At 37.6% G+C, this 71,924-nt stretch overlaps 4 protein-coding genes across 6 annotated transcripts; 2 read left to right on the forward strand and 2 right to left on the reverse strand.

Annotated features, from left to right (window-relative positions):
* Positions 1-418: 418 nt before the first annotated feature.
* On the reverse strand, positions 419-12,087 carry LOC140802383 (quinolinate synthase, chloroplastic). 2 transcript variants are annotated; one of them, XR_012111646.1, is made up of 8 exons: positions 11,161-12,039; positions 7,681-7,965; positions 6,332-6,550; positions 5,943-6,122; positions 2,227-2,739; positions 1,504-1,665; positions 947-1,098; positions 592-769 (listed from the first exon to the last, which is right to left on the reverse strand). XR_012111646.1 is itself a non-coding variant. In XM_073157890.1 (7 exons), exons 1-7 carry the CDS (start codon positions 11,920-11,922, stop codon positions 1,030-1,032), a joined length of 2,190 nt encoding a protein of 729 aa, XP_073013991.1. In that variant the 5' UTR covers positions 11,923-12,087; the 3' UTR covers positions 419-1,029. The 2 variants fall into 2 exon arrangements, 1 of the variants encoding a protein (XP_073013991.1); XM_073157890.1 differs by having other exon boundaries at positions 419-1,098; positions 11,161-12,087.
* A 4,711-nt stretch (positions 12,088-16,798) lies between these two features.
* Positions 16,799-23,762, reverse strand: LOC140801924 (protein-tyrosine-phosphatase MKP1-like). 2 transcript variants are annotated; one of them, XR_012111551.1, is made up of 3 exons: positions 21,869-23,762; positions 17,122-17,420; positions 16,799-17,017 (listed from the first exon to the last, which is right to left on the reverse strand). XR_012111551.1 is itself a non-coding variant. In XM_073157309.1 (2 exons), exons 1-2 carry the CDS (start codon positions 23,630-23,632, stop codon positions 17,361-17,363), a joined length of 1,824 nt encoding a protein of 607 aa, XP_073013410.1. In that variant the 5' UTR covers positions 23,633-23,762; the 3' UTR covers positions 16,930-17,360. The 2 variants fall into 2 exon arrangements, 1 of the variants encoding a protein (XP_073013410.1); XM_073157309.1 differs by having other exon boundaries at positions 16,930-17,420.
* Positions 23,763-51,558: 27,796 nt separating this feature from the next.
* LOC140802035 (cytochrome P450 71AP13-like) lies at positions 51,559-57,648 on the forward strand. The gene is made up of 3 exons (XM_073157444.1): positions 51,559-52,128; positions 52,384-52,824; positions 56,872-57,648. The coding sequence occupies exons 1-3, from the start codon at positions 51,622-51,624 to the stop codon at positions 57,484-57,486; spliced, it is 1,563 nt and encodes a 520-aa protein (XP_073013545.1). The 5' UTR covers positions 51,559-51,621; the 3' UTR covers positions 57,487-57,648.
* Positions 57,649-60,883: 3,235 nt separating this feature from the next.
* LOC140802180 (cytochrome P450 71AP13-like) lies at positions 60,884-67,248 on the forward strand. The gene is made up of 4 exons (XM_073157619.1): positions 60,884-61,413; positions 61,682-61,812; positions 61,861-62,122; positions 66,619-67,248. The coding sequence occupies exons 1-4, from the start codon at positions 60,919-60,921 to the stop codon at positions 67,231-67,233; spliced, it is 1,503 nt and encodes a 500-aa protein (XP_073013720.1). The 5' UTR covers positions 60,884-60,918; the 3' UTR covers positions 67,234-67,248.
* The last annotated feature ends 4,676 nt before the right edge of the window (positions 67,249-71,924 follow it).

Below are 71,924 nucleotides of genomic sequence, written 5' to 3' on the forward strand. Positions count from 1 at the left end.
ATTGAAGGTAGTTTGCAATTCAAGGTGAGTGTTTAGATGGTAGAAAAAAAAAACTCATGTTGTACGAGAGTTTTAGGACCGAACTCGTGTTGTATGAGTCTTACTGAATCTTAACACCAGTTTATCTTAGCACATCATTAAGTTTCCATCTCTTAAATAGTAATTTATTGGACCTCAAATCTGTGTGCGAGTTTCTTGGGTATTGATTGGGAAGGCAGCATTTCCGATGAATGGATGCCGTAGGAGCCATAAGTTAACACGACCTTTTTATGCCAAGTAATTCTCACTGAATTAATAATTGCCATTAGTTCTCATAATTTTGTAGCATACATGTCAAAGGCATTTTACCAATATGGTAAACAAAAAGCAAGTAATAGAATATGTAAACCAAAATCAACATTAAGTAATTCAGACAATATGAAAAAGAAGCAATGACACGTTCTAGTGCAGAAACATTAAAAAAGAAAAGAAAAGTAATAAACAAGAACGGGGGGCAACATATAAAGTCATCGGGCAATACGCCAAAACGAACTTTGATGGCAATCAAACTACATTTCCCCCCTACTTAAAACAAAGAAAAAATTCTAGTCATAGACTAAAGTACGACACTAATGAATTGTTTCATTTTAGTAGCAGGAAATACCCTGTTAAATACAAGAGTGAAAGACAACCTGTGTGGATTTGTCATGTAGGAATTGGTGCCTGGCCTTCCAAAACAATTATAATACATACAGTAGGCGGCAGACAGACTGTTTTGTATTTTTGAGACCTGCAATCGCAGTATGTACTTACTATATAGAATGTTACACATAAAACTATCTGATACAAAGCAAAATAACTTCGGTGATTTTCTACGAAAGGAAGTTTTAACTGGCAAGAAATATTAAACCACATACTGCTTTCAACATATGAATGTCCTACTCCTCGACGGATTTCTGGTGGATACCTTCAACTGTGGCAGCTTGCATTAGGCACGTATCCAAGTCAGATTCAGAAAGAAAGTTAAACACAACACTTCAGATTCAGTTGTCATGATACTGCTTCTCCAGTCTGACTAAGAATATGATGAACAAGCATTTCTGGCAACTTCCCTGTTGCCTGAAATTCCAGAAGAATGAAATACAGAATCAAACAGAAGTCTTAAATTAGACTGGTCAATTAGAAAAGTAAAAGGGTCAACTGATCAAGTATATAAGAAATATCAATGGCGGAATGGCCATTAGTTTGTCATGGACTCATAGTATTAATAAGCTATAACTTAGATATGGCGATTCTAGTATAAGCAAAAGGACAGCTGCCATATATTAGGAAAACCAATGACAGGATCGAGAATTAAAATTTGGGTAGACAAGAAACATCCATTCCTTACAGTGGGTTAAGAAGTTATCTGATATAATGAGGTTTTGAATCTTAAAGACTTTACTATGGGTTATTAGAGTAATGCAGGGTTACTGCATTTGTGGAGAGAACAGAAGAAAAAATAAATAAATAAGAAAGCTTAACCTGGAACTGTCTCATGTGCAAAATTGGCTCACATCCAACCTCTGCAACTGATTTTCCAAGAGGAGTTGTTGCATCAAATCTGCCAGCTTCATAGGCTGATAGAGTATGGCCTTCATCAGGAAGTTGGTGGCATACTCGCAGTAGTGAATTAAGAGAATTCATCTGCAAACACAGATAGTAAAAGCTAGTCTTAATGCAGAACTGAAGCAATCACATGTTTTTCTATGGTCTTTCACAAAACAAAATAAATAGAAAACACAAATACTCTGAAACCCAATATTACTACCCAGTAAATGCAAAAACAAACCAAGCATGAATGCCAGAAGAATTTGATGACAACAAAATGGTCTTTTGAGCCTAAATTAGATTTAAAAAGTACAGGTGTATTTGGCAATTCTGACTCCAGTACATATAGCGTATCCAAGTAAACATTGACCAAAACACAGGTTAGCAGGATGTAAACTTTGTGGAACTATCTCAGTGAATGAAAGTGTTAAAGGTTGTCTAGTTTCCATCTCTTGGCCATCATAATTCACAGGGAGAACCTGTAAAATTAAAATCTAACAATTATATAAACCTATAATTGCCAAGATGCTAGCTTATCTTGAAAGGAACCCTGTTATTCCTACTTAGGTGGGAAAATTTTACCAAAACCATTTTTCAGAATAGTTTTTCTATAAAAGGAAATTTCAGAATAAAATCCAAGCATAGCAGGAATCTGACCTTCATGTATGGACAGGAAGCACACCCTCCATGAATAGAGCATCCTTCACCAGTTGCCACCCCAGGAACAATAGCAAGTTTAGCTAGATCACTTGCTATAACAGAACCTAACCCATGAGGCCCATTTACAGATGTCCTGGTCACTGAGTCGGACGAGACTGGGAATACTATCTCAACTTCAATTCTTGCTCTTCCAGAGGAAACATCCGAACCCAGCAATTCTCTAACTGCAGCAACAATGGAAGTGATCATTCCAGATTCTGTTCCTAACACAAACTGAAGGTGATCATCAACATTCCTATCCAAAGCTTCCTTCAACCTGCTTCTGATGAAATCTAATATATTCTGCGTGGAGCCCACGACTCCCATTCCTCTCCTCTTTGCTTCCATTGCCAAAGAGAACATTTCTCCGGGGACTTCAAAGTGAGCTGTAAGGAATGCATCACAGTACAGCTCCTTCAATTTTTCCACAACTTCATGACCAAACATGTCATGAACAATGCAGTTACCTTCCTGAAAATCAACAGAATTAAACAATCTTTTTAAGAACATATGCATTGCATATTTAAGATAGTGGCAGTTCGAACACAATGCAGAAAAAGAAAGCCTTTCATTATTACAAGATGGCATTACCTCACCTAGTGCATCGAACGTCAGATAAATAGGTCCACAATATTTCTAGTTATAGAACACACACTAACTCAATAATTCAACACCATGAGGAGAATTATTGCCACCAACTGGAAATAAGAATTTTTTTTTGAAAATTAACATCTCCCTTTACAAAACATATAACAATTTGACCTAATAATTGTCATGTTGGTGGTACGGGGATATCAGTTGGCCTTCTATCTAATAGATGTTGATCAACGCAATTTGCACATGACTACATAACTATGCCAAATAGTCTCTACTGATTCATCATGGTGCAGCTCGAAGTCTTATTGGGATCCATACGATGCAGCATGGGATTGACACAAGGGATGATAGAGTTGGCAGGTGGCACAAGTTGGCATAGGGCAATCTCTAGATAGTATCCAGTATCTTTGTCGTTCTCTTACCACCACTTTGAGGTATCAAACTACACAACCAGTTCTGCTCGACAAAGTATACTTCGTTCAACTTCAATCACAATTTTTTGTTCACCTCCTTCCATTCTATGTATTGATCAATTTAATAACACAACATGAAAAAGAACTATTCATGCCTACCATTATCCATTAGTAACATATCCATTCACATTAGCTTCTATTTTATCAAAATACAATCATATCATGTGAATATTAATAAATGATCGACAAAAAGACTTTAGGCTCCGTTCACTTATAGAACACGCAAAAGTTTATTCTAGTATAAGCCTCTTTATACTAGTATGGTAAAAATACAACCACTAATTTGAATACTGTTCTCCCAGGTTCTCACCAATGCAGGTCTCTAGAGAGCACGATGGATGAAGCTCTACTGCCTTTGCTAGAGGGGTAGTTCTAGTGGGTAGAAGGCAACATCAAGAGAAGAAGTTTTACCGTGACACAGTGAATTAGTTCTCACAAACTAATAGGAATGAAACCAAATATACTATTTATAATGGCAAAACAAACTTACATTCTTTATATACATAAATGCCGTGCCATTATCACAATCTGTGGATTGTCGTGCCAACCAACACCAACCGCATTTATATTCAAGGAAGAAGATGATCCATAAAGTGGATTCTGACTTGCTCCCTTAACAGATCATGAGAAACAAGTTACATTCCTCTTTAGGAGATAATAAGTTATTTCTTACTCCTTTTAGGGTTTTGGTTTGGTTCGAGAGGATGGAAGCAAAGGCGTTGGTGGCCATAGCATTAAATGGAGGAGGAGGTGGACATGTTGTAGCACTGAATGGAGGCAGTTGTCGAGGTATAGATGGATACAGAGGAGAGGCAACAATGGAGGAAGGTAACTCATATATGGGCTCAAAATACATTTCTCAAAAAGAATAAGTCACTCAAAATTATAGAGATAATAGAACACGAAAAGTTCCATAGGTTGGTAGTTTGGTACATGACCACTGCACTAGCAGGTCGTTACAAAGAGAAAACCCCAATGCCAAATGACGTGGGCTAGTTTTGCACGCAGATCTGCATTGAGTCAATATAGGATGAGAAGGGCTGCATAGGGTCAACATAGGTCAATACAGGTTATTAGGAGATTGGCATGGGGAATAATAAAGATACTCCTCAAAATTGGTGTCAATAAACGATGAGTCACAAGCATGGTATGCGCCAACTGCCAACCAGTGCCAGTCAACACATCTAGCACAACAATCTACGCCTCTATGGATAGCCATCTACACAATAGCCCAAAGTGGGATCACAGATCATATGGTAAGGGGAAGAGGAAAAAGGAGTAGTAAGGGGAAAAGGAAAAAGTGGATAAGAAAAGGGAAAAGAAGGATTGTCAGTGAATCAGATACCAAAATTTTAGGTGAGGGATAAGAAAACAATGAAGAATGAAGGTTAGGAAAGTGGGAATGTTTTCTACCTTTATAGAATGTATGTCATATATGAATTCTAAAGAATGTTAAGAATGTAACTTTTACAGTTTACTATAACATATATTCAAAAATTGTTACATCAATCTTATCTATGCATTGGTGTTAAGGTGTGATAAACAAAAGACCAAAATGAACAATAACTTGAGTATCTAATAGTTGTACTCCAGTAAATGCCTCTCGGCACTCAAATAGAAAATGAGGCCAAATTTCTTAAAACTGCATTAAGGTCATCTAGCAACGCTATCCAAGTATCCAACTTTAAACCGCAGAAGACACACTAGAACTGAATAAGAGAAATGATTACTAATGACTGGGAAATAGGAAAAAGAAAAACTTTGAAGGGTATATACCCAAAAAAAATAAAATAAAGAGAGATTTGGAGTGTGCAAGTGAAAATGCGGCTTTGGAGCACACTTCATGCATAATGAAGATCTTTCTTACCAAAACATTTTATAAAATTTTGAGTCTTCAAAGATACAAATATGGTTTTGTTTTCACTTCTCATTTCGAAGTTGATCCTATTTCAATTTCACTTTGGTTTTGAACTCCAAGATACATATGTTTTCAATCTTAAGAACAACTTGCAGTCTTGCAATGAATATGGTGGGATTGATTCTTCTTGACGAGTTTCTGCTATTACATTTTGAAAACAAAAAGATAAAAAAGAAGGAAAAAGAAGCATCATAAATGTATCATAGGAATTGGTGGCAGTTTCGTTATATTACTACTCTTTTCATTATCAAATGTTGCAGCTTCTTCTCCACTCTAACTAACTAGGCAATGACTAGAAAAACCTATCAGGTCAATATAGATTGAGATTCAATAAGCTGTCTTGATGTAATAACTACTAATCTATTTTAGGTTTCACTTCAGGTTTCTCCGAGGCTCACTCATATATTTGTTTAAGTTTCTGATTATCAATTTATTGTCTCTGAAATTATATAAAGCGCACTTGCTGTGTAACCTCAATTTCAAGCTTTATTACCATGAATGATGATAAGTTGACTTCACATTGACATAATAAGGAATTAGATTCTTTTGCAGTAGCATTTCTCATTAATAGTTGCAAATATGAACAATTAGAGATGAGGAATTTATAAGATAGCAAGCAAAATCGGAAATGATTAAAAAAACTTTTAAGTGCAGAAATACAGAAGGTATATAATTACTGAACAAACCTGATAATAGTGTAGGCGTGGTATTAGTGATTTGATAGAGTTCCTATCATGCTTCGGATGTATCTCTGCAATCTCTTCATCTGACATGCAAGCCATTTGGTGAAACAACTCAGCTATATTTGCCCCCATATAAGAATCAGGACCATACCAGACATTTATGTCTGGTATCTGTGCAAATGCCTGAGAAATATTGGATTGGATGTAAGAATAACTGAGAAAAATAAGTTCAATAGCTGATCCGTAAAAAGGTTCATGAGTATAATAACAGCCTCAGAAATGTAGAACTGTTTGGGAAAATATTATAATTTCAAGAATGAAATGAAGTGTACAAAGAATTAGACAAAGTACAATAAGAGTGTCTGTGAAGTATGCTACAAGTATTTACATACCTGCAATATAGTTTGCACAACATTAGAGGAAGTACAGGTAATCGTGGGAACTAGTTCATGTCCATGAGCTTTTGTTTCTAAGGAAGTATTTATGTATATCACGTGTAAAGAAGGAGGAGATCTTGAAGCTGTCTCAAGAAAATGCATGTATCTAGGGCTTGCTGCAGCATCTGCCAAAGAGCAGCCAATTTGTTCATCTGACATCCTGTAAACACCAACCTGCATAAAGCCAAACATGCTTAGGTTACTGAAAGAAAGTCAAAAACGGAAGATAGGAAAACTTATGTTAACAGTTTATACATCCATTCACTGCTTAATATTGCAAGATACTAAATTATGTATTTGGCCAGCAATCTAAACCAAAGGTGATCTACCAAGAACAGCTAATACAGAAATGGTATGGATTCCCAACAGCTTTTGCCACATAGCACTGAGTGCACATGTTCTCATAATTTTGATATAATGGCCTTTGCAACATAGCAGTAAGTGCACATCTTCTCATAATTTTGATATTATGGCTTTTCCCACATAGTACTGAGTGCACATGTTCTCATAATTTTGATATTATGTTCTTGTTACAGTATTTGAATGAAGGTTTGTTTAGCTCCCTACATCAAAGTTATCACCTCTCCCTGGTATAGTTCCCATGTCTAGAGAAATTTCTAGAGGGTTCAGTCATGGGATACGAGCCTAAATTGCAACAAGAAGAAGCTATACACAAGCCACCAACTAATTATTTAGCTTTTATCTACAAAACTTAATGGAACCTTCGCATCTTGGAATTAGCTCCACCAGACACCATGTTTCTGGGAAAATACTTAGATGATCATGATGATGAACATTATAAGTATATGGTAACAAATATTCAGAAGTCAAAACCATGAGGGAATCACACACTCATATTGAGTCTATAAACTGCGCAGCTTCCTTACAAGACAACCCTTCCATCCCACCAAATCTAGCCTTGCTGAACAAGAGTATCTAATTAAAGAGTTAATAAGATGTCAAAATTTCAACAAGCACAGGACGTCTAACAAAGCACAACTGAATGTTGAAATGGCTCTTGGAAAAACTAAATTATTTTTATATTTTCAATGTGCAAAACCACTTCTTGAACATGTAAACAATCATAGGATTCAAAAACATGATGCACATGGTAATCGCCTAATACATGTATATTTATACTTTTGATAGTATAAATCTACATACAAAGGGAAATATGAAGTATGCATGCATATATCAAGCAACAGGTTGTGTACATAAAACAATATAATTCAGTACTGTATAAAATTAAAAATTATCTCCTCTGATAATTCAGTAGTGTATAAAGAACCTAGAGCCACAAATACCTTTTCAAAGCCGGCTTGATCAAGTATTGCACGAACATTTTCCGACATGAAGTCTACACCTAGTACTGTAATATACTGACATCCGGCTTCCGCCATTTTGACAGCAGTATCTGCCATTACCAATGAATCGGATATGTAGATGTGTGGCCATTGCTTCTTTGCAGCAGTTAAGATGCCCTGGACCTCAGGGTCCATGTAGAAGTGTGCAACAACACCAATCTTCTTCTCCCTAAGCACATTGACAAGTTCCTTGATCTTCAAAGAATCAGGGGATAAAAATTTTGCCTGCAATTCAACTACAATGGTATGAGCATATTCCCAAAATTTCAATTCTTGAAATAATAGTTAAAAGTATGCCTTTTCTTTTTAGAAGAAAATAAACAATATTTTGTATGTTGATATAAACCTTAAAACCTAGGAAACACAAATAATTTTGTACTCTTGCCATGTCCTTATTGGAAACGGTACTTGATGAATACTTCCAGATAGAAGATACTCCCATAAAGTGTCCAATTATTTAAAACTAAAATTACTGTTCTAAATCCTTCTTGGATACAATTAAATTTTCTAGATATTTGGGATTTCAGCAATTTTCAGAATTCCCAGAAAGTTTTCAGATTTTCAAACTTCCAGAATTTCAACATCTCAATCAATTTTCAGCAATTTCCAACAATTAATGAATTCCAGTTCTTAGATACTCCGAGATTCTATCAATATAAGACAAATTGAAGGAGACTGTTACCTTTCATTTCTTATCAAATCTGGATGGTTTTCTCTTTGTGAAAAAAATTTGAGTTTGCATGTTTATTTTATTATCTATATTAGGAAATCATGTTACTATGGCCAAGCTCTTATGATTTACAAATTAAATTTGCTTGTTTATCTTACATTTGAGTAATATACTATGTAATATACCAGACTTTTATTATGAATGGTAGTTCTTTTAATGGTTAAATTGGAGGTCTCCTTATTTAAACTATCATACGTGACATTAATTCCTTAAACACCAATGCAAATAACAAACAATCACCTTAAACACCTAGTGCATCCACAACCAGTTAAGAAGTATCAGAAGAAAACTGTCATTTACAAAGGATTCGATGAATTTTAGGAAAAGCAATATTGACATCTATAGCTAATAAAGTAATCAAAGTCAATCCACAAAGTAAAACATCTTAAATCACCACTATAAATGATAAATATTTACTTAAAGTCTTAAACTAGCCCACACCTGCCCCTCCAGCCCTTCAGTGCACCCACCACCAAATAACAAGCACCAAAAGAAGAGTTCCCAATATTATAAAGAACCTAGTGGACTTTAGAGAATGCATATAGACTTTGAAAGAACCATTTTGAGACAGATCCCCAATTCAGAGAAATTTAAGAACCTTTGCACAGGGTGTTTTAATCAATTTTCAAAACCAACAAAAATGTGAATGCTTACGTACTAAATAAAGCAAAGTTAGAGCAACTTCACAAGAACGAACTTAATTTCAAATTTCAAAATAAATAAATGCACACAAACTTAATATCCTCAAAAATTAAAAAGAACACAGAATAGTTATAAAAATTCAAATCACACTAAACTGAATAAGGAAATGATATTCTATGTCAACCCTAAGTCCTTCTAAACTGAGCAAAATATTATTCAAGCAAACTTCCATCCAGTGCTACATTAAGAACAGTTGAAGCTTAGTATAATGCACTTGTCAAATGACCTAGCTGAAACTAACCAAGGTTTGTCGTGACAAAGCCAAGGAGTATACCGATCTTGGCTCAACATGGTATGTATAGCTAGGACGTGTCGTGCCGAGCAGATGTGCTTTGGCACACTGAAAATTCTTCACAAGTCAAAAAATAATTTAAAACCTTTCTAGGGCCTTATAATAGGTTGTAAGGTCTAATATAAAGTCCTTCAATACTGGATATTAGTGTAACATATGGAGTTAGGTACTAATCTCATCATTTTTCCTATTTTTTCACATAATTTCTAAGTTGGGGCAAATAACTTCAAGAAAATCAAAATTTTCTCTTTGATTTCTAAAATTTAAAATATAATCTATATATAGATTAAGTAACACAATAGAAAGAGGTATCAAAAATGATGAAATAGACCCCAAATTAAGTTTGTTTAATATAAGATATGCTCAATTCCTAGCGGCACGTGTCAACAATAGTGGCCATGAGAAAGTATCGAGATAATCCTCCATATTGGTGCTGATAATTCACTAGCACATATGTATCTACCCATGCCGATCATGTCGATAGGCACGAGAATCCATAAAACCAACAATTAAACCTAGATAATGATTGCATAAGCATTCTCAAAATGATAACAGCTAATAAGAAATTGGTCAGCATAAATGTTATACTTCAAAAACAATGAGAAACAAGATAACATATTCATTAGTTATATTCTGCATCATTAAACCATTTTCTCTTAAAACAGAAGTTTGATAAAATCACAAAATTGTAACAACCAACCAAAGCATATAAGAATAAAAAATGGTGTACACAACAGAGAAAGTGATTAAGAGACATATAAAAGTAAAAAATAATAATGGAATAACAGGACACTTGATCAATGTCTGCATAAGGAAAAAAAAATCGTCAAAAAGACCAAGTAATTGCTAGTAATATAAACATGGTTTACCCCTAGTAATATAGGCATGGTTTACCCCGAAGGAAGCTGCATGCTTGCTAGGAAAGCAACTGTGACACTAGTGTTCTGTTGTTGGTATTACAAGACCTGGGTATACCTAGTAGTTTTCCACTTTTCTATATTCCATATCTTCTCAAATTTCAAGAAATTCATTAGTTATATCATTATTAATAAAACAAAAGTTTTATGACAAACCACCCAACCCCCATCCCAAACCAAAAAAAATCCAAATTGGAGTTCTGAACCTTGCTTTCAGCAACATCTCTCTTCCTCAGCAGCTGTGGAAAAGAATAGTTAACATATTCCAATTTTTCCTGTGAAGGGTCTGTGTACTTCTAACTGATGGGGCTTTTCTTTCTTTATTTGGTGAGGATTTTATAAGCTCCATTAGTAGTGACATAGCAAGATCCAATGTTCTTTCACTCTCGAAACCATAGAGAATTCTTTGATTCAGTTATAAGGGGAACTTAGGGCAAGAAAATTTAGAGAATTCTTCTTAGTTTACTGTGCACAGATCGAGTAAATCAAAGATAGATTCAGCAACTACAAGAACAGCAATTCTTACTTCCAACTATCTTAAGTAGGAAGGGAGAATTTAGGATAGAGTTATGATTTTCTATAGGCATATTACGACATACTAACTCATGATATGATATTTCTGAAAGCGTTCGATGATTTATCAGGCACTAGTTCATAATTGAGAGCCAACAATATTTTTCATGAGCCGTAGATAATTTGCAACCAAGCAAACATCAAAGGCGACTCATTTTCCAAAATTACGGAGGAAAACGATCGTTAAAAGTCCCAAGGCAGCTCACCTGAGCTTCTGCATAGCTTCCCTTCGCATGAATCCCGTCGACCCCGATAACCAACGAAGGAAACGGCTCAACCGGTGGCCTCCCCTCCCGTGCAGCGATCAACGCCTTGGTCCTCTTCTGCATGCTCATCAGCACATTGTGCCACGTGTTTATCCTCGAATGTGTCCTCCCAGTCAACCCCACCACGTTCAGATCCCCAAAATCCTCCGGCCTCATCTCGAGCACCTCCTCCGGCGAAGCTCCGTCAACGACTGACAACAGACAAGAGCAATACCCCTTTGTGATCTCCGAATCAGAGTCCGCAGTAAACCGCATCCGCCCGACCTCATCCACGGAAGCCGTCAACCACACCTGCGCGGTGCACCCCATGACGCGGTTCCGGGAGACGTGGTCCTCCTCCGGGAACGGCGGGAGAGCGGCAGCATAAGCGATCAACCGCTTCACGCGGTCAATCGGCTCAGGGAGGGATCTGAACTCATCGACGAGGCGGCGGAGTCTGGCCCGCGCAACATCAGCGGCCGGCGGCGCCTCCTGGGATGCAACAGCGGAGCAAGAGAGGAGAGACCCGGGAGCCGATCCAACGGTAGGGTTAGGGTTAGTGTTTCCCGCTTGCAAGCACTTGACGGCGATGGAGGAGAGCCGCGGCAGCAACTGCCTCGGCCGCCACGCCGTGGAGCGGATCGGGATACTATAATGGTTACGGTTCGGGTTAGGGTTTGGGAGAACCCTAATCCTAGACAAGAGAGCGGCAGAGGAATCCATCGCAGCGAGATCTGGCAGCTCTCCTCCGTTGCGCTGGTTCGGTTTGTGGAGAGGAAATGGCGGGGTGATGCGGAGCGCGGTGTATTTATAGGGAGGGGAAGGAGTGGAAATGGAAGGGAGGGATGTCTCGAGGAATGTGGTGATCCGAGTGGGGTCGGATAAATGGGCGGCTATCCTTTTGGCCAACCGAATAAACAATATAAATGGGTAGGAATAAAAGTTGGAATAAGTGGAAGGAGGGGAGAGTAAGAGTAGGGCGTTTTGCCTCACTAGAGACGACTGTAATAATGAATGAATAAGGTCAGGATTAGACAAGATTTTCCTTGCTTCTTTCTTGCTTTTCTTCTTTTATTTTTTTCCTTTTGCTTCTGTTGACCTGAAATAGTGCTGCGATAAGTGTGTGTTTAGTTGTGTTGCAGGATGAGATAAGGAGAGTAATTATCTTCTTTAGGTTTAAGGGATGACTAATTTTCTAATTTTAGTTCCGTGTTTAGTTTATACAAGACTACATAGCCTAGGGCAGTACCATTGTGCTAGAGGGAGGGAGGTGTGGAGTTAGGGCTCCACCTCCTCTCATCCTCCTTTTTGTTTACCTCTCCTCGGAGGTGGGAATAGAAGGTCGGAGTCGGGAAGGGCCGAGCACTCCTTCACTATTTCCTCGGCCAAGCACGAGTCATGAGTTGCTTACTGAGGATGGAGGGGCTTTTTTGTGGTCCTTCCCTTTTGTTGGTTCCTAAAAGGGAGGGTGAATTTGCTTCCTTTTCCGTCGGTGATCTGTTGGTGGCGACTATGGTGGGTTTATCCCCATTTTATACAATTTATTTATTTATTCTCTATAATAGATTGATTGATGATCGTCAAATTTCAATTTTAAGAGATTCACAAGGCCATATCTTATAATGCTAAATCGTGACGAAGCGACAAACTAATTTGAGACTTCTTCTGCTTGTGAATTTTTCAAGACAGTGTTTCATTTTCGTATGTTTGGTATTTTTGAACATATTAAAAATACGTGGTAAACAATAGTAAACGAAACAAGCTCTTTTTTTTCTTATTTAATTTTAGAAGTTTTAAATAAATTGGGTTTTAAAGGGAATAGCGTAGATTAACTACTATAAATTGTTGACAAACTAATGAACTATTACTATGCTATTCTTTTTCAAATATCCATATTTTATCTCACCTCCATGTACATTTGCTACTGTTGAGCAATTGTCTGAAGCCTCCATTTAGATCACCAATATATTAAAAAGTTTAACCTACCTTATTGATTTTTCCAAAAGAATTTTTTTTCTTTTATCAAAAGTATTCAGAAAAACTCCTGAGTTAATTTAAACTCATATTAGCTTAATATTTATTTTATTTAGCTTAATACTTTTAAAATTGTAAAGTTACCTCTACTATCTAATTATGTAAAAAGTCTTAAATAAAATGTTATGAGTAATTTAAAAAAAAATTCAGGGGCTTTTCTGAATGCTTTTGATACAAGAAAATGGCTTTTTTAGGAAAACAAAACTAAGGTAGGGCTTGTACTATAAAAATCCCATAATGTAGGGGCTCTTTTTGCAAATTTCCCTCAATGGAAATAGCTCTTTGACATTGCATCCGAATAGATAATAACAAAGAAATTATTAAGAACTTGGAAGTTTTGAATTCATATAATTATCCTAATAATTGCCACCATATTCTTTAACATAACATAATTTCCACTAAAATCTTTATTATTTTTCAGAATTACTATTATGGTTAATTTTTAAAAAGAATATTCCTAATAGATTATTCTTAACTTTAAAATAAATACATATAAAAGTTTAAGAGTGTAAAATATTTATCAATAATTTTTTACTTCACATAAGATAAGTTATATTCCATTGTACTATGATTTTAGGTATAATATTGGATACATTTTAAAAAAATTTTAATAATTTATACCAATGGTAAAATAATTTTTTAGGTTTAACTAATATTATAACATTCTTAAAAGAGCACAATAATTTCGGTGATAATTTTAATATTCTAAAATTTAGTGGCAATTATATAAAAATAAAAAGAAAAAAAAAACGTACTTTGGGTCCCATCTGCCACTAAGCCCCCTCACTTTAGAAATAAAATTTTTTTATTCTAAAATATAATTCTTTATTTTAAAATAATAATTAAATATCATAATAATCATATTCTAGAAGTATAAATACTATTTATTAAAAATTACAGACACGATTAACCTAATTACTAATTTATCCTTAAAATCTATTACATCAATCTATTTTATATTTAAATAAAAAAAATTCATATTAATTTTATTAAAATTTAAAATATATTTTCTTCATCTTTTTCTTTACTTTATATCACATTAAAAAAATTTATTTTAAAAATAACAAAAAAATATATTTATTTTATAATTGGCCTTATTTTAATGGAGACCTAAGAAGAAAAGGCAAGGTTTAAATATTCACATAATAATAATCTCTTTCTTAGACCCAAGAAATTGGAAGGGAAGAATCCAAAAGGGAGCTTCTCTTCTTCTCTTTTCTCTTCTCTCTTCTCGGCCGTGATCATGAGACGTATAAAATTCCACTCCTTTTCCGTGATGCGGTGGTCCCACTTGTACCTATCAATAGGAAAAAGAGAGCAAGAAAGGAGAACTTTATATCAACTTGGCTCATTTTTGTATGGCTATCTCTTGATGCGTGTGTTAGGTTGTGGGAGTAGGTGGTAGTTGTTAACTTTGTCCCAACTGCCGTCACTATAAATAAATGCCATCTAGTCTTAGGTTACTTAAACAAAGACTACTAATGTAATGATAGGGGTACCTTAAACCTAATAAACTACTATCTATAAGTGCCTCCATAGTCTTAGGTTGCTTCAATAATTCCTCTAAAAAGTACCCTCCATAGTCTTAGGTCTTAGGTTACTTCAATAATTCCTCTAATAAGTAGGAGTTTTTGACCAAACTAGCCCTCGTTTAAAATAGACTGTCCCTTAAACTTAATATCGAAATGGGTCTAAATAAAAATGCTCGACTCTTTGACATTTTATGTTTAGAAAACGTTGAATAGATAAATATTTATTTGGAAGAAGCGTAAAAAAATTGAAAATAAATTTAGAGGAGTTACGGTCTTCTCCAACTTAGAAAACTCTTCCATATCTTTACAATGACATATTTTATGACTAAAATGAATAGCAGAGCACAAAATTATGACGTTATAAATTTTTTCTTTATATATTTTATCTTTTCTTTCTTGTTTAGTATTTTTAACAATAAAACGCGTAACTTTTTTAGTGTTTTATGTGTATTTTTTTTTTCTAAAAAACAATGTTCATCATTTTTTATTTTAATAAAAATATCTAGGTTTAGGCCAGGTTTGAGCGAAGTAAAATGCTTAACAATTTAATGTTTTATTTAGGGCTACAGTAAAATAGACCATTTTTGGTATTAAGTTCGGAGTATAAACCATTTTGATAAAAAAAATTAAGAAGGGGCTTAGTTTGGTTAAAAAAACTCAATAAGTAGCTCCAAATTAGAGTAAAATATAATTTTTCTAAAAAATTATAGAGTTAATTATATTTTGACCCTTCTCTGCTATCTATCCCTTTGTATCATCTTTACCCTCATAAAAAAAATTGGATATATACACTCACTGAATTGTCTAATTTTATCACTAAAATCTCTCCATTAATTTTTTATTAAAATAACTAATTTAATAAATAAGACAAAACCACCTTCACTTCTCCAAATATTAAGCTCTACAACGATCTTCTCTAATCACTATAAAATCTAGTTTATAACAAAGGAGGAATAAATGTCAGTTGGATAATGCTCAAATAATGAGTATTTCTACTCCTCTACAAAAGGAAACAAATTAAAAAAATAAAAAATAAAAAATAGGAGCAGAGAAATAGGAAATAAGAATATTTTTATCAACCTAATTATTTAGAAAAGGGCTTACGGATTTAATCAGATACTTGCTATTCTCTTTTTTTAAGAGGGTAAAAGTGATACTTAGAAATAATTGAGGAGGGGTTTTCAAAATATAATTAACATAAAATCAAATATATTCCATCCTAGTAGGATCATCTTCCGTAATAGGAGTGTATGATTAGGTTCACTTGAACATAGAAAGACAAAGACTTAATTAAATTTTGCCATCCCATTACCACTTGGACAATTTATCACTGTTTCGAACAGCTCATGTTCTAGAAATTTTATTTGAAATTGATTTTTGAACTCAAAATTTAAATAAATTAAACACGACCAAAGCTTAACTCGCTCTTCTGTTCAAATGTGTTGAATATGTATATATATATTCTTTCTATTTAAATTTTATAGTAAAAAATTGATTACTTATTAATAAGTATGGTAGTCACTATTTGAGCTAGATATATGGAGCTCGTTATGCTAAGATTTCAGCTCCATTTTTTTAAAAAAAAAAATTGAGTTTGAGGAATCTTAGATGCGCAATATCAATTAGATTAAGATTTTTTTTTGGTCTTATTAGCTCTCCTTCGAAACTTAAATATACCGTCCTTAAACTTAATACTTAAATAGGTCTCGGCTGTCAACCTAACAGTCTATTATTGCTGTTATAATAAATATACAATGTTGACTTAACCCGTGCTTTCTTAATAAATAAAAGGATATCTCTACAAACTTGAGAATATATATATATATATATATAATTTACCCAGTTGCAACATAATATTCCCTCTAATTTATTGTGGATAGGGCTTTATTTTTTTATTTTTTTATTTTTGAGTGAAGGATAGGACTTTATTCTGTAAGTACTAAGTTTTAGGGGTGATTTGTTTACGTATTTATACAATACTAGCTGCATAACATCAACTGGTGTTCCATTCGCTGTTCTTGGAAAGCAAAGAAGAAGGAAAGAAAGGTAGTAAAGACCTACCCTGTGTGAAGATTATACTCACTGACTTCCTATCATGAGAGATTCAGCTCTCATTACAATTTACAATCTACAAATTCTTGTAATATTTCTACAACACCCACACTGACAGAGAATAAAAGAAACTATTGTCAATTAAATCCCCATTCTTCAACAGCACAAGAAAATGAGATATTGCAAGGAGAGCTCAAAGCCTGTCCACCAATGTAGGAATCATTATTCATGTAAATAATCAATTAGAAATGCAAGCTAAGAATTAAGATAATCTTTTATTTCTGGCTAACTTTTAAGAACATACATCTACACCTTTTGCACCAATCAACAGCGCTAAGCTGCGATAGTCGCTGTTGCACTGTTTTGAAATTAAGTTGAAGCAGGTAAGGAACACTTGCCATGTCTTCCATTCAGAGTTCTCTACTTAATCCAGAGCATCGATTCGTCGTACTTCCAAGGTTAGTTCGATCTCCAACATGACTAAATTGAAGATTTCGTTGTTAAAGGTGAGCATGCTTCACAACGATTCCTACATTCATCAACTCAGCGGAATGAGAAAAGGTGGTTCAAGAACTGCTGTGGTTCCTGGCCTTCTTTAATGATCTGGAAATCATACAACAAAACAATGCAATGATTCAAGTTATTGTCAAATCAAATTAACAAACATAGAAGGTATAGATCAGATATAGAGGATAATAGAACATTAGTAGAACACCATGCAGCTTTTCTCGGTGAGTTGAAAAACTGACAAAAGTTACAAACGTTAATCGAATGGAAGGACATATAAATAATTTTGCTCCTCTCACCTAATTAGGTATCGATGTCAAGCATATATTGTATTCTTGAAATTTCAAGGATAATTAAGATTCAGTTTCGCCAAACAAAGGAACAACAAAATCTGGAATCACTCTAAACTAAAATCTTCATGGAATAACATAGAACGTTAACACTTTTCATCAGTTATAATCTTTGAAAGACAAAGAAAAAAGTAGTGACAAAAATAACATGTTCCATATGTTACTATATACATAAGATCATGTGTAACGAGCTTATTTGTAAGCATATCGATGATCATGATATCCCTTCTTATAGTTCTAGCCTTTCAAGGGTCCAAGTTATCACAATGATCATTGGATGAATTCAGTATGTCAAACATATACTAATGCAACTCTGATGAAAAAAATATCTTCTGCTTATCTATATCTTGGTACCAGAATTTGTGAACTTATATATGTCAGTACTTCACTACTACACTCACTCCATATCATCTACTGATATAACACTATGATTAAAAGTATCTTCTGCTTCTGAGTACCAGAATTTCTGAACTTGAATAAATCCATACTTTACTCCGTATGAACCGCATATCTTGTTTTCTTCTGTTTCCTAATCTGAAAACTTGACATGATCCTGAATTCCACAATTATGTCTCCTCCATTCGAACTATACCTTTACCTTACAAATGGTTAAAAATAAGATTTTATATAAAGGACTAATAATAAGATTCCAGCAGAAGAATGCTCCCTACTTATTTTTGGCAATGCCTTATAGTAGAATGATTTTATTTCGGTATCCACATTCACATTTACCATTTCTTTGTGTATACCCTCTCCACGATGTACCTCAACCTAGATATTAGGCATATTCAACATGAGAGCATCATAAAGTAATATAATAAAAGACTCTGTTTTTTTTGTATACCGTTTGAATGCCAATCTTTCTCCTAGGGCTATTTGAAAGATTCAAGATAATCATCCAAGCTTGCCAAAAGTATACAAAAAATTTTTGATATGAAAATTCGTTTGTAGAACGAAGGAGAAATGCACAGTAATCATTCCAGACTTGCACAAAAAAGGCTAACTTACATTTTTCATTCCCTTCATATCACTCAATATTACATTACACCTGTGAAGAATAAAAGCATACAATTTTCCCTTTAAACTATCTCAAATGTAATAACTTGCACCAACGGTGTGATGTAATAGTGTAAGTTATTAGTTTCCCTGACATTCGGCCAAAATCCCCCTCATTGCAAACTAACAGGTGAGTGTAGATTGTTATGTTTTAGATAATTCAGGAGCAGATTGTACACTTTATTGTTCAATTGTATAATACGTGTTATAGTAGTTCAGTTCAGGTCAGGGCATGAATTCAGGAGGTGAAAATGTTATTTAGCGTAAAGGAACTTTCAAAAAGATGAGAACTGGTTGCTTAAAGCTTCAAGAGAGATCCATTATCAATTTATCACTACTCAACCTAATAACCTCAAAAAATTATTGATGTGAAAATTGGCTGATCCTGAACAAATCTCCATGTGTAAATATAATCTCGTTAAAAAGGTAGGTGTGCAACCATTTAACTGAATTTGATTCAATGCACCACTACATGTACTAGTAAAACAGCCTCATGCATTTTCTTCCAGAAAGAAGTATCATGACGACCTGACCATAACCTAGCTGATGAGACTCATTCAGAATATCACATCAAGTTTTATGTTAGTAACTACTATAGCACTCTCAACTAAAATATATTCCTAGCATATTTTCCCTTCCTATTACTTTTCACAGGAAAGTAAAACACATTCTTCACAACAGCATCATCACTGTTTTTGCAACAAGCTTACTGCCCACAAATCACAAACCTTTTTGCCACTCTATTGTCTAACACCAAAATTCTATCTCCATGCTGCTAGAGCAACTCATTTCACAAATGCAGAGTCTATACAAATACAAATGACTTTGCCTTGTGGACTCACACGGTATTCACATGTGTGCTAGATTAAGAATTAGTTGACACATCAGAGTTCCAGATAGTTAAGAAAGTCCATGTAATACTTTTCAGCCACTCGTTTTTTGTGTCAAGCTGCTGCCAGAATGTGTACATCTTGCATCCAAGTGGTTATAAGTCTGAGAGATTGAATATCACCTCAAATGTTGGGATAAGGTTTCGGAAAGCACCTTCTGTTATCCAGTTAGCAGAATTCTTAAGAATATATGATGTGTCACTTTACTTCTTCACAAAAACTAGATTAAATTCCCTATGAATTATTTGATAAGTCATTAACATTCAGCATGATCTGAACAAGAAATTCATTTATGTTAGCATAGAAGTATCAATCTCAGTATCAAAAAGGACATAACACGGGCAGAACATTGCAGCGATGTGGAACATTGTCGCTCTTACCAAATTAATGGAGCATCATTCTCCAACATTTAAAAGGACTTCCTATTTTGTACAAACAATAATTAGATTATATCCAAACTACTTAATATCAGTAGTTGTCCAACCTTCCACTCAACTCCATTTTGGATAATATATGATAGATGTTGAACTTAAAATTAAATTTACCTAAAGATATAGTTTTGCTGATATATAAGTACTTAGAATCACAATGTCATTTGTATTTTGCAAAAGTCCTACCATGCAAACACGTGAACCCTTCTGAGTTTTTGACCAAACTAGGCCCATTTTATATATATTTTTTTACTGAAATAGGCCGTCACTCAAACTTATTACCAAATGAGATCTAATTCACTATAGCTCTAATAAAAATGCTGAACTGATCAGCGTTTTTAAAAATGCTGAACTGATCAGCGTTTTTAAAAATGCTGAACTGATCAGCGTTTTAAAAAATGTTGATCAGTTTAGTGTTTTTATCATCAGACTTTTGTTTTTGTTTTAACTCTTAAAAGACCAAGTTAAAAGGATCTATATACATAAAACGCTGATCAGTTCAGCATTTTTGCCTAGGAAAAAAATGCTGATCGGTTTAACATTTTTATTAGAGTTACAGTGAATTAGATCTTATTTAGTAATAAGTTTGAGGGGTACCATTTCTATAAAAAAAAATTGGAATAGGGCTATTTTGGTCAAAAACTCAACCCCATTTCCTTCTTGATCCTCATCGTAGTCAATAAAATTACTTTAAATTTTATTAGCAGAGTCAAACATTTGGTCATCTTACATCGGTAGAATAATTGCAACTAAGACTTGTAAAATATACCGATAGGTTGTCTAGATATAACCTAATGGAATGTGGTGTTAGGATAGCGTTGAAGTCAAAGTCAGATAAAAATAAAAACATTTTTTATCACCGCAAGGTATAAAATTAACTCCATATTGACTACAAAGTTAAGTACTTAACATAGACAGACTTCTGTGGGCAAAAGATGAAATTGTTAAATAAGTTTATGCAAACTTGCATATATTATTACAAACCAGATTTGAAATTGTTCGTTCCTAGGATGATCCCGAGAATTTAATGGGCCATACCTTGGAAGTCTCGAATCTAATAGCTTTGGAATGAAGACAATCGGAGATCCGGATAGAAAATTATGACTAAAATAGTAGAGAAAGGCTAGAACGAAACAAAAATAGGAAAAACCAATGTTGAGACGGCTGTGGGATGGTAGTGGTCGACCATATGAGTGGGTGGTTCGTGGAGGTAGATAGTGGCTAGGATTTGAAAGTGGAGATAGAGTTTTTAACTTAGATATACTCCTAGGAAAATAAACAACTCTGATTAATTTACTTCTACTTTCAAATTATCTTACTCTTAAGATAGTCTAAGGTTAAAACATAATTTTTAATTTTTCATTGGGTGCTTGGATGAATAAGCAAAGAAGCTTATCCCTTATATATATAGAGGTCAAGTACAATAAGTCATACTTAGACTTAGCCCTAAAAACTTATGTGACTCGAACTATGATTTACCTTAAAGGCTTATATGACGTAATTGAACTTGCCTGAGTGACTTACATGATTTAATTAGACTTGCCTTAAGAATTTATATGATATAATTAGACTTGTATTAAAAATTTACATAAGAGATAAATATAAATCAATTAAAAAATAAATAGACTCGATCCATTGAGTCCAATGTCCTCATGATGCGATCCAATCTCACCCGGTTCGTATCAGATATTTAAACAGTGAGTGGCCCGCCATTAGTACATCTAACAACTAGCAAATTAGTTAACATGCAGTCTATCCAATTAACAAGAGATTATTTCAGTAATGCAACTAGTCAACTTTAAGAAGTTATCCCATACCTCTAAAGGAGTATCCCTCGGAAGGTCCATTTGATCAAAAAATTCCACGCCAATCTTCTTCAAACATGCATCCCTATCCCCTTCACTCAATTTACTCCTACTACCTAGCCACAAGTATAAAATCTTTGCGTTTTGCTTTCTCGCACTCTTCCTCAAATCCTCCGGTGCTAACATCAAAAGTATCAATCTCGAATCAAGAACTCCTGGATGAATCTCTTCCAATTTATCCATCTCAGGCCACCGAAAAAGAATCGGATGAATCAAGCCACTATCTTCATCTCTAAGCTCATTCTCTTCTTCCTCTACTTCCAAATGCTCTGATGAGTCCAAAGAAAGCCTACACATATCCACCTCTGGAATGAATGGAGGAGATGCGCACCAATCCGAAAGCTGAGCCTTCTCGTCATCAGTGGTAGACGACACATCCAAAGATGGAGCAATCCCGCCTCTGCGTTGAGCAAGAGACAAGGTTCTCGTTCTTTCACTTGTGGTAGAAATAGGAGTAAAGGTCGGATCTTTCTCATTTCGTGGACTCAAAGGTGGCACTTTGGTATCAGATTGAGGCGAAGACCCAGGTGTGGAAGGCAAATTATACCAATCCGATGAGGACGACGACGCCGGGGAGAAGGCGAACGATGACGAGGAGGAGGAGGAAGGCGTCGTGCTCTCCGGTGATTCCACGCTGCGAGAAGGAGACTTGAGCCCGTGGTAGAAGATCTCGAAATCGAGGTCGTACAGCTCCACCCTCCTCTTCCCGGCTTCCGGGCAAGCATCGGGAATCGTGCTATCCTCGGCAACGGCGGCCCAGAAGTTATCTGGTTCCGAGCCTTCCTGGAAGGTTACCAGGGGTCCCACGGCGCGCTCGTACCGCGCGACCTGGCGTGCAGCCCTCTCAGCAGCGGCGGCCATCGCCGGCTCGCACGACGCGCCGATCCACACGTACACGGCGTCCGCCGCGTGGACGATGAAGGCGCCACGAGAATCGAGGAATTCGGCGCCGCCGCCGACGACAGCCTTGGGGACGAGGTAGAGCGGTGCGTAGGGCGAGTGCGGCGCGAGGCGCAGGACCCTGCGCGCCGAACCGGGGGACGCCGGGATGGCCCCGCCGCTTCCCCGCGGCTGGCGGCGGAGAAGCTGCGCCGCGAATCCGAGGTTGGGATCCACGGCCGCGCGGGCTGCGCGCACGCGGCGGAGCGCCGCGTCGAATGGTACCCCGTCGTGCCACATCAGGTACGCCACGACGACGGCGGCGGACCTCGACTTGCCCCGGACACAGTGCACCAGGGCGCGGCCCCCGGGCGCCGCCGCCGCCGACTCGAGGAAGTCGAACGCGTCGTAGAGCACCGCGGCGAGGTCCTCCCCGGGGGAATCGTGGAGCCACAGCGTCTGGTACACCAAATCCCCATCTCCCCGGAAGTAATCGGGGCAGGAATCGCCGACGCAGTTGAGCACGTGGGTGATGCCGTGGCGGCGCAGGACGGCGCGGTCGCGCGCCGCCGCTTCGCTGCCGATGAACACGTGGTCGGCAACGCGGGAGAGGGAAGCGGAGGGCGTGGGACACGTGCCGTCGTCCAAGGCGGGTATGGGCCACCCGGATAAGGGCGGCCGGGTCGGGAGCGCAAGATGGGCCGGTCTCCTCGTGGAACGGACCGGGTTCGGATTCGGATTCGGGTTGGAACTCGGGGAGGAGCGCCCGGTCCAGGAGGCGGAGCGCCAAAGTGACTTCCGGGGAGTGGCGGTGGGGGTGGAATCGGACGAGTCCATCCTTAACTTTATCCGGGCTTATTCCGATAGCATCGAGGAGGGTGGTCGGGTGGAATAAGAGAGAGGGAGAGGGGGTGGGAGGTGGGAGTTGGAATAGTTGACTAGCTCTTTGACTGGGGAGAGTTTGGTCAAACGTTGATTGGAGTGTGACGCGTCCATTTATTGTTTGTTGGACGAAAGCGATGTGTGAGCCGCCATTCCGCGTTTCCGTTCACGTGAGAGTTTTTTTTATTTATTTTATTTTTATCTAAACTAAAAAAAAAAAAAAAGCTTGAAATTAGTTAGTTCATCCTCACGAGATGGAGCTACGGCTGAAAATGAGTTTAGCTGAGCTTAATTTTTAAAATAAATTTAAAATAATTTTAAGTTAGATTTTATCGTGAACTGGCTGGATTAAATAGGCGGCTCGAAATAATTATAATATGAGTAATATTTTTTATACTATATTATAATTTTATTATATTCTAAGATTTATTTAAGTGGACTGTTATGTTCTCTAATTTTATAGAATTTAATTCTAAATTTTAATTTAATTTTATTTTTTCTAAATATATGAATATTTATAGTTGTTTATATTTTTGAATTATGCCTTTTGACTAAAGTCTAAATCAGGCTCACAATTTAGCTTGAATTAATTAACATTTAAAATTACTTATTAATCAGCTTATTTATGCTCGAGTTCAGATTTAAAATTAATTTTGAGCCTACTACACCCATTCGCAGCACAAGTAATAACGCCTTGTAGATAAAAGAAATCTTTATAGTATTTAGTCCTATTTTTTTATATAAATAGAATACATCCATATGTATATGTATGGTTTACTATGATATAGAAAATTATATATTTGCTATGACTTTTTGAAGTTAGATAAAGTAATCTTTCTGACTGAAATGTTTTAAGCCACATGCATCTCTTCTATACAAAACTAAAACCACTGAGACCAATTCTACGTGGATCTCTCCTTTACAAAATTAAAATTATACGACCTAATTTTAGAAACATCGTAAACCACACGCACAGATTTATAAGTCTCTTTCCTTACCTTTTTTATATAGAGAAAGTAATAAATTCCAATCTGAGAAGCAATTTTAAACTTAATTAATTTAGGAGACTCTTAACCCTACACCGATTGATTCAATGGATCATGACGAGCAAAGGAATTCGCTGCTTTCCACTATGGAGTTAGTTAGTTTCACACGTCCCCTTTATATATATATATATATATATATATATATATATATATATTTCCTTCATATAAGATAAATATCAAATAAGAGGTATTTTATTTTTAAAATTAACAGGGTCTTTTATTTGCTCTTTTTTGAGGCAATTTATTTACTTTCTTGTCTAAAAAATATTAATAATTTTTTTTGATACATATATATACCTCTATAGTTAATTTGCATATGTACCTTCTAAATTGTCACGTGATCATATATGACTAGCCTTTTTGACCATAAATTATCACATTTATACCCTTATTTTTGAAGGAAAATAAACAGAAGAAATATTAATCTACCAATATACAATTATAAGTGGAGGGATATTTCTATTTTTTTTTATCTTTTCTATTACGATATCAGGAGAATAAGAGGTTTCATATTTTCGGGGGTATAAACGTACTAAATAAAAATTCAAATGATATGTAGAAATATATAATAATTAAAGGAATCCAAGTCCCTAAGCTTAAGGATTTTAAGAGATATAAATAAAAAATACTCAATATTTTGAGAGATATAAGTGCAAATGTCAACTTTGGACTAGAAGGGTATACATGCAAAGCACAATTCATGGTAGTGAAGGCAAATGTTTTTAATAAAATTTCCCAATCGCCCAATGCCTACTCTATCTACTCTATTTGGTAGGGGGCTGGGGGTGGGGGTGGGGGTTGGACTAGAATGATTATTACTATTCTAATTTTTTATACAGAAGAAGAGACTTAATACTAATATAAATTATTTTAATGTTTAACTTAATATTAATATAAGGAGTAATAATTAAAGTATTGAAGAATAATAAATTTATATTGTGAATTGTTCGCGCTTTATACCAAATGACAAAAAATGCCCTTGATTAAATGTAAAATATTAGTAGTAATATATATTTATCTAAAATTATGATATTTTTTATTACAATTGCAGACTTAAATTATTCTATATACTTGCACTATAAGAAATAACCATACGCTATGGGGTAATGCAGGGTTATAAGCTTGTACTATAGAAAATAACTATACACTACGAGAAAATAAGAAGATACTATGGAGTAATGCAAAGTTATAAGTGTAACATCCTGTATTTGAGAAAAAAATAATCAAAATAATTTTCTGGACATGTGCCCCACTACCTCTCATTCTTCCATCCCTCTCTTCTCTCTCTCTCTCCTTAATTTCTCCATCTGCTCTTATCTCCCACTTTTAATTTCCCCATATGCTCCCACCACTTTTTGCTACCAAACATTTTGTCGTCAATTATACTTTGCTGGAGCATCGAGTCACTCTATCGAGATCTCCATTGGACTCAGTTCTTTGCCAGTCCTTGGCTTCGTCATCTACCATGTTGCAACGCCACGAGCTTCTCTCCCTCGCTACCTCTTTGTCTACCCTATAGAGCAATGCCCATGTGGGACATGCAATGAGCACCTCTTTTGGTAGATGCGTTCATCTTTTCTCTCTCCTTTATATTCTTCTTCATCTATCGTAATTGTTTATTCCATTCGCTCTAGTAATACTAGTGAGTTTGGCCATCTTTGGCACAACAAACCATATCGGTTCTATTTCTATTGCAACTCATTTACTTGTGTTAGTAGATTTTAATATGCAATTACTATTATGTCAATATTACAGAACAGAGTCGACTTAGTAGTTCTTATCTAACTGTCGATTATTATAATTAATACAAAGAACTAAGTAGCATTAAGTCAGTTTATCCTTTCTTTTAGGGTGTCTAGGTTATCTTAGTTGTTTCATTTATATCATTGGTACTAATATTATTAATCATAATGTTACGAACCAGATCTAGAATGATTCGTTCGTAGGATGATCTTGAGATTTTAAGCGGTAGTAATCCCGAAAGTCTCGGATCAAATGGATTTCGAATAAAGTCAATCGGAGATCCGAATGGAAAGTTATTATTAAAATAGTGGAGCAAGATCGAAGTAGGGCAGAATAGTCATTAACTGACATTGCGACGGTCGTCAAAGGGTGGCGGACGGTCAAAGATGGTGGTAAACGACGTATAGTAGGATGGCTGCTGGAGAAAAGTAGTGGCTAGGATTTGGATGCTTGAAAGAATTCTATGGTTATGATCTACTCCTATGAAGATAAAGACGATCTAATGGCTACGGTAAAGATAAAGATGATAAAAAATATTTAGCTAAACGCAGATTCATTCAACACATAAACAATTAGGGCTACACTCCATATATTTATAAAGGCTAGTCCTAAATTGACTTAAACTAGGATTTGCCTTAAGGGCTTACTGTTGGTAATTTCATGCATTTGATATAAATTTTTTTATTAACTTTAAGCTAAATTTTAAGTGGAGCCCACACATTATTAATGATTATTTAATAGTTGAATTAATTTAGCTCAAAGAGTACTTTATTGTCATATATTCACTTAGTCAAATCATGGCTCTAAAGTGGGTATTATAGCAATGGAAAATAAAGAGAAGTGAGCTTAGTACTATATTGGATATTTGAGAAATGTTAGTATGGTATATAAGTGACAAACTTCTTATGGGCTTTGGGCCCCAAAGAGGTAGCTATTTTATGGGTAAATGTTACTATGCAACTTAACTCACACACGCGCACACTACCTAATCAACTCTAATTTTAAGTTTTTGTCTAGTCTGGTTTGGGTTGGTTCGAAGTGGTGTGTCCCTTCGATTAGAATAGTTAATCAGTCAGTGTTGGTTGAACCTATCCCGAAATTGAAATGGTGCATCCCTTCACAATATAACTATTAATTGCTTTCATACTTGAAATGGTGCATCCATTCGTGACTAATTGCATCATTTTGTTAAGCTTGTTTAATTCTATAAATAGACTGTCAGTCTGCATACACTGAATTTTGGTTCATTTCTTCTAAATTTGGTTCGAGTCTTAAGTTTGCATTTGAGAGAGAGTACAACACGATTTAGGTTCGACAAGGCATTCGGATAGCTAGTTTTTTTCGACTGCAAGACAGTCGTTGTATTTTGGGAGACTGACGTCTACTGTTCTAGACGCAATCAGTGGAAGGCAAATTGGTCTTAAGGAGATAGTGTCTAACACTAAATTCAACTATGTAAAATTTTATATTATGTAATCTGTAAGTTTATTTAATTTATTTACTAATTTTTTATCAGATTTTTTGTGACCTTTTGAAATCAAATTGTTACTACCAACACTTATAAATATGACCTAGAGATAAACATAACTTAGCTAAATCAGTCTTTCTTATCCTTTTTTAAATGTTTTTTCGTTCTGTCACAGATAGAGTTTTAATCTGGAGAAGCCTTGAATATGAAATTTGTAAATCAGGCATATTTGATCTTTTCCAAGTGGTTTCGTAGTATTCGATCGACTGAAAAATATTTGCAGAATATTTTTCTAAAACTGCACGAGAGTTAACTGAACTGAACTTAGGTGATTAAATAAACTCTAATCTACTTAGACTCTAACTAAACTACATAAGTAGAATAAATAAGATAACTAAACTCGATACATTGAGCCTGATATCCCTATGATGTGATTCGATCTGACCCGGATCGTATCACATGAATATTACATTAGTGGTAATCTTATTCTTTTTTCTAAATGTAAACCATTTAAGTAAAGGAGTTTTCTTTTGTTAAATCTTACATTATTAATTTTATCAGTTATTTTGAGTTCTCATACATAACTACTATAAATATTATGAATAAACTTTTTCGTCACATAGTTCCTCGATTGATGTTATTATTCTTAATTTTTCTTATTTTAAATAATTATAGAGAAATACATTTCAGATATTAACTTGGGGCATAAATAATTATAGTTCCTCGACTAGTCCGTTCGATATCTCGGTCCTTAGCTGTCTTTCCGTGGGCGATGATGCTTGTCATTAGTGACCTTATAACTAAAGTTTTATTTAATACTTGTTGGATAGTATCTCAAGCTAGGGCACCTATTAAAACGAACAGTTATGAGAACAATTCAGTTTCAAGTCCTAATTTCGAGGAGTTTTAATTTTAGTGATATCTATGCAGTTATCTATAGTAGAGAGACTTAAGTTCGTGGTGCAAGTAATATTTGCAAGAAAAGTTGGCTTTCCCTTGTCTGTGTGTTAATTTTTATGAGCTATAGTTTGGGATGTTAGCACATAAGATATTATTCTTGAATTGTCTTCCATCCTTAGCTTTTCTAATTTTGAGGACAATTTTTTTTTTTTGCTAGAAATATTATAACATCTTGCATTTAAAAAAAATAAAGAGCGAATTTCTGGACACGGCCCCACAACCCCTCGTTTTCTACTCCTCTCTCTCTCTCCTTTTTATTTCTCCATCTGCTCTTATCTCTCTCTCTCTTTCTATCGAGAAGAAATCCCCACTTTTAATTTCTCCATATGCTCCACCCTGTCTTGCTACTAAACATTTTGTTGACAAGTATACTTCGCCCGGAGCATCGACTGACCCTACGAGATCATAATTGGATTCACTTTCTTTGTCGATTCTTGGCTTCATCATTGAGTGTCATCATCGACTATGCCGTGACGCCGCCACCTTCTCTCCCTTGTCACCTCTCGGTCTACCCATCAGAGCAATACCCCATGTGAGACTTGCAATGAGCACCTTCTTTAGCAGATGAGTTCATCTTTTCTTTCTCCTTTATATTCTTCTTTATTCCCTTCGTTCCAGTAATGCTAGTGAGTTTGGCCATATTTGGTGGCCTACAAATCATATGGGTTTTGGTACTATTGCAGCCTATTTACTAGATTTTAATATGCAATTACTGTTATGTCAGTATTATAGTATGGAGTTGACTTTGTAATTCTTATCTAATTATTGATTATTATAATTAATAAAAAGAACTAAGTAGCATTAAGTCAAGTTATCCTTTCTTTTGGAGTGTCTAGTTTATCTTAGTTGTTTCATTAATACCATTGGTACTACTATTATTAATCACGAATATTACATTAGTGGTAATCTTTTTTTTTTTTAAAGTAAATCATTTAGGCAAAGGAGTTTACTTTTGTTAAACCATACATCATTAGTTTTGTCAGTTATTTTGAGTTCTCACTAGCTAGTGTAAATGTTATGAATAAACTTTTTTTTTCAGATAGTTCCTCGGTTGGTGTTATTATCCTTAGTTTTTCTTATTTTAAATAATTATAGAGAAATAGATTTTAGATACTGACTTGGGGCCATAAATGAACCGTTAGAATTTGCTTACTAATGTTTCGGTAGTAGTATTAGTATTTTAGTTCACATATATATGTGAAGCTAGAATATGATAAAGGTTTTATTTATTATTGTTATTTTTATTTTCTTCTACATTTATTTTTTCTTAATGTTGATCATTTAATTTTTAGTTGTTTATGAAACTATAAATTAATGTCGTCCTGTTAAGAGGTTTGGGCCAGCTTTTTCTCTTATCAAAGCATGAAAATATAGATAAATAAACAGACTTGAAAAACTTTACTATTGGCATGTAATTAAATTTATTTCCTAAGCTATAAAGTATGTTGCTATTCATTTTGGTGATTACATTTATCTCATTGGTAGATCCACCGCTATATCGAGAGATAAGAGGAATCATTTAACGAAATAGTAATGTCATGCAAGTGAATCCTCTATAGACTACGAATAGTGTAATATTGAAGTGAGTTTTAATTTATCATAGATATTTATTTACTATTTAGCATAATTCTATTAATTTTATTACTTCATAGTTATTTATGAATTATTAGTGCATTTCTGAGTATGATATCTTAGATGTGCATGATCTATGATTTTATGATGATGACACTATGTTAGTTGCACGTATCATCCTATAGTTAAGTCCTATCTTCGCGGTGCTCATTTACCTACTTAGCCTATGGTCACGGAGTAGAGTGTATATATATAATTCATATTTATATCGACTAATGCCTAAGGTCATAAGGTTAGGAGGGAACTATCAAGCATGTACGCCAATTTGAGCAGGCATAACACTATCTAGTATGGAGACTGGACACTAGGTGATCTGAAATTATGATTATGAGGTAGGGGTCGTAGTCCTAGTGGTACCTGATGGCGCAATGTTAGGGCATCTATTAACTATGTGCGATGATTCCCGCTATATGCGATGATTTTGCTTGTTGATGATTCTGGTACAGATAATGATTATGTTATGTGCGATGATTTACTACAGTAGTGATGCGAGAGTTGAGATATGACTTAGAACTGAGATCCTAAGTCTGATAGCTACAGACGATCATATGCAGTGTCACCAGACATGTATGGGCAATATTACGGCTAGATGTCAGATATCTATTCCTCCTTAGTGTTTGAGATAATGCGTGAGTCAATGTTTATTACGTGATAAATAGCTTTTGGAGCATGTGATGATAATTTATGGCTATGGCTATGGCTTTGTGTGAGCTAATTGATATAAATGATTTGATGGTTTAAATGATATAAATTATGTATTCTTTTATTAATACATGTGAGATATAATTATGAGCATGTTGCGTAAACGTATTATTATTATCATGTTAGCATAAATATGTAGTATGTAACATCATTCTTTATACTATTTTTAGACTATGGAGGTGTTTACTTGCTGGTCTTTATGCTTATCACTCTTTAGTATAAATATTTTTCAGATTAGTAGATGACTCCGAGTTTGTGGAGCTGGCGAAGACATTATAATTTTTTTATTTTATTTTATTATTGCAAATAAATTAGATGGACTGTAGCCCTTAGGTAAGCATATGTTTCGATAAGGTATACGGATATGTATTTTGAGGCTTGTTGTAGCTTGTGTTATCTTGAACTCCTTTTAATTTGTATTAATTGATGAAAATAGTGAGTTTTTATTATGCACTGCAAAATAATGCGGAGTTATAAGCACACACTACGGGAAAATAATCTCCTACTCCCACTCTATGCCAAATAACCATGCATTATGGGGTTTAAGCCTGCAATATGGAGAAACGTCACGCTCTATGTTAAGTAACCAACCATACAATGCGAAAAAATAATCATGCACTGTGAAGTAATAAAAGTTTAAAGCTTGCATTGTGCGGAGAGAGTGTGGGTAGAATATCATCTCTTCTGAGCTTTTGCATGTCATCCCTAATCCTATTTTGAACTGGGGTTAGGAGCAATCTAAAAAAGCTCACAAGAGAGGTAGAGGTAGAATACAAGGTCACTCATTTTCTATCTAGCAAACCTTCAAGATAAATCATCTTCCTTTCGATTGTTCTCTAAGATGATACTAAATAAAGAAAATGACCTAGAGGCTCTAACATATTTGAGTCCTTTTGAGGACCCATAAAAAGCTATTACCAAACTATCCCTAATTAATAAGTGTGAGGACTACCAAAATGGTCTTCACAGTGACATACTAATTAGTTAGATAAAATAGTATAATAAAATAATAAGCAAGTTTAACACTACTTTTTAACTGGGAGGAGCAAGTTGTAGTGCATGACATAATAGATCTGTTCAGAAGGTACGTAGCAAAAAAAAAATCTAGTGTTTTTTTTTCTCTACTAATTCAACAATGATCCTGTAGGTCGTTTTGGGCGACACTTAACTAGCAGAGTGAAGGCGAAACCCGTAATATTGGAGTTAAAAGGTGGGTCAATTTGTCCCATAATATCATAATGCATTATGTGATATATATAGTCTAGCAATTGGGTCTCACAAATAATGTTAATTTGGACTGACTTTATTGGCATATTGTACTTGGGAAGTTGATGAACGATAGATACTATCTACAGGTAAAAAGGCCCAAGAAATAAAGTTCAAGGTAGAATATATTTAACATCCTAATGTGTGAGATTTTCAATGCGCAATTAAATCATATTATGGTGGTAATCAACTAATTTGTTATAGTCTCAAAATTAGACTTTGGAGCCCAAAATTTATGGTTATAGTTAGTCGGGTCAGGAGCCTAAGCGGCTGTGTAAATGAGCTAATGATTGAGCTGGCACTGGATGTAAACGAGCCGAGCTCGACTTGATCTGCTCAAGTCCAGATAAGCCCAAATAATGTTGGGATAGAAAAAGTAAGATAAAAGAGGATCCAATCCTATGATTAAGGGATAGAGGTGATCATATGGAGCAACCCGCTCATGCCCATGACCTGAGCCCGAGTTGTTAATAGGCGACACAGGCCAGCCGGAAAGTCTGCCTGCTAGCCCTTCCATCTTTCCATTTACAACCATATTAGTACAAGGACAACAAAAAAATAAAAGGAAAAAAATATAGAAGAGAAGAAAAAGGTTTCCATGGCTAGCCTCCTTTTCTTCTTCATTCTAGAGATCACCCTCGGCCTCCTCCACTGCTCACTTCTAGTCTCTAGAGATTCCTCACCTATAATCTTCATTCCATATTTCCATGGCTCACCCCCAGCTCTTCTCGAGATCGCTCATCTCCAGTTTGCTCCAGATCGCTCATCTCCAGTTTGCTCCAGATCGCTGTCGGCATTGAGGGAAGAAGGGACCAAATTGTTTTGCTGTCGAATGCGGAGAGGAGATCAGAGGTAGATGTGAGGCCGTGAGAGCATTGGGGTTATCGATGGTGGCAAAGAAGAGACCAGAGGTGGAGGTGAGAATTGAGAGCCATGAGGTTAAATATTTTTACGTCGGCAATCAGTCTACCACCTAATTTCCGCTCTGACTACCTCAACTTACAACGGATGACTTGCATAGCTCTACAAATAAGATACTCACTAAACTTCCAAATAAAGAGCTAAACACATTAAGGTGTAATAAGGGTCAATTACCAAAGCTGGCCAGGACAACTAACATCTCTATCATCAAAACTCAATAATCTGAGCACTAAGCTACTCATTTAACCATAATCCTCACTATATTAACGCAAGATAATTTAGATTTGCTTAGCTAGAAGAATAGAAACAGAATAGGGTCTAAACCCTAACGAGAAACCTCTAATAATGACACAAATAAAGTTTAGTAACTACAACATTGTTAATTCCTTTTAACAACGATTAGACCTCAGCATGAATTTTTTCTACGTCATTTTCTACATGAGTCAGCACACGTGAAGGAAGAAAGGCAAATTACTAACCTCTTACTTTCTAGCCTGCATAGACATCTGCTTCCATAATACTAAAAATAATTAGCATGCAAAATACTCAATGTGAATGTGTAGCTACACATTAAGGAATTACCAACCACAATTTTCCAAGTTCTTATTCAATCAATTAGTATATATATATATATATTTGAAATAAAAACCTAGATGTCGCTAATGTCAAACACATACGTAGTCTCTAAGTTTTTTTCCCACATGTCACCCGTATGGATAGTATTTTGAAAAGCTTGTTGGATTATTTGATGAAATTTGGGCTCTGATATCATGTTGTAACACCTGCCACCAAACATGTGCCCCTCACCTAGATAGGATCCATGTGATTACCACGTGACCTGTTGATTAATATTTCAACATAATATACAAGCAAAAAACCCATATTTTCATAAATAATACAGACAAAGAAGCCCATAATAAAAATTAGACAAAGCCCACGCAGGAACTATAAGCTATTTAGCTTAATTTACATGAATAAAAAGAATAAAAATAAAAATTAGAATAAGAAGACTCAAGCTAGTCTTCGCTAAATTCGCTACGAACTCTAGCTCATCTACTAATCTAAAAATATTTCCACTAGAAGATGGTGAGCATAAAGCCCAGTAAGTTTCTACTTCTATAGTCTAAAAATAATGCAATGAATGATGCAACAATAAGTGAATATAAATTATGCTCATCATGATCAAATCAACGCATCAGTTCAAACTATCAAATTCTGAAACTCAAGCTCACATTGAGCTCCAAACAGAGGCCATGTCAATTCCACATCACATAATATGCATCATCTCAGATTATCAAGTTTGTAACATAGGCTCATATAGAGCTATGCCCGTAGGCCACATCAATTCTCACGCACAACCACTCACATACTCTCAAGAGAGGGTAAACCTTGGCAGTAGAATCGCTAGCCCATCACTTAACAAACAGTATGATTGATTATCCACTACTGTAGACTAAGGACCTCGATCGTAAGCCCATCACAAAAGGTTAATATTGCACATCAATGCTATCATTCGAGCCCTCAACTCTGTATCATCACACCATGGATGTCCTCACCCTATGTCATCGGGTACCACTAGGTCTATGTCATCCTACTTCTTCTTTCTCTCTATCTTAAATACCTTAAAGGGTATAACACTCTTGATCGATAGTAAATTGTCCATCGCTTAGTGAAACGAGACCAATACCTTAGGGTGTGGGCCCTAATATATATAAGTATAAAAATATCCCTTGCCTCTAATGTTGGTTAGGGAGGTGTCGAGTACTGTCAAGATATAGCAGTCACCCATTTATGGTCGTGCACATGTGCAAGTGGCATTATATTATACAGTACAACAAGCATAATAAAACACACATGCCCCGCACGTGTGCGCCCTTAAGTTTAGTACACATGCCGGGCACATGCACGCCATTTTTTCCCTTTTTTTTGAATGTTCCAAAGGGGTTGACCTTGTATTGGTTCTGATCGACTAATGCCCAAGGCGAACTTGAATGGTGGGAAGATTTCTGCACCGAACTCATGAGACTCTTCGGTACATCGACATACAAGGACTTCAACGCTCTTCTCTCGAAAGACTATTTAAAAGATGACCGTTGGGGCATTTCAAGAGAAGTTAGAGAGGATGACTAATTTTGCATTCATACATACAGAGAACAGGTTTTGGCCATTTGAATGCCTGATTTTGCATTCACATATACAAAGAACGGGTTTTGGCCGTTTAAATGAAATCAGGTTGTCATGCGACAAGTAAGTTGAATTGTAATAGGATTTTTTTGAATTTTTTGGATGATTGGCTAGCCTCCAAATATGTGGAAAAGCAGCCTCTTTAGATTATTGATCATTGGAACTTGTTTTCATTTAGGCTTGAGCCATCTTCTCCCTCTTCCTTCCCCTCCTTGAAATCCAATCTGAGTTCTTGTCTGCGACCGAGGTTAATCCTCCGTTGTTTCTCCCTCCTCCCTCTAAGGACCAGCCATACTTGAAAGCTCCTTTCTTCCATCACATTTAATTCAAAGCACTAATACATCCACCATACCATAATCATCTCCCATGACCGTAACAATATATTCCACGTCCATCCCGCTACCTCTTGACTTTCAGTCATTGTTTCATACATAACTAAGGATCTACTAACCCGATTAATGAGATTCCAATTTCGTTAGATTCTTAACTCATAGAGGAATAACATATCCAAATTTTAGATCGTTCTAACTGTTAGATCGATTCTAGTTATCTTCACAAATTCTAACCAAATTATCAAATTTGATAGAACATTATTTTCATTAAAGGCGATCATAATAAGTGGTATCAGAGCCAGCCTTCCTTGGCATGCATCCGCAATGATGTATCACTAGATCCATGGTGGCTCAAAGAAGAGAAGAAGAAGGGGAGACATCCACGCGCTCGGGAGAGTGGAATTCTGCAATTCTAGCATCGGGCAATGAAGGGCAAGAGGAGCACGCGCATACAACGTTCCCTCCTCCATCTTCTATCATTAACCTAAACATAGAGATGCTATTAAGGTCCATGGAAGCATTGGGACAAACTTTCTCCACCATCCTTGCCCAAACTATTGAAACCTTGAGTCAAACGATGGTGCAACAAAACGCTGGGTTATTGTAGGCGGTCTGAGAAAGGTCAAGTCGAGGACCAAAAGTACCCAAGTCTTCCACGAAGGGAGACCACACCCAAACTGAAAGATGAGCCTTGCTGACAAGCATAGTTTGTCGACGAAAAAGATGATGATCCCTAGATTGAGAAGGAAGAAGAAGAAAATAACATCATGGCTGCAACAAGAGGATGCCATAGAGAGATGGCATGACCCGAGGAGCATCCTTTCTTGGTTAGGGCTAGAACCCGCTTTAATCCAAACCATGATAGCGACATTTGTGGGCGAATGATGCGATTGGAATTCCCCAAATTTAAGGGAGGTGACCTGCTAGATTAGGTTTATTGTGTCGAGCAATTTTTCAACTTCCATGGCACCGAAGAAGATCAAAATGTGCTCCTTGAATCTTTTCATTTGGATGATGCAGTATTGCAATGGTATTGCTCTGCGATGATGCATAAAGGAATAGCAACTTGGGCGGAGTTCTACCATTTGATCTACAAATGGTTTGGATCGTCGAGGTATGAGAATTTTGATGCTTTGTTGACGAAGATGGTCCAGAAAACAATGGTGAGGGCTTGCTAAGAATAGTTCGAATGGGTGTCTAGTCGTTGTGTACCACCTTATATGGACTGACAACTCAAAGCCACCTTTAGTGTTAGATTAAGGGAAAAAATTTAGGCTGATGTACGTGCCTTGCGATCTTTGAACCTAGGGCAAGCAATGGAGGATGCCTTGCTTATGGAAGACAAACATCGAGCACTCAGAGAGCATATGAAGCATCGATGTGCATGACATACTGGTTCATTAATACTTATGGATGGGGAGGCTAAGGAGGATAATCTGATTGATAATGAGAGCCAACATTTCTCTCCAAAGATAGGATAGATGAGCAACAACAGATCGAGGTAGACCCAGAGCAACAACAGATGAGCAACAACAGATCGAGGTAGAGGAGACTAAGGCTGAGGAGATTAGAGCCAACATTTCTCTCCACGTCTACTCCGGATTTGCAACACCTCCGAAGACCCTTCGCATGGACGATTTGATAAGGAAGCATATAGTGCATATCCTTATTGACACGGAGAGCACACACAACTTCCTTGATGAGCGGCTAGTTAGGAAGATTGGACTCACTTCTGAGCCGATGGTGGGGTTGACGTCACCATTGGTGATTGTACAACACCCAGAGCAGATGACATATGCAGTGCAATTCAAGTTCGAGTTTAGGGCCACATCTTTGTCATGGACTTGTATCTGATTGCACTCCGCGGCATGGATGTTATATTGGGGACATAGTGGTTGTAGAGTATTATGCTAGTGACCTTTGATTTCTACGAGATTTGCCTCACCTTCAAGCACAATAATAGATAGGTCTAATTGGATGGAGCACGTCCACAGCAGGGCACCACCTTGCAATCTCTCTTGGGGTCGCCTAGCCACAATGATGATGCTTTAATGATGTAGCTAGTCCCTACTGAACCATGCGAGGTGTAGATATCGAGCGCTCCATTTGATTTGTAGAGTTTGTTGCAGAAGTTTGCGCCTCTTTTTGAAGAGCCGAAGGGATTGCCACTGGTACAAGATGCAAATCACTGCATTGAGATTGTGCCAGGAGTAGGGCCAGCAAACGTAAGGCTTATAGATACTCTCACATACAAAAGGAGGAGATTACACGGATGGTGAAGAAGATTCTTACACAAGGGCTTATACAGCCTAGCCGCAACGCATATTCTTCCCCCGTTTTGTTGGTGTAGAAGGACGGTAGTTGGAGATTCTGTGTCAATTATAGGGCACAGAACTTTATTATCGTCAAGGACCGATATCCTATTCTAATTATTAAGGAGCTTTTTGATGAGCTAGAAGGGGCTACATATTTTAGCAAGCTTGACTTATACGCGGGCTACTTGAAGATTCGAGTGCACCCGGCAGATGTGCACAACACTGCCTTCCAGATTTATGATGGCCACTATGAGTTTTGGGTTATGCCTTTTGGCCTGACGAATGCTTCGACGATGTTCCAAGGCTTGATGAATGATATGTTCCAACCACTCCTCCGTGGGCATGTCCTTATCTTAGGAAGGTCTTATCCGATAGCTTGAGGCATTTGTCGACTTATAAGTGTGAGATGTTGGCAATTTTGCATGCGATCACTAAGTGGCGACCTTACCTCATTGGTCGACACTTTTTAATCCAGATGAACCAACAAAGCTTACCCTACCTCTTAAAACAATGAGTACATACACTCGCGCAGCAAAGATGTATCCAAATTCATGGGGTATGACTACGAAATGATGTACAAGAAGGAGATAGAAAATAAGGCCATCGATGCCCTATTGCGTAACCTAGAACTAGCAAATTTGGTGATGTACTTTGCACCTATCGTTCCTTTTTTAGAGGAGTTGAGGCTTACAACTATTACTGACCCTACATATGCAGCAAAGATACAAGAAATAAAGGTAGATCCAAGGCAGCATGTAGAGACTGAAGAGAGAGATGGATTGTTGATTTTTTGGGGTCGCATTCTTATACTAGCTGATACGAGCTTCGACGACAACTATTGGAGTACTTCCATAACACTCCTATAGCTGAGCATGAAGGAGTGCTGAGAATAGAAGCGGCCATTCCAAAGTTGTTTTTGGCAATGGCTGAAGTGTGGTGCTATATCAATGAATACCAAATTTGCTAACGTGCCAAAACTGAAGCCATGAAACTCGCTAGACTACTCCAACCTCTTCATATTCGAGAGCAGATTTATGAGGATATATCTATGGATTTTGTTGAGGGATTTCTAGAAGTTAAAAGATATTCTGTAGCATTGGTCGTGGTGGATCGTCTTAGCAAATATGCTCACTTTTTTGCCTTGCCACACCCCTTTCCAATAAAGAGGGTTGCTGAAATTTTTATTCAGAATGTTGCCAAATTATATGGGATGCCAAGGAAAATTGTCTCCGAGAGAGCGTATCTTCATCAGTGAATTCTGGTTAAAAAATTTCAAATTGTAGGGTATACGATTGACACTCAATTCGACCTACCATCCTCCATAGACCGACGACTAAACGAAGGTTGTTAATTATGGATTGGAGTAGTATTTGAGATGTTTTGTAGCGGAGAAGTCGAAGGAGTAGTTGAGGTATCTTCTATGGGCGGAGTGATCCTAGAACATCGCATATCATTATTCCATTCAGATGATTTGAGGTAGTGTACGGACGAGTGGTATTGACGTTGCAGACATATGATAGAGTGACGATAGCAGATCAACTAAAGGTAGACTTAGAGTTGATCGATAAGGATAAGACATTGAGGAAATTGAAGGAGCATCTCACAGCAACTCAGAACCACATGAAACAAGTTTATGACCGAGGACATTGCGAGCGAGAGTTTGCTGTGGGCGATTTAGTTTATATACGGACACTGCCTTATCGGTAGATTACTATGAGCCTCGTAACAAACCAAAGTTATCTTTTTGGTCTTTTGAACCCTATTAGGTCAAGATGAGGGTTAAGCATGTTGCATATTTATTGGACTTACGACACGAGTTCGATCGGTGTTCTAGGTGTCAATTTTGAAGGCGAAGATTTGACCTGATATCATAATGGGGACTGACTTGCCCAAGCTAGTTTGAATCTTGGCCGAGCGTAGATGGCGACATGTGATAAAGCTAAGTTCACCTTCGTTCGATCTGCAGATGCCACTAGATCATAAGCGCATAATGTTGGAGCCGTGCGCCCGTACACCACCTCGAACGGGGCCATGCCAATGCTGCTATGGTAGGCAGTGTTGTAAGACCACTCCACCTATGGTAAGAACTTCAACTATCGTCTCGACATCTCTCTAACAAAGCACCTCAAGTACTGTTCAATGCCACGATTGACCACCTCGATTTGGCCGTCCGACTGTGGATAGTAGGCCGAACTGAAATTCAATCGAGTCTCGTGCAATTTGAAAAACTCCATCCAAAAGTCGCTCATAAATATATGATCACGATCCGAGACAATCGTGCATGGCATGCTATGTAACCGAGGAACATCTCTCACAAAAATTTCAACCACTGACTTGGCTGAAAATAGATGTGACAATGCCGAAAAGTGTATATACTTGCTCAACCTCTCAACGACCACAAAAATAACTGAATAACTACGTACCAACAGAAGATCCTCTATGAAATCTATAGAAATGTCTTCCCAAACACGACCTGGTATAGGTAAAGCCTATAGTAATCTAGTCGATTTCAATGTGGTTGTCTTAGCTCTTTGATAGACTTCGTAAGCACGGAAAAAACTTCTCACATCGTGCCTCAATCCTAGCCACGTGAAACTCTATGATATCCTCCTATAAGTTCTCAAGCCTGTTGCATATTTATTGGACTTACGACACGAGTTCATTCGGTGTTTCAGGTGTCAGTTTTGAAGTCGAAGATATCATAGTGGGGATTGACTCACCTGAGCTAGTTTGGATCTTGGCCAAGCGGAGATGGCGAAATGTGATAAAACTAAGTCCACCTCCATCTAATCTGCAGATGCCACTAGATTATAAGCCCGTAATGTCAGAGCCATGCGCCCATACACCACCTCGAATAAATTCATGCCAATGCTACTGTGGTAGGTAGTGTTGTAAGGCCACTCCGCCCACGGTAAGAACTCTAACCATCATCTCGGCATCTCTCTAACAAAGCACCTCAAGTATTGCTCAATACCTCAATTGACCACCTTGGTTTGGCCATCCGTCTGTGGATGGTAAGCCAAATTGAAGTTCAATTGAGTCCCCTGTAATATGAAAAACTCTATTTAAAAAATACACGATCATGATCTGAGACAATCGTGCGTGGCTATGCCATGTAACTGAGCAACATCTCTAATAAAAATTTCAACCACCGACTTGGTTGAAAATGGATGTGACAATATAGAAAAGTGTGCATACTTGCTCAATCTGTCAACCACCATGAAAATAACGGAATAATCACGTATCAGCGGAAGACCCTCTATAAAATTCATAGAAATGTCTTTCCAAAGATGGTCCGGTATCGATAAAGGCTGTAGTAATTCGGCCGGTTTCAATGTGGTTGCCTTAGCCCTTTAACAAACTTCGCAAGCACGAACAAAACTCCTCATATCTCGTCTCAACCCTGGCCATGTGCAACTCTGAGATATCCTCCTATAAGTCCTCATGACCAGCCTCTGGAGTTTGGTGGAAGTTCTCCAACAATTTTTGCTGCAATGCATCATTTGCGGGCACCCAAATGCATTCACGGTCCAACAGCAAATCGCCTCGATTCTCCAACTCTAGATAGCGCTCCAGATCATCCAACACCTCCTATAACAATCTCAAAACATCTAGGTCAGATGTACATGCATACCTCAGCTCTTCAAGAAAAGGAAAAGTAGGAGAAGAATAAGCTGCAAGCTCAACGGTATCGGGTTGGTGTGATAGTGCATCCACCACTATATTTTTTATTCCTTTTTTATATTGAATTTCATAATCATAGCTCAGCAATTTTGTGACCCATCTCTACTATGCCGAAGTGTGAATATGCTATCTCATAAAGTATGTAAGGCTCCTTTGATTGGTTCGGATAATGAATTGCCTACCAATTAAATAAGGTATCCACTTTATCACCACATGCAGAATTGCCAATATGTCTCTCTCGCAGGTCGATAATTGCTAAGATGTTTATGATAAGGCCTTGCTAAGAAAGGTTATGGGATGTCCTCCTTGCATTAGTACAACTCCTATGCCAACTCCCGACGCATCACATTCCACAATGAACTCTTTAGTGAAGTCCAGTAGAGCTAGAACGGGCGCCGTTGTTATTACTATTTTTAGTTTTTTAAAAACTCTAGTAGCTTCATCTATCCATCTAAAAGAGTCCTTCCTCAGCAAAGACGTGAGAGAAGCAGTGATTTTGCCATACCCGGCAATGGAGCAGCAATAATATCCAGTCAGCCCTAAGAATCCTCGCAATCCTGTGGTGGTAGTAGGGATTGACCAAGCAGTCATACATGCTATTTTTGAAGATTCGCTGCTATACCTTCCACTGAGATGATGTGGCCTAAATACTCCACTTGTGGTATTCCCCATAGGCACTTAGACTTCTTAATCTTTAGCTGATTTTTCTTCAATAAATTCAGCACATCTTCCAAATACCGCCAATGCTCTATTTCAATCCTACTATACACTAAAATGTCGTCAAAGAATACCAAGACATACCTTCACAGTAGAGGCCAAAAAGTATCATTCATAAGGCCTTAAAAAGTAGCTGGAGCACTGGTAAAACCAATGGACATCACCTGGAACTCATAGTGCCCGTCCGGAGTCCGAAATACAGTTTTGTGCACATCTGTCGGGTGAACTCTAATTTGATGATACACAGCCCTTAGGTCAAGCTTGCTGAATATGGTCGCCCTTGCAAGCTCGTCCAACAGCTCCCAATAGTCGACACAAAAATGCTATGTCCCATCCTTCTTTCACACCAATAGTACGGGCGATGAGTAAGAGCTATGACTTGGTTATATAAGGCCTTGCTCCAACATCTCAACTATCATCTTGGAGATAACTTTCTTTTCCACATGTGGATACCGATATGGCCTGCAACCCCGGGTACAATCTCTATGTGATGGTCTGTCGTTCGTCTTGGTGGCAACTCCTTTAGTTCCTCAAATAGTCGAGTAAATTTATTTAATAAATTAGACAACTCGATGGTAGTATCTGGACTCATTTGAGGCTCGTCTCCTGCGGGTCCTAACTAAAGAAGATAGGCCAAGTCACTTGCACAAGGCAGCCCCACCATCGGCTACATCGCAGGAATCGGCGGAGATCGAACGCCATCAAGCCGCACATCTTTGTTTCATTGCTTAAATTTTATCCACATGCTTCAAAAATCAAAAGTGACGAGTCCCAAGCTTTGCAATTACTCAGTGCCAAGGACAATGTCTGCTCCTCACAGCGCCAACGGATACAAGTCCACAATGATGTCATATCCTTGCACCCGTATACCAACCCAGCGACACAAGCACTCCGCCCTAAGTTTCGTGCCGTCTCTAATAGCAACGTCAAACCCCGCTGTCGGTTCAACATCCAAGTCCTTACTAACCTCTCCTCTAGAAAGTTGTGTGTACTCTCAGAATCAATGAGGATGCTCACACAATGCTTTCTAACGAGTTCGTCTACCCACAATGTCCTCGGAGCGAAAGTACTCGAATATGCATGCATCGATATTTTAGCTTAGATATCTTCCTCCATGCCCTCCTCTATGGCCTCCTCATGGACCTCCTTTGAACACTCTCCATTACCAACAACCTCATTGTCTTCCTCGAGACCATTGATGAGCATCACACTCCCGATCGGTTTGGAACACCGATGACCGGGGGTGAAACGTTCATCACATCGAAAGCAAAGGCCCTTCGCTCTTCGCTCTTCCACCTAAGTAGGTGTGATAGTTTGAACATGGAGTCTTGTGCCTCCTCTAACATCAGAAGAAGGTCTCAAAGGTGGTTGTGGTCTAGTACTAGCAGCTGCTGTCTTTGAACCCGTAGAATTTCCAGCAGGCGTTCTAAGCACAAACCGCCTATCTCGGTTGCCCCAACTTGAGAGTCTTATGGTTTTGCTCCATCCTCACGGCCTTCTCAAAGGTTTCCTCAAGAGTGGTAGGACAAAGAGCACGAACATCCATTTGTATCTTCTCCCGCAATCCTGAAATGAATGTGCTTATTAATGTCGGTTTGGGCCAAGGTGGCTCACAACGACTACTAACTATTTCAAATTTTTTTTGGTACTCCAATACAGTTGTCCTCTAAACCATCTTGTTTAATGTGGCAGCAAAATCTTTATATGCTACGGTCGCAAATCTACGTGTAATCTTCCTACAAAATTAGCCTAATCGATAAATCCTCCACCACGAATAACCGATCTATACAATGCAATGTCGTTCCTTGGAGGTGGAAGCTTGCCATCTGGACCTTTGCGTCCTCCGCTATCCCTTGACAATCGAAGTATTGTTCCACTTGAAACACCCAATCCGTCAGATCATTGCCTTAGAAATTTAGGAAGTCCAAGCAAGTGTTTCTCCCTCGGAAAGCATTGTCGAGTTCACAAAAGATCCTTGGTTTAGGTCTGAACCTATGTGCTTATTGATCTCCTTCTTTAAATCCTCGAGCACGGCCATCACTATCTCCGAAGAGATCAACATCATCCTCTAAGTGCCAATCATCTTTATCGACGAAGTGCACCGATGCCACACGCCTCTTAGGTTCCACCACCGTCGGTCTTGGGATGTGTATCGGAGGTGGGGGATGATGTGTAGGAATAGGTAAAAGAGGATCATTAACTTAAAATGTCGCACCTAGACCTATGGGGTATCGGTTCGGTGTGGTCCCACTGCTGGTCCTTCTTGAGGCATCAATTTTCGTCGAGGAGATAACAAAACTGATCAATTCGTGATATATTCCTTTAAAACATTATGATCATTCTGCATTGTGTCAACTCTATGCAGCAATGTTTGGAATATTACTCTAAGTTCATTTGTCAAGCCCATGTTCACACCCATAGACGGTGGTTGACTCAGACTTGCTGTGGTGCTCCAAAGGAATCGGTCTCATGGTTAGGGTTAAAGTGGATTGAGTCTTCCCTAGTCAGTGTGTTCTCCATTAATCTCCTTGTTGATGCCATCTTTCTTATTTCTATCATTAATGGAGGTCTGAGGTTTGCCTAGCTCTAATACCAATGATAGGTTACAGAATGATTCCTTTAAGATCTGGATTTATTATAGGAAGCAGTCCACATAACCGAGGAAAAATATTCACCAAATAATATCTTGTAGTCAGAAAATTACGAAACTAAGTGGAATCGATCCGTAACTCACTGATCTATGTTTTTTATATTTACGCCCTTCCTAGATTCGAACTAAAACTGGGACAAAAAATATAATATAGTGAAAATGATGGTGGTGGTGACGGGTGGAGTAGATGTTAGGGTTCTGGATGATAATGGAGATGAGGATGGATGGTTGATGTTGTTTAAGGGATAAAAATAAAGGGAAAAAAGTGGTCAAGATCACTATGAAGAGAGAGGATTCGATAGACGAGGGAGATTAGAAGTAAGAAGAGACCTTGCCAATGGTAGAGGTGGTAGGTTGGTGAAGAGGGAGGAGGGAGATTAGGGTAGAGAGAAGATAGAGAGGCAAGAAACCAATATTCCAATAACATTCTCATTTTGGCTACCATCTACACCTTTATAGAGGCTAGCCAACAAGCCAAGATAACAAATATTATCCCTAATCCTAGTGGACTCCCGCTGATCGCGTTCAAACGCGCCTGATCGCATTCGAATGCACAAAAGACGTTCTCTGTCAATGCGAACGTGATGCAGGCGTTCGAACGCTCCCCCAACCGTATTCGAACGCGACCTATAGAAAATTTATTTTAATAAAAATAAATAATTATTGCAATAGGAAAAGACTCTAACTAAGTGTATCAACATGACAAACACTTAGAGACATAGGTTTTGGTGGAGTGGATGGATCAACTCATTAACGAGGTGACATGGGAGTTGGAGGAATTGATGGACCATTTTCCTCAGTTTGCATGTTGAGAACAAGGTGAGAGAAGCATGGTGGATTGTTGCGGTTCTTGATTTAGGTGTGGAGTAGGAAAATAATGGTTAGGTATTAGGGAAGATGATGGCAACGATGGTGGGATAGAGCATTAAGCTAGACCAAGGGGAAGAGGCTGGACAGATCCTTGAGAGGCAAGAAGGCATGGTCAGATTGAGGGAAGAAGGAGACAATGTCCAATGTTGGACGCCATTGGAGGAAAGAGAGAGGGTTAGGAAGGAGAATTTCAATAATTCATCAATAATCTTCAAATAGGTTACCTTCCACATATTTAGAGGCTAACCTAACAAGCAAAAAAAAGATAAAAAATAACCCTAGGACCATGTAGTTCATTGATCGCGTTCGAACGCAGGTCAAACGCATTTGAATGCACTTAATGCTGATACAATCTCCCCTTTTGGCCAACGCTCGATCTATTCCGATTTTCAGATCTGGACAGGATTTGATACAGAACTTTGAAAAAAATCTCAAAAGATTTAGCTGTCGGATCATCGTAAAATTTTGATATGTTGTAGCCCCGAAAAAAATCTTTCCAACAAATCAGTTTCAGGTGAATCGGACGAACATCAAGGAGTCAGATTAGGATCCATGGATGGAGGCACGAGATCCTTGGTGTTGGTGAAAGTTGTGGACCGACATTAATGGGGTGGCACCGGTGAGTACGTGGAGATGGAAGGGTTATGGGTGATGGAAGGGTTAGGGCAAAGTGATAGATAGTTTGGAAGAAGGGGGAGGAGTGGACCGCCCCTAAGGGACTAGGGTGATTGGCCGGTCGAGGGAGGTTAGAAGTGGCGACGCCGGAGAACGAAAGAACGGGAGAGAAGAAGACGAAGGAGACAAGGCAAAAATCAATTCATTCAATAATGATTCCATGGTTGCCATACACACTTTTAGAGGCTAACCAAGCAATTCAAAATTGACAATTATTAACCCTAAAACAGTATATTTTTGCCGACAGTGTTCGAACGCGCCCGAACACATTTTATATTCTCTGTATGTGCGAACGCAATGTAGGCGTTTGTAGGCGCATTCGAATGCGGCGTTCAAACGCTTATTTCTCACTCTTTGTATGTGCGAACCTGATGCAGGCGTTCACAAACGCATTCGAACGCACTCCACCCGCGTTCGAACGCACTCCACTCGCGTTCGAACGCAATATACCGAAAACTTATTTTTCTATGAATTAAACACTAAAACAAGAAATAAAGACACCTCTAAAGTTTATCCATGCTCGAGACAACATCGTTGAAATCTGAATCGTATCAAATGCATTCTCTGTCCTTGAGAACGTGTGCAGGCATTCGAACGACACGTTTGAATATGGTTGAACGCGTTCGAATGCACTAAACACGTTCTCTGTTTTTGCGAACGTGTGTAGGAGTTCGACAGTCACGTTCGAACACGACTTCCTAGCGTTCGAACGCGACTGCTAGAAATCTTCTTTTTCCAAAACAAAAATTATTTCTAAAACAAAAGTCAAGCACAAGCCATATCTAGCTTAATCGTAACATATCCCTATTAACCACGTTCCATGTCCATATCGCTATCTATAGACCTTCGATTAGTATTTCCACCATAACTTTGGATCTACACTTCCGATCATACTAATCCTAGTTGCATTGGATTCTTAACTTCTAGAATACTTGCAATAGTTTCATATCATTTGAATGGTTCGATCGCTAGGCATTTCCCTCCAAAGTTCCAGCTCCTGTTTTGCCCTAAGCACAAACCCCAACTTCAAAAGTTATCGTATCAAAATTCTTAAGGTAATAATAGCAACTAAAAAATGTAAAAAATACTCTAAGAGATAAGATCTATCACACATTGTCAATAATAATAAGAAAAAAATAAAGTGTGAAAAAGATAATTACAAACACAAAATATTTTACGTGGAAAAACTCTAAAGTAGGTAAAAAAACCATGAATCTAAAATTTGTAGCAGTTAACTAGAAGCTTATAGATCATCCGTTGATTCTCATTGACTCAACCTATACCGAGCTTGCTCACTAAACCTCGCAACACATTATTTTTTGTGATAGATTTCCAAACCTTAGTGACACTTGAGATTGATTTTTCCATCTTAGTGACCCTCAAGATGCAATTCTTCTAGATTTGATATAAATGCGTAGAATTAAGAGCGACTCAGCACATTCTGTCTAAAGCTGAAAAATAATCTCCAATGGCCTCCAAATGATAATCTTAAAAGATGATTGTAGACGGCTTTTATTAGCGTTAGATTAAACTCCTTTATATACCTCTTCGAGATAAAATAAATACCTATGAGAGATAAAGTAAATATCTCTTAAAATAAGATTCTCTATGGATTCTCTTAAAAAAGGTAAATACCTCTTAACGATAAGGTCAAATCTAAGTCAAATCAGGTCTGATGGAATCCCAAATTTTGTAAAATTCTACGACCCCATCTGAACAACCTCTAGGTGTGTTTGAATGACCAAAAGTGCTCCTCTATATCTGTGAAAGGCTTTGAACATCTATAAGGTGCATTTGAACATCCCAAAGCGCATCTGAATGGTAGAGTGAATAGTTGAATGCAAAATGATCGTTCTTGTGCCCTTAAGTATTTTTTTTCATACTAATTCAACCATCATGATATGTTTGAGCACTTTAATGACAACTTTAAAACCGTTTCGAACATTTTGACTTTAATATTTTTCATTAAGCATCTCATAACTTGTGTAGATGGTCATACACAAAATTTAGACACATTACATAAGTAAAAATTATATTTTAAAATATAATTTGTTAATCATATAGGTACAAATAAAACCTAACACCCTTTTTCCCCACAAGATCTTTATATCCCCAAACCCCCCGAGTCCTCCTCTAAGCTCTCCTTTTGCTCTAAAAAGATATGCAAGCTCTCCTCCTCCTACTCTAATATCTCATCTAAGAAGCCCGCCACTAGCAGCCACCTCATCACCGTCGGTGGCCCTCTTCCGCCATCTATGCGCTATGGACCCCACCTCTCCACCATCATTTATACCCATGAGCCCCCTACCTTCTTGTGCTTCCAACCTCCATTGTTTTGCCTCGCTCACAACATGTTTACTAGCATCTCTCCTTCCGGTCCATCACCTTTATTTACACTCGCTTCCTCTCCCTCTATAATAGTGAGGTTGGGGTTGTCCCCAAGGTTGTGGTTGCCCTCCCCCGGCACTAGCTTCGCCAACGACGAGGTAGCCGCTGTCGTGCGCCCGTGTCTTTTCTCCTCCTCAAAATCTTAAATCCCTTACATTACCCAACCTTCCCCTTCCTCCTCCTCAATCCCTTACTAAGATTTCTTTCTTCCTTAACTTCTCTCTTTCTTCTCCATAATGATGTCCATCTCCAACCTCGAGCTCTCCCTGCTATCTCCACCCTCTGATCACACGGCTACGTGCTCTTCGACAAAACTGTGGTGATAGATTCAACACTGGTGGTGGATCTAGTGTTGGTGGTGATAGATCCAGTGCTTGTGATGAACAGGGTTAAGATCGTCGTTCCGAGGATCTACGACGATGTCGATCTCATCGAGAATACAATATCATCGATGTAGCATGCCTTGAAGACTAGCCCGTGGCAACTACGGCTAAGCGCATGCTCCTCATCGAACTTCATGTCACCTCTATCATGTCGGCATAGGTGATCCGACTGTTGAACATAACAATATTTTTGTGATCTCATTATTTTTGTATTTTGAAATAATAAGGTTGATCCATGGCACAATATCTTTTTATTGTATAAATTGTTAATCGCGTCATATTACTCTCGTGTATATGACCAATTTATTAACAGGTTAGACGGGTCATGCCGTTTTAGTTTATGTCCATTAAATTTTATTTCTTTAATAATCAAATCATGTTTATGTTAGAATAAATCTAATTTCATCCGAACTCGATTAAGCTGAACTAATTGCCACCCTAACAACACCCCGTTGAAAAATCAATGGAATGGCTGGCTTTCTTCTTTTAACACGTATCTAATCCGAACAAAACAATGGGCCCCTTTGTTCATTATCACATATGACATATGCTGTCACACAAGGACAACTCGATAAGACTCAAAGTAAAATCATATTTAAATTTAGAATTATTATACCAAAATTTAAAGATTAGAATTTAGAATCATATTCTACCTTAGTGCAATTTAATTAAACTTACTTTGAGCTTTGCTCAAAAAAATAATATAAGTTTTGTTTGTAGAGCATCACTCTCTTATTGTTTCCCATCACATAATTTTGCTATTTCCGAATGAGATTTTTTTTTCTTTTGTTAAGTATTGAGATACTTTCACAAGAACTATGTTTTGACATTTTGACGGAAATAAGAATGACACTTATCAACGTCTCTGTGGTCCGCAGCTATCAACAGCGACATATAGCAGAAAATTTGTCCTTTGTGATACACTCAAACACAATAATTGGATACTCAAAGCCCATGATAGGCACCCACACATGCATGATAGCCACCCATACTTTCAGGAGTTTTTATTCATAAAAAATATCTGGAGTTTTTTGACAAATCTATGATGGGATTTGCATCAAAACCATACATGGATTTCGTTTTTATCACCTGAGCTCATTTTAGTTTTTGAGAGTTTTTTTTTTCTTCCAAATTTCCTCTTTAGCTATTCCATACCTAATTAAATACTGACTAGATAATATAAAATTAAAGAGAAGTGTTACCATACTTTTTCTTCTTTTATCTCACTCTTTTTTTTTTTCCTTCTTTTTTATACAAATCTCTTGTATACTAAGAAGTGTTATTCTACTATTATTCTACTTCTTCTATCCTTACTCTTCCTCCACCTTAGTTATCTTTCTTTTTCTTCCACTTAAACTAATTCTATATAATTCTCTTATATAAGAAAAGTGTTACTATATTTCCCAAATACCTAAAAATTTCACTATTTATGAAAATTTTCTTCCAGATCGCACTAGTATCCTCTCCTGCATTGTGATCCCTTTCCCGTGACTATGGTCTCCTTCTCGTGGTCCCTTGGTAGTCTTGTCCCCTTCCACTTGGCGTGATCTTGTTGGTCTCATATGTAATTATTTCTCAATCCCTAAATTTCTCAATGCCTCGTAGCCCCCTCTATGTTATCTTGGCAGCAAATAGAAAGTTTTCAATTTGCATCCCTTCTTTTTGTCTGGGTAAAGATACCAAATATTTTCATCTACTTCTGGTTGTATTAATTGTGAGAAACATTATTCCCCATCAGTAAGATATATATGTGCTAAATATGTTTCAGATTTTTTTTTCCTCTTTGATTTCTCCAATTACTGTTGATTCAAGGGTCAATCAGCGTGCCAAAATGTAATATCTAAAATTAACTTATTAAATTTTTAGATTAACTTATTAAAATTTTTTTTATGGACTTGAAAAAAAGAAGATAAACTACTCTATAAAGAAAGGCTTCCACCATGTCATCATCTTCCCTACCCACCCCGCATCCCCCCTACCCCATCTCCACTAGTACTAAAGAATTACAATGGAAGCTCCAGCTCCAATTCAATGGCTTAACTCCACCATGCCATTCTCTCTCCTACCATGCACGTTAATACTCATCAGTATCATCCAACTCTTCCTACGCAGCCTTTACTTACATAAGAAAAGAAACCCAAACCTCCCTCCCGGCCCTCCACCACTACCGTTCATCGGAAACCTCCACCAGCTCGGCCGCTTCCCCCACCTCTCCCTCTGTCGTCTCGCCGTCGCCTATGGCCCGATAATCCACCTCACGCTCGGCTTCATCCCCACCGTCGTCGTCTCTTGTCCCCGCACTGCCCGCGAGGTCCTCCGCACCCACGACCTCGCCCTCTGCAGTCGCCCTAGGATCTACGCCGCCCGCCGCCTTTTCTACAACTGCACCGACGTCGCCTTCGCCCCCTACGGCCCCTATTGGCGCCACGTACGGAAGCTATGTATCTTGGAGCTCCTGAGTCCGAAGAGAGTCGAGTCCTGCGCGCCTGCAAGAGCGGCTGAGGTGTCTCGCATGGTAGCGTAAACTCACTTATTTACTCTCAAAGTTTTTTTTTTTTGCGGTGATTCAAACTTAGTATCTGCTGCTCTGATACCATAATAATTAAGTTGTCATAGAGGACGATAGTTTTTTTTAATGCTCCAACACTTCCTCGTCCACTTCTAGGATTGAAATATTTTGATGATTTGAATTAATTGGGAGGTCAAACACAACATGTCCTGAATTATATAAAAGCTTAAGCTATCACTGACGCTATCTTCTAATTAACAGGTAGAGAGTGTCAAGGCGTCGGCGAATCTGGTGAACTTGACCAAGATTTTAGGGTTCTATGCGAATGGGGTGTTGTGCCGGGCGGCGTTCGGAAAGGAGTTCTTGGAAGGAGGGGAGTATGAGAGGCATGGGTTTGAGGAGATGCTTGAGGATTACCAGGTCTTGCTGGGTGGGTTTAGTCTTGGGGACTTCTACCCTGGAATGGGATGGGTGAGCAAGGTGAGTGGGACGGAGAGGAAGTTGGAGAAGACCTTTAAAAGGTTTGATAAGTTGTTAGATGAGATCTTAGAGGAGCATTTGGAGAAGAGGAGGAGGAGAGAGGGAAGAGGAGGGGAGGAGGAGGGGGAGGAGAAGGACTTGGTTGATGTGTTATTAGATGTGAAGGAGGGTGAGGGTCTTGAGATGCCTCTCACCTTAGATAATGTCAAGGCAGTCATTTTGGTTAGTATTTAATTATCTTGCACTTGGTTCCTTTTATTTTGCTTAGTTTGATAACTTTTATCTGAATTCCTAGCTTTGGATCTAATTTATATGATACAATATTTAGAAACAAAATTACACTTATTCTCCTGAATAATTCTTAGTTTCACATAGACCCTTTATTTAAATATTTTCTTGGGACACTTTAAATTCGTCAACTTATCAACTGTGTAAAACACCACTGCATTATGTGTTTATTGCAATATTTTACACCTTTCTATGTAATTTATGGTGTGTTTCTCAAAGTTAGTTTAGTGACAAATTAATTTGAGGCTCATTCAAGCTACTTGATATGAAACACCCGCCACCAAACACGTGGCCTTCACGTGGTAGAATCCACACAATTATTACGTGACATGATGGTCAATATTTCAACACAATATACAAATGAAAAAACTCATATTTCCATAAATAAAATAGACAAAACGAAGCCCATAACACCATAGGTCATAACAAGGCCCAAAATAAATATTCATAAACATATGAAAAATTGCCCAAGTAGGGGCTACAAGCCATCTAACGTAATTTACAGAAATAAATAAATAAGAGAAATTAAAGATAATTCTTCGCCGGCTTCGCCACGAACCCCGGCTCATCAACTAATATGAAAATATTTCAGAAGGTGGTGAGCATAAAGCTCAACAAGTTTTTACTTCTACAGTCTAAAATAGTATAATGAATAATGTAACAATAAGTAAATATGAATATGTACATCAAGATCAAATCAATGCATCAGTCCAGACTATCAAGTCCTCAAACTCAAGCTCACACTGAGTTCTACCCATGGGCTATGTTAATACTACACCACATAATATGCATTATCTTCGACTACTAAGTTGATAATATAGGCTCATGCAAAGCTACTCCCATAACCACATCAATCCTTTCACCCGACCACACCCATATCCTAACGGAGGGTAGACCCTAGTGGTAGAATCGCCAACCCATCACCCGGCGAACAGCATGACCAATTGTTCGCCACCGCAGACTAAAGACATAAGTCGTAAGCCCATCACAAAGGTCACTATCGCACATCAATACTACTATCTAAGCCTTCGGCTCAACATCATCGTACCACTGTGTTGAAATCATGAGTTGTCACTTACGGATGCCCTCACTTTGTGTCATTAGGTACTGCTAGGTCTACATCATCCTACCCTTCTCTCTCTATCTTAAATACTCTAAAGGGTATGATTCTCATTGATCAAAAGTAAATCGCTCATCGCCCGGTAAAATGGTTGCCTAATTGTCTGGGATCAACAGATTAAGAACTCAAGCGTGGGCCCTAATTGGTTGGAGAGGTGTCGGGTACTGTCGGGATGCAATAATCACCCCTTTTATAGTCATGCACGTGTGCAAGTGGCATAATATTATATAACATAATAAGCATAATGAAACACATCATTATCATGATTTATATGCTAACACATATGTTCATGTCCAATAAATATGCGCAGAAATCATGATATGCGAAATCTTATCGAACAGCAAAATAAATTACCGTGCATGATGTGCAATAATAACAGTAGGGAAAACATATTCACATGCATGCTATGAATGTGATGATATCAAAAGATAAATTATTTCATTTTCTATACTACTCTTAAATTATAGGAGTTTCACTTACCGTTTTCCTGATACTAGCTGCAATTATACCACGAGATCATCCTCATAGGGTACGGAGTCCACCTCGATAAGAAAAGTAAATAAAAAGTAAAAGCACAACAATCCTATCACTAATTAGTTAAATAATTTTACTAACGTTCACTACAGGCTTGGGCAGGTCCCTCTGTAAATGTCCATATTTATTAATTAGGTTGAGCTAGCATAGTTGTACTAGTGCCTAACACGTTAATAAATTAAAATAATTTATCTCAAATTCTCATTCCATTAATTATTATTGTTTAGGTAAATCATATAGGCAACACTAGATTAGATCATTTTGCTAATTAAGATAATATGCTTAATATAATTTCCCTATAATAATCTATATTAATTCTTCGGTAGGAGCAATTAATACAGATACACGCAGATCATTGACTCAATTTGCTAAAATTAATTTAACCAAGTATACACGACCTCGCTAAATCCCAAATTAGAGTTACCTTCTTTTGTGTGTTATTTATAACGGCACTCTCTGGCCATGATCTAATTTATTAAAATTAATTTATAAGATAACTAATAAAGCGAACACTACTATATGCTAAAACTAATTAAAGATTAGGGCCTAGGTTGACAAAATAAATGAATACGATGACTAGCATGAATTAAAAAGATTATTAAGCAACTAATCAACTTAGCCAGCTCAAGGCCAAACACAAACCCATACAAATTGGGCCCAAAGCCTCAAGGAAACTAGGCCTAGAGGTCTCATCGATTGGGCCGCAACCCAAACTCAACACAAATTTGGGCTGGGCTACTTATAGCCCAACCACACCCTAGCACAAGTTGGATTGCACCCAGCCCAGCCTGGCCCAAAAAGTAGGGCCCCCGGCTAGGCTGCACCTAGCTAGACTTGGCACTCAAGCTAGTTGCACCCAGTCCAACCCGATACTCGGGTTGGCTGCACCTAGCCCGAGGCACCCCCCCCTTCCTCACCTCAACCGAAAGGAGGGAGGAAGGCTGGTTGTCGGCGGCCACTATTGCCAGGGCCGATACACCAGCCAATGCCTCGCCGGCAGAGGAAGGCACCCAGTGTGGATAAATCAATGATATATATATATATATACAAGCACACGAATACATTATGTCTAATAAAAAATGTAATTATACTATAATTTTCTATTACATAGTGGTCATGATTAGATAAGAAGAATCCTCCTAAATTACAGTGTACACAGATATATAAATATTCCTAATCTAACTAACTTAAAATATGGCACAGGATGAATATTTTTACTTTAAAATTAGGTCATCTACATTAAGGTCTGTGATAATAGATTACCCAGTCCTTTTGATAGCAAGACAAAGTTAGTCAAAGGCTTCTCTTAATACTTTAAATGTTTACACTCACAAGTGCAGAACCGGGTGACTCCTGTTATGGTGAGTACACTCCTGCCATTGTGGTGCAACGATGGTCATGTTGCTCATGAATTGACAGCCAATCAGGGCATCAAATGATGGAGCAAGGAAAATTCAGTCTTGGATGCATGGCTCCACAATATTATTTCAGAAAATTAATGGAAAACACCTTATCTTTTTCTTTAATTATTATTCACGACCTACTATATAAATATTTATTATTTTATCCTAGTATTTTATTTATACACAGTGTTTAGACACAGAGAGAAGAAGAGGGCAGAAAAGAGAGAAATATCTTAAGATAATGAAAGATAAACTGAGATTCTCTTCAAAAGTGAAGAGAATGGGAGAAAAGAAAGAAAAGCTAAAATTCTTTCTTTCTCTCATATATCTAAACAAGGGGGATAAAATATTATTTTCTTTATCTCTCAATTAAAATATAGTGTAAATACAATTTAAAATATCTAGCTAGAGGTAATTTTACTCTAATAGTAGCTAACAGTAGTTCTCTATTTATTTTTATCTTAACTAAAGAGGCATTAAGGTCATATAATATCTACTTTCTTTACTCATCTATATAATAATTGATCATTAAGATTATTAACTTTATAGTTAATTTAGGCATTTGGCATTTTAAGGAAAATACAGAAATCAAGGTATTAAGTCATTTAATATTTATAGTTACTATAACTCATCTATGTAGTAATTAATCATTAAAAGAAAACTATCTGTATTGTTATTTTAGATATTTTAAGAAAAATATAGAAATCAAATTGTAAATATCCATGTAGAAGAGTATGAATGATAACAAGGGGTAGTGGTTTTAATAAATTTCCCTAATATTTATTAATAGTCTTATAGATATCAACTCAAGAAAAAAACTTTATATATATGTTTTGCTAGAACTATGGCTTAAAGCTTGAAAATTTTGTACCATCCCCAATTTTATCTTTTAAATTGATTTAAAAATCCGACAACTTGTTGCAGGATATGTTTGCAGCCGGAACAGACACAACCTTCATCACATTAGACTGGGGAATGACAGAGCTCCTAATGAACCCTACAGCCATGAAGAGAGCCCAAGACGAAGTCCGAAGCATCGTCGGCGGCGGCCGGACGACGGTGGCGGAGACCGATCTACATCGAATGCATTACTTACAAGCCGTGGTCAAGGAAATCTTCCGACTGCACCCGCCTGTTCCGGTACTCCTCCCCCGAGAATCCATGGAGCCAGTAACCCTCCAGGGCTACGAAGTACCGGCCAATACGAGAATATACATCAACGCATGGGCCATCGGGAGGAACTCCGGGACTTGGGAGAATCCCGAGAAGTTCGAGCCAGAGAGATTTTTAGGAAGTAATATTGATTACAAAGGGCAGGATTTTGAGCTGATACCTTTTGGGGCAGGGAGAAGAGGGTGTCCAGCAATAGCGTTTGGCACGGCTAGCATTGAGATTGCATTGGCTCAACTCCTTTATAGCTTTGACTGGAAGCTGCCTCCTGGTGTTAAGGCCGAAGATTTGGATATGACTGAAGTCTTTGGCATCACAATGCATCGAACGGAGCAACTGGTGGTGGTTGCCGAGCCTTATAACATTTGATTGTTGGATATAAATATTTATCTATGCGTCCAGGGTAGTAGAAGCTCATGCATGCATACTCTTTGTTCCATGTATGTGGGAGTTTGGAGGTTACAAATCTTATTTCAGATTGTTGTAATCCATCTATTTTAGTTAAGTTATCCTGTTGAACTTTCAATTTAAGTAGGCACTTACCCGTCCTGAGATCCATACCACTTTGCAATTAACCATTAAATATTTATCAGTACAGATGTTAATTTAAACACTACATTATGCCTTCCAATTAAATTTATTCATCGTTATTAGTTCAAAAGCATGCATGAATGATGTTCTCTTAGTTTGCAGTTAAATAGATAAGACTACTTTGATTTTTATAGCATTTGGTAGATGGGTTAAAGGATTTTTGGTAGACTGAAGTACGATTGGTGAAAATGATAAAGTAGTGTCAACATTTGTAATTTTAAATGAAAAATCTAACAACCGCAAAATAAGAACAACAAGATCCCCCTCCTTGTTTTTCCTTAGGAAAGTTTCAAATAAAACTCTACATTTCATTATTTTTTATTAATTCTGTCGTTAAGAATTTTGTAATCTATACTATTTAAATTACTAAAATATTTTGGGTAATTTACAGCAAAAACACAGTAGGTTTTTATTTTTGTCACTCAAACTCATTTTTTAGTTTTTTTAACGGATAAGATAATTTTCTCTTTTTTTTTCCTTTTAAATTTGCCCATTTGCTATTTAATGCTTATTAAATACTGATTGTAACGATATAAGAATAGACAGAAGTGACCCGCACTCTTTTCTTCTTCTTCTTCTTCTTTTGCTGCTGCTTCTAATTCTTCTTCTACTACTGCTACCTCTTTTTTTCCTTTTATACAAATCTATCTAATCACTCTTTAATTAATAAAGTAAGCGACAAATTGGAGATAGTAGTAAAATAATTAAGATTAGTTAAATAACTAAAAACTCTATAATCAATATATCAAAAAGAGAGAAATGTTTAATTCAAATTGTTTGGTTTTCTCAAAAAAGATCTTAATCTATGTTGCAAATTAGAAAGGTATTAATATTATAAATGTTCTTAAAAGCTTGAATAAAGTAATATCTATCTCTCTTGTTATTCTCCTTTTTTTGACCGTATTTTATAGTTGATTTATAAATTTTATAAAAAAATTATAAATTACAGTCAAAATTCATAGTTAATTTACAAAAAATTTATAGTTAATGTATAAATTTCGTAGTTAATCTATAAATTTTACAGTTATATTTACTAACTTTCTATGTTTTCTTTTTCTTTCGGTGAAAAAAATATTGTCCCATTATTTCAGCTACTCATAGCACTAATGCCACCTTTTTTTGAAACGTTAATTTATGCGTTTGATACTTTTAGCTCTTTCATTCGAAAAAAAAAACTCATTTAGACTTAAACTATTATCTTAAATAAATAAAAGTGCTAATGTACATTAAAAATATATTAGCGATTATGAAATATCTTCAAAAATTTTAATATGATAGTATCTCTCTCTTTTTATGCTTATATTTTATAATTTATTTGTAAAATTTGTAAGTAATCTATAAATTTTTTTTACTCTACTCTTCTTCTATTTAATATTCTATAACTCACTCCTCCACAGTCATTTTATTTTATTATAGGATGGGGCTAATACTAAAATTGTATACATTTATTTTTAAGATTAACTTATTAAAATTTTATTAATTTTTTTATGGACTTGAAAAAAAAGAATAATTCCCTTTTCACCCCTAAACTATCATCAATTTCCATAATGACCCTTTAAACTTTTTGGTACGTACTGACCCTCTAAACTATGAGAAATACCTTACCCCCTGACGCTATTAATATAATCAATGAATTAACCCAATTGCCCCTCCACTTATAATACTGGGATAGTTACGTGGCAAAGCTAAAATTAAATATTTTAATAATTTTTAAAATTCCTACATTGCCCTCTGCCCTAATCTCTTTTCTCTCAAAAGTTTTCATTCCTCTCCCCTCGAAGAGCTCGAAGCCGACAATGGTGCATCCCTTGGTCTTCTTCCCGCTAGCGTCCAGACATGCTGTCGTCGGATGCTGAGAGGCGACGAACGGCGATTGCCATGGTTGAGCAGGGAATGCATGGCTTCGGCTTGGCCTCTGCATTCAGTCTCTTACGTGCAAGATAAATGAGAGGCCACACCATTGTTGATGGCGTAGTTGTCAATAGACCTCGAGGGATTCAACGCGCCATTGTTGGCCTCTTTCTCTCGCCTTCTCTAGAGCTATCTTCAAAAGCTCTCCCTTCTCCTTCCTCCTCTGAGTGGGATGATGAGGGTGATGGCGTGATCGACCACCCACGTGAAGTGTATGTCGACCAACCTATCTCTCCCGCCAAGCCCACTTCGGTTTCCTCCCCACCCTCTTCCTCCTCAGCCGCTCCTTCACCGTCAAACTCAGCACATGCCCTCACCTCCTAGAATTCGAGGCAATCATCGCCAAATGTCGCACAAAGGCACTCAAAAATGACCTCCTTTGCTCACCACCATCTTCGTCTTTGCTCTGGATTTGCCTAAATGGGTTCTTCTTCTTTGTGAACTCCGTCGCCTCAGAGCACTTGGTTTTGGTGAACAGAGACTTGAAGTAAGCCTTCGAGGCCTTGAGAGAGGGCGTGAGGCATTTTGAGAGAAAGAGAGAGAGAGAGAGAGCTCTGAGAAGAGGGCGACGACGATGGGAAGAAATTTGGAGAGAGAGAGAAAGGGCTTGGAGAAGACGGCGACGACAATGGCGGGCTTGGAGAAGAGGGCGACGGCGACGTTGAGGCAGGGCTCGGAGAAAGGGCTCAAAGAAGAGGTAGATTTGTCTTGCCTTAATCGGCCATAGTTGCCAGAGGCGGCAGCATAGCTGCCAAAGCTACGCCGATCCAAGATCCAGCTCCGACGGGGATGTAGATCTTGCGGTGGATTGGAGCTCGAGCACACCGGAGAGGAGGGTGACGGTAGGCTGCGGAGGAGGTGACGGTGGTCAACGCCGTGAATGCGAAAGAGGCGACAACGGTAACGCTATGGAGGCTGCGGTGGACTAGGTTGTGACCGCAGCAATGGAGGGAGAGAATGAGGGGTATTTTTATTCATATAAAAGTTTTTCATGACTTAGCATGTGACTTGCACATGTATGAGAGTAAAATTGTCATATATTTGTCAAGTAATTATCACGTGATATCTTTTAGACAAATGGGTAACGGAACCCTAACAGAAGGGGTTAAGTGAGGTATTTTTAATAGTTTAGGAGTTCAATGTGGAAATGGGTGATAGTTCAAGGAGTGAAAAATGAGTTATCCAGAAAAGAAAAATAAACTACTCTATAAAGAAAGGCCTTAGTTCCACCATGTCATCATCTTCCCCACCCACCCTACATCCCCACTCCCCCATCTCCACTAGTAATAAAGAATTACAATGGAAGCTCCAGCTCCAATTCAATGGCTTAATTCCACCATGCCATTCTATCTCCTACCATGCACGTTAATACTCATCATTATCATCCAACTCTTCCTAAGCAGCCTTTACTTACATAAGAAAAGAAATCCAAACATCCCTCCCGGCCCTCCACCTCTCCCGTTCATCGAAAACCTCCACCAGCACGGTCGCCTCCCTCACCTCTCCCTCTACCGTCTCGCCACTGCCTACGGCCCGATAATCCACCTCACGCTCGGCTTCATCCCCACCGTCATCGTCTCCTGTCCACGCACCCCCTGCGTGGTCCTCCGCACCCACGACCTCGCCCTATACAGTCGCCCTAGGATCTACGCTGCCCGCCGCCATTTCTACAACTGCACCGACGTCGCCTTCGCCCCCTACGGCCCCTATTGGCGCCACGTACGGAAGTTATGCATCTTGGAGCTCCTGATTCCGAAGAGAGTCGAGTCCTGCGTGCCTGCAAGGGCGGTTGAGGTATCCCACATGGTAGCGTAAACTCACCTATTTATTCTCAAAGTTTTTTTTTGTTGCGGTGATTCAAACTTAGTATCTTCTGCTCTGATACCATAATAATTAAGTTGTCATAGAGGACGATAGTTTTTTTTTAATGCTCCAACACTCCCTCATCCACTTCTAGGATTGAAATATTTTGATGATTTGAATAAATTGGGAGGTCACACACAACATGTCCTGCATTATATAAAAGCTTAAGCTATCACTGACGCCATCTTCTAATTAATAGGTAGAGAGTGTCAAGGCGTCGGCGAATCAGGTGAACTTGACCAAGATTTTAGGGTTCTATGCGAACGGCGTGCTGTGCCGGGCGGCGTTCGGGAAGGAGTTCTTGGAAGGAGGGGAGTATGAGGGGCATGGGTTTTAAGAGATGCTTGAGGACCACCATGTCTTGCTGTGTGGGTTTAGTCTTGAGGACTTCTACCTTGGAATGGGATGGGTAAGCAAGGTGAGTGGGACGTTGAGGAAGTTGGGGAAGACCTTTAAAAAGTTTGATAAGTTGTTAGATGAGATCTTAGAGGAGCATTTGGAGAAGAGGAGGAGGAGGAAAGAGGGAGGAGGAGGGAAGGAGGAGGGGGAGGAGGACTTGGTTGATGTGTTATTGGACGAGAAGGAGGGTGAGGGTCTTGAGATGCCTCTCACCTTAGATAATGTCAAGGCAGTCATTTTTGTTAGTATTTAATTATCTTGCACTTGGTTCCTTTTATTTTGCCTAGTTTGATAACTTTTATCTGAATTCCTAGCTTTGGATCTAATTTATATGATGCATTTTTTAGAAATAATTACACATGCACCCGAATAATTCTTAGTTTCACATACACCCTTTATTTAAATATTTTTTTGACACACTTTAAATCCCTCAACTTGTCAACTGTGTAAAACACCACCACTTTACGTGTTTATTGCAATATTGTAAACCTTTCTATGTAATTTATGGTGTGTTTCTCAAAGTTAGTTTAGTGACAAATTAATGAGGCTCATTTAAGCTACTTGATATGAAATACCCACTATCAAACACGTGCCTCTCACATCGGTAGAATTCATGTGATTACCATTTGACCTATTGATCAATATTTTAACATAATATATAAATAAAAAAGCCGACATTTCAACAAATAAAATAGACAAAAATAAGTCATAACACCATAGGTCACAATAAGCCCTAAAATATATATCCATAGACAAATAAAAAATTGCCCACACAGGGGCTACAAGCCATCTAGCTTAATTTACAAGAATAAATAAATAAGTGAAATTAAAGATAATTCTTCGTCGACTTCGCCACAAACCCTGGCTTATAAACTAATTTAAAAATATTTACACTAGAAGGTGGTGAGCATAAAGTCCAATAAGTTTTTATTTCTACAGTCTAAAATATGAATATGCACATCAAGATCAAATTAGTGCATCAGTCCGGGCTATCTAGTCCTCAAACTCAAGCTCACACTAAGTTCTGGCTATAGGCCATGTCAACACCACACCACATAATATACATTATCTTAGACTACCAAATCGGTAATATAGGCTCATGTAGAGCTACGTCCGTAGCCAAACTAATCCTCACACCCGACCACACCCATACACTAAGGGAGGGTAGACCCTTGGGATAGAACCGTCAACCTATCACCCGATGAACAGCATAACCGATTGTCCGCTACCGTAGACTAAGGACCTTAGTCGTAAGCTCATCACAAAGGTCAGTGTCGCACATCGATACTACTATCTAAGCCCCTCTCCTCCACATCATCGCACCACCATGTGGAAATCATGAGTCGTTGCTCACGCACACCCTCACTCTACGTCATCGGGTACCGCTAGGTCTACGTCATCCTACCTTTCTCTCTATATCTTAAATATCCTAAAGGGTATGACTCTTGTCGATCGATAGTAAATCGTCGATCGCCCGGTGAAACAACTGCTTGATTGTTTGAGATTAATAGACTAAGATCTCAAGGATGGCTCCTAATTAGTTAGGGAGGCGTCGGATATTGTCGAGACGCAGTAGTCATTCGTTTATGGTCGTGTATGTGTACAAGTGGCATGATATTATACAACACAATAAACATAATAAAATACATTATTATTATGATTTACGTGCTAATACACATGTCCATACCTAATAAATATGCGCAGAAATCATGATATGTGAAATCTTACCGAAAAGTAAAATAAATTATCATGCATGACGTGCAATAATAACAGTAGGGAAAATGTATGCACATGCATGCTATGAATGTGATGATGTCATAAAGTAAGTTATTTTATTCTCTACACTACTCTTAGATTATAGGAGTTTCACTACTTTCCTGATACTAGCTACAACTACGCCATGAGATCATCCTCATAGGGTACGGAGTCTATCTCAATAAGAAAAGTAAATAAAAAGTAAAACCACAACAATCCTATCACTAATTAGTTAAATAATCTTAATGATATTCACTATAGGCTTAGGTAGGTCTATCTACAAATGTTCATATTTATTAATTAGGTTGAGCTGGCATAGTTGTACTAGTGCCTAACATGTTAACAAATTAAAATAATTTACCTAAAATTCTCGTTCCATTAATTATTATCATTTAGGTAAATCACATAGGCAACACTAGATTAGACCATTTCGCTAATTAAGATAATTGGCTTAATATACTTTCCCTACAATAAACTGTATTAATTCTCCGACAGGAGCAATTAATACAGATACACACAGATCGTCAACTCAATTTGCTAAAATTAATTTAACCAAGTATACATGACCTCGCTAAATCCCGAATTAAAGTTAGCTTTTTTTATGTGTTATTTATAATGGTACTGTTTCGGTCACGGTCTAATTCATTAAAATTAATTTATAAGATAACTAATAAAGAGAACACTACTATGTGCTAAAAATGATTAAATATTAGGACCTAGGTTGACATAATAAAAGAATACAATGACTAGCATGAATTACAAAGATTATTAAACAACTAATCAACTTGGCCAACTCATGGCTAAGCACAAACTCACAAAAATTGGACCCAAAGCCCCAAGAGAACTAGGCCTAAAGGCCTTATGAGCTGGGCTGCGTGCAGCCCAAATCTAACACAAATTTGGGATAGGCTACATGCAGCCCAACCACACCTCAACACAACCTAGCCTAGGTTGCATACAGCCTAACCACACCCTAACACATGTTAGGCTGCACCTAGCCCAACCCAAAAAGCAAGATCCCGGGCTACGCTGCACCTGTCGTTGACACACGGGCTAGGATGCACCCAGCCTGACACATGAGTTAGGTCGTACCCAGCCAGACCCTGCACTCGGGTTGGCTGCACTCAGTCCGACCCGAAGCTCGGGCTAGGCTGCACCTAGCCCGAGCCCGAGGTACCCCCTTTCCTCACCTAGACTGAAAGGAGGGAGGAAGTTTGGCTGTCGGCGTCCACTACCACTAGAGCTGATACATCAGCCGGTGGGGAGGGCTGCCGGCCAAGTTGGCCACCGACGGCAAGAGCCCACTTAGTGGGGATGGGGGAAGAGGGGGAGGGCTGTCGACCAACTTAGTTGAACCCACCGACATGCTCCCCTCGATAAGTAGAAGCCAGTCGAGGGGAAGTCAAGGCATGAGAGGCGGTCGGCGACGAGAATCCATCTCGCCTTGGCCGCGACGAGGGGCCACCCGGTGGCTCCGACCATGAGTGCGCCGAAAGAAGCCACCGAGGGCATCCTTGCGAAGAGGAGAAAGCCCACTGGACCAACGCGGCCAGGCATGAGGCTATCCGAATTAATTTTCTAATAAATACAGAAGTTAAAAAACAATAGGGAAAAATGTGCATAATTACAATGATATATATATATATATATATATATATATATATATATATATATATATATATATATACAAACACACAAACACATTATGCCTAGTAAAAGAAATGTAATTATACTATAATTTTCTATTACATAGTGGTCATGATTACATAAGAAGAATCCTCCTAAATTATAGTATACGCAGATATATAAATATTCCTAATATAACTAATTTAAAATATGGCACAGGATGAATATTTTTACTTTAAAATTAGGTGATCTACATTAAGGTCTGTGATAATAGATTACCCAGTCCTTTTGATAGCAAGACAAAGTTAGTCAAAGGCTTCTCTTAGTACTTTAAATGTTTACACTCACAAGTGCGGTAACCGGTGACGCCTGTTATGGTGAGTACACTCTTGCCATTGTCGTGCAACGATAGTCATGCTGCACTTGAATTGACAGCCGATCAGGGCATCAAATAATGGAGCAAGGAGAATTCAGTCTTGGATGCCTGGCTCCACAATATTATTTAAGAAAATTAATGAAAAACACCTTATCTTTTTCTTTGATTTTTGTTCAAGACCTACTATATAGATATTTATTATTCCATTCTACTATGTTATTTTTACACTGTTGTTTGGATAAAGAGAAGAAAAAAGAGAAGAAAAGAGAGAAAAAAAAAAGAGAGAAATATCTTAAGATAATGAAAGATAAAATGAGATTCTCTTCAAAAGTGAAGAGAACCGGAGAAAAAGCTAAACTTCTTTCTTTCTCTCATATATCTAAACAAGAGGGGACAAAATGTTATTTTCTTTTTCTCTCAATCAAAATGTAGTGTAAATACAATTAAAAACATCTAGCTAGAGGTAATTTTACTCTAATAGTAGCTAACAATAGTTCTCTATTTATTTTTATCTTAACTAAAGAGGTATTAAGGTCATATAATATCTACTTACTTTACTCATCTATATAATAATTGATCATTAAGATTATTAAATTTATAGTTAATTCAGGCATTTTAAGCAAAATACAGAAATCAAGGTATTAAGTCATTTAATATTTATAGTTACTTTAACTCATCTATGTAGTAATTATTCACTAAAAGAAAACTATCTGTATTGTTATTTTAGATATTTTAAGCAAAATATAGAAATCAAATTGTAAATATCCATGTCTAAGAGTATGAATGATAACAAGGGGGTTATGGTTTTAATAAATTTCCCTAATATTTATTAATAGTCTTATAGATATCAACTCAAGAAAAAAAAACTTTATATATATGTTTTGCTAGAACTAAGGCTTAAAGCAGCAAAGCTTGAAATTTTTGTACCATCCCCAATTTTATCTTTCAAATTAATTTAAAAATCCGACAACTTATTGCAGGATATGTTTGCAGCCGGAACAGACGCAACCTTCATCACATTAGACTGGGGAATGACAGAGCTCCTAATGAACCCTACAGCCATGAAGAGAGCCCAAGACGAAGTCCGAAGCATCGTCGGCGGCGGCCGGACGACGGTAGCGGAGACCGATCTCCATCGAATGCATTACTTAAAAGCCGTGGTCAAGGAAATCTTTCGACTGCACCCGCCTGTTCCGTTACTCCTCCCCCGAGAATCCATGGAGCCAGTAACACTCCATGGCTACGAAGTACCGGCCAATACGAGAATATACGTCAATGCATGGGTCATCGGGAGGGACCCCGGGACTTGGGAGAATCCCGAGAAGTTCGAGCCTGGGAGATTTTTAGGAAGTAATATTGATTACAAAGGGCAGGATTTTGAGCTGATACCTTTCGGGGCAGGGAGAAGAGGGTGTCCGGCAGTAACATTTGGCACGGTTAGCATTGAAATTGCATTGGCTCAACTCCTTTATAGCTTTGACTGGAAGCTGCCTCCTGGTGTTAAAGCTGAGGATTTGGATATGACTGAAGTCTTTGGCATCACAATGCATCAAACGGAGCAACTGGTGGTAGTTGCCGAGCCTTATAACATCTGAGAGTTGGATATAAACATTTATTTATGCGTCCAGGGTAGTAGAAGCTCATGCATGCATACTCTTTGTTGCATGTATCTGGGAGTTTGGAGGTTATGAATTCTATTTCAGATCACAGTAATCCATCTATTTTATGGCATCAAGGAAGATGATACCACCGGATTTGGCCCACCTGAATCTAACTCCATTATAATGCTTTTAGTTAAGTTATCCTGTTGAACTTTCAATTTAAGTAAGGACTTGCCCCTCCTGAGATACATACTACTTTGCAACCATTAAATATTTATCAATACAGATGTTAATTTAAAAGGCTACATTATGTCTTATTAAATTTATTCATCGTTATTAGTTTAAAAGCATGCATGAATTATGTTCACTTAGTTTGCAGTTTCATAGATAAGACTATATATGATTTTGTTGGTGTTTAATGGAAGTACAAGGCATTTGGTAGATGGGTTAAAGGATTTTTGGTAGAACGCAGTACGACTGATGAAAATGATATAGTAATGGAATATTTGTAGTTTTAAACGAAAAATCTAACAACCGCAAAATAATAAGAACCACAGGAACCCCTTCTTTCTTTTTTCCTTTTGAAAGTTTCAAATAACACACTACATTTGTATTATTTTTCATTAATACCCTATCTTATAAAGATTTTATAACCCGTACAAATTAAATTACTAAAATATTTTTGTGAATTTTCTAACCTCGACTCACCCTTTGTGAAAATTTATAATTAACTCCCTAAAAAATCAGATCTACCGCACGCTATAAATAATAATAAAATATAAAGTGTAAAAGCATAAAGGGATAATTTGAAATACAAAAAATTTAACGTGGAAAATCCTAAACATGATAAAAACTATAGATTTAATCTCGTATCGAAACCAAACACTAATAATGTAATAGTTATAAGAAACTTATAAATTATCTATCGATATCCATGACTGAATCTGTAATAAATTAGATAATTAGAACTCCCACGATATACATCTTTTCGTAATCAGTTTTTAAACCTTAGTGATTTTTGAGGTTATCCAATAAAAAATGTCATCCAGATATAACTTTTCTAGAGAGTTATCCAATAAAAAAAATGGCTACTTAGGGCTACGTTAAAACACTTTTAAATGTCATCCAAATAGAGTCATATTAACCCTCAAAATTTGTCTTTGAAGTCACCGGAATCAAGCCAGAAAAATCTAAAATTGTATGGGTAAACGCCAAAGGCCAAAAGCTGCTTTTCTTGATTTTCATTCATAGATTGTTCGAACCAAATATCAAATACTCACATATCAAACTCTCGTTATTTAAGAATGCAATAAATAGGCTCTGAACCACTTACAAACACTTGTTTTCTTTAGTATTTGCAGAATGTTTGCAATTGCATTAGAACGACTTCAAGGAAACTTTCCTTTCACTTGGAACTTTGCAACTTGTGTTTATGCTTATTACAAATAATCTAAACACTTAAGATCAATACAATATTTTGTACACATTTCTCAATTATATCAAAATCTTATACCTTTTTAAGTCATATTCCACTCTAATCCACCCCACTACATTAAAACCTTTTACTAGATCTAATCACATTACTTCTTCACCATAGAGTAATTTAGTTATTTTAGACATTACGTTTAATATTCTAAAAGTTCCTTGGTTGATACCCTTTTCATTTGTAAATTATTTGGTAGTTAACTTAGGGTGTCATATAAAAATAATATGAAAGAAAGGAGGGTTGGGTTACAAAATATAGGGTGTTACTGAGATAGATTTGTAGCGAGGTCGTTTGATGCTACATCTCCATCTTAAAAGACTATACAATATCTTTTATAAGAAAGAAGAATTATATTAAACTAAAAACCACAAATAAAAAGACCCTTGCTAACATATATCAGAGAGCAAGTTGCAAAAGCGACACTAGGAAGGAGCCTGCCTAAGTATACCTAAAATTTAATAAACAACTAGTAGTTGTAAGCAAATCAACAGCATGGTTAGCTTCATGAGACACCAAAAATTTTTACATTTGAAGAAATGTTGAGTGAATAAAAATATACCGTAGGGATCACCAGGCAGCTCTTTTGCTCTACAGGGATATCGGGGGGATCCTATTCAAGCCATTCGCCAAGAGAAGGGAATCTATTTCAATCGCGAGAGGTTGATGTGCGTAGTGATACGAGATGAGAACTTCACAAACAAACTATGTTTTGGCTTAAAAAGATGGACAGGAACCTCTTGCATTTAGTACCTACCAAGATTGGAGGGGCCTCGGTAATCGAGCCACAAAGCCACATTTGTCCAATTTAGATTATTGGCCTTAAATGATCCATTAGTGTCCACCTTAACCTAGGGGAGGTTCTGCGAACCCTCAAAGGTTATCAGGATCCCATTATTAGCATGGGAGTATTCTCTAGGAGCTGTCTCTAGTTTTCTCCCAGTAGGACCCCTTTCTCTCTAGCCTTCTCCTCCCCCCCCACACTATTGCAGAAAAATAAGAAGAGAAGAAGCAGCTGAGGAAGAAGAAGAAGAAAAGAAGAAGGAAGAAGAAGAGAAGAGAAGAAGGGAAGAAAGAGGAGGGAGGTGCGGATTCAGGCCGGTAGGGAGGGCATCGGCAGCCGGTGGCCAGCCAACTTCTGGCCTCTCACTGGCAGCTCGGCTCTGACGGGCCTGAGCCCAAAGTAAGAAAAAGAGAAAGAGAGAAAGAGAGAAAAAGAGATAGTGAGAGAGAGAGAGGAGGCTCACCGTGTTAGTGGAGGTGGCGGCGGCGGCGGCAGTCGCAGGCCGACGCCGGCAGAGTGGGAGAGAGAGAGAGATATTTAGAGGGAGAGAGAGAGACGGTGGGGGGAGGGGGTTTGGCGGCGATTGCAGCGGCGCTAGGGCCCCCTAGGGGGTGCGTGGCACCCATGCAAAAAACTAATTTTTTTTAAGGCTAAGTTGTTACGTTATATTAAATGTGATCTTTTAGAAATCCATCGATAAGGAAGTTCTGAATTTAATTAGTCACACAATATTCTCATTTATTAGTCTCATCAATTTAAGAGGCCCATTATCATATAATCATTGAACTTGAGTTAGAATGAGTTAGTTGCAATTTTTAGTTAAATTAATTAACTCATATCCTATCAATAACATTGCATTAAGTGAGGAAAATGAGAGGGCTGAAACATAGTATCCTTGGTATGTGGAGATCTAATTATGTGAAAATGCCAACTTTTGTTGAGGAGCACCGGCATAGATCAATATTTTATCTACTATGTTAACATTCAACCAGTCTAATATTAATCCAACAAATGGTTGATACACCTTATGGGAGTCTTTTCTTATTGTACTAGTTATTTAATTCAGAAAAAAATGTTTCTGTATGTCACATTGGAATGAGGGAGGGGGCGCGTTCGAACACCCTTGCAAACGCTTGCAGGCATTCACATCGATAGAGAACGCAAATTGTGTGTTCGAACGCGTTCAAATGCCCGCATGTGAACGCCTGCATACATTCACATCGATAGAGAACGCAATTTGTGCGTTCGAACGCGATCAGCGAGAATCCACTATTTCTATGGTTAATAATTATCATTTTTGGCTTATTTCGTTAGCCTCTTAAGGTGTGGATGGCAATCAAAAATATAATGATAAATGAATATTGAGTTCTATCCTCTATCTCATGTCTCTACTCTAATCTCCCTTTCCCTTCATTCAAGCCCTAGTTGTGCACCATCTCGATGTCGGTGATCTTCTAACCTTCTTCATCTGTCGAGTCTTTGATACACTTAGTTAGGATCTTTTCTTATTGTATTAAGTTTTTATTTTCATTAAAATAAAATTCCTATAGGTCGCGTTCGAATGCAGATGGGGTCGCGTTCGAACGCCCTTGTGAACACCTGCATCAGGTTCACAAATACAGAGAACGCATATTGTGCATTCGAACACGGTCGGGTGAGTTCAAACGCCCGCGTTCGAACGCTTGTATCGCGTTCGCACATCCAGAGATGGGGCATTTTGAGGCTGTTCAAACGCGATCGAGCGCGTTCGAACGCGATCGACGGGAATCCTCTAAAATTAGGGTTTCATATTGTTTTAGGACTTGTTGGCTAGCCTCTACAAATATGTGGAAGGCAGCCAACTTCATTATGCTATTAGATTATTGATTTCTTGCCTCCTATCTTCTCTCTAGACTTCTCCTTCCTCCCTCTTCACCATCCTTCCACATCTACCGTTGGCAAGGTTTCTCCTCGCTTCTAATCTCCCTCGACTATCAAGCCACCCCTCTTCTTTGGGATCTCAACCACTTCATTCCCCTTGTCTACTTCCCTTAATCACTTTCACAATCCACGTTCATCTCCATACCCATCCATAACCCTAACATCCACTTTACCTGTCACCACCACCATCAACCACGTTATTCCTATATTTTCATCTCTACTACAGTTTTAATTTGCAAAGAGCATACATATTAAGGTTGTAGATCAGGAGGCTATGGATCCAACCTAATTAGTTTTGTAATTTTCTGACTATCGAAAAATATCTGACGAATATTTTCCCACGATTGCATAGACTACTTCCTACAATAAATTCAGATATTAAGGAATTGTTCCGTAGTCGATCTTTTGGTTCCAGATCTCATCAATTGGTATCAGAGCCCATCAAATTAGTATCAGAGTCTAAAATTCTCCCTCCTCTTTGGGATCTCGGCCCCTTCT

This window comes from Typha latifolia, chromosome 15 (assembly GCF_019914945.1).
Source record: "Typha latifolia isolate L0001 chromosome 15, TyphaL0001v2, whole genome shotgun sequence".
Classification (NCBI taxonomy): domain Eukaryota; kingdom Viridiplantae; phylum Streptophyta; class Magnoliopsida; order Poales; family Typhaceae; genus Typha; species Typha latifolia.

What these genes read in the sequence shown, in the direction of transcription:
- LOC140801924 (XM_073157309.1), bottom strand. Translation starts at nt 23,632, where the DNA reads ATGGACTCGTCCGATTCCACCCCCACCGCCACTCCCCGGAAGTCACTT. An exon ending in CGAGGGATACTCCTTTAGAG is followed by an intron (nt 17,421 to 21,868) that starts GTATGGGATAAC and finishes TATGATTTCCAG; the next exon opens with ATCATTAAAGAAGGCCAGGA.
- LOC140802383 (XM_073157890.1), bottom strand. Translation starts at nt 11,922, where the DNA reads ATGGATTCCTCTGCCGCTCTCTTGTCTAGGATTAGGGTTCTCCCAAAC. An exon ending in CACGCCTACACTATTATCAG is followed by an intron (nt 2,740 to 5,942) that starts GTTTGTTCAGTA and finishes GTTGATTTTCAG; the next exon opens with GAAGGTAACTGCATTGTTCA. An exon ending in TGCACATGAGACAGTTCCAG is followed by an intron (nt 1,099 to 1,503) that starts GTTAAGCTTTCT and finishes CTGGAATTTCAG; the next exon opens with GCAACAGGGAAGTTGCCAGA.
- LOC140802035 (XM_073157444.1), top strand. Translation starts at nt 51,622, where the DNA reads ATGGAAGCTCCAGCTCCAATTCAATGGCTTAACTCCACCATGCCATTC. An exon ending in CGGCTGAGGTGTCTCGCATG is followed by an intron (nt 52,129 to 52,383) that starts GTAGCGTAAACT and finishes TCTAATTAACAG; the next exon opens with GTAGAGAGTGTCAAGGCGTC. An exon ending in ATGTCAAGGCAGTCATTTTG is followed by an intron (nt 52,825 to 56,871) that starts GTTAGTATTTAA and finishes AACTTGTTGCAG; the next exon opens with GATATGTTTGCAGCCGGAAC.
- LOC140802180 (XM_073157619.1), top strand. Translation starts at nt 60,919, where the DNA reads ATGGAAGCTCCAGCTCCAATTCAATGGCTTAATTCCACCATGCCATTC. An exon ending in TGCCTGCAAGGGCGGTTGAG is followed by an intron (nt 61,414 to 61,681) that starts GTATCCCACATG and finishes TCTAATTAATAG; the next exon opens with GTAGAGAGTGTCAAGGCGTC. An exon ending in ATGTCAAGGCAGTCATTTTT is followed by an intron (nt 62,123 to 66,618) that starts GTTAGTATTTAA and finishes AACTTATTGCAG; the next exon opens with GATATGTTTGCAGCCGGAAC.